General features: G+C 36.3%; 4 protein-coding genes across 6 annotated transcripts; 2 read left to right on the forward strand and 2 right to left on the reverse strand.

Annotated features, from left to right (window-relative positions):
* Positions 1–1,962: 1,962 nt before the first annotated feature.
* On the forward strand, positions 1,963–3,586 carry LOC127091847 (photosystem II D1 precursor processing protein PSB27-H2, chloroplastic). 2 transcript variants are annotated; one of them, XM_051030564.1, is made up of 4 exons: positions 1,963–2,282; positions 2,556–2,655; positions 2,807–3,210; positions 3,295–3,586. In XM_051030564.1, exons 2-4 carry the CDS (start codon positions 2,574–2,576, stop codon positions 3,430–3,432), a joined length of 624 nt encoding a protein of 207 aa, XP_050886521.1. In that variant the 5' UTR covers positions 1,963–2,282; positions 2,556–2,573; the 3' UTR covers positions 3,433–3,586. The 2 variants fall into 2 exon arrangements, with proteins under 2 accessions (XP_050886521.1, XP_050886522.1); XM_051030565.1 differs by having other exon boundaries at positions 2,852–3,210.
* Positions 3,587–3,670: 84 nt separating this feature from the next.
* Positions 3,671–6,558, reverse strand: LOC127091846 (imidazoleglycerol-phosphate dehydratase, chloroplastic-like). Its single transcript, XM_051030563.1, has 8 exons — positions 6,226–6,558; positions 6,010–6,134; positions 5,636–5,740; positions 5,219–5,311; positions 4,748–4,822; positions 4,515–4,577; positions 4,165–4,274; positions 3,671–3,867 (listed from the first exon to the last, which is right to left on the reverse strand). The coding sequence occupies exons 1-8, from the start codon at positions 6,446–6,448 to the stop codon at positions 3,840–3,842; spliced, it is 822 nt and encodes a 273-aa protein (XP_050886520.1). The 5' UTR covers positions 6,449–6,558; the 3' UTR covers positions 3,671–3,839.
* Positions 6,559–8,921: 2,363 nt separating this feature from the next.
* LOC127097096 (uncharacterized) lies at positions 8,922–17,453 on the reverse strand. Of its 2 annotated transcripts, none has more exons than XM_051035607.1 (8): positions 14,779–17,453; positions 14,041–14,173; positions 13,839–13,927; positions 13,415–13,653; positions 12,262–12,348; positions 11,958–12,057; positions 11,628–11,820; positions 8,922–11,527 (listed from the first exon to the last, which is right to left on the reverse strand). In XM_051035607.1, exons 1-8 carry the CDS (start codon positions 16,978–16,980, stop codon positions 9,795–9,797), a joined length of 4,776 nt encoding a protein of 1,591 aa, XP_050891564.1. In that variant the 5' UTR covers positions 16,981–17,453; the 3' UTR covers positions 8,922–9,794. The 2 variants fall into 2 exon arrangements, with proteins under 2 accessions (XP_050891564.1, XP_050891563.1); XM_051035606.1 differs by having other exon boundaries at positions 11,610–11,820.
* Positions 17,454–26,071: 8,618 nt separating this feature from the next.
* On the forward strand, positions 26,072–29,733 carry LOC127096928 (pentatricopeptide repeat-containing protein At2g22070). Its single transcript, XM_051035459.1, has one exon. The coding sequence runs from the start codon at positions 26,245–26,247 to the stop codon at positions 28,591–28,593; it is 2,349 nt and encodes a 782-aa protein (XP_050891416.1). The 5' UTR covers positions 26,072–26,244; the 3' UTR covers positions 28,594–29,733.
* The last annotated feature ends 42,356 nt before the right edge of the window (positions 29,734–72,089 follow it).

Genomic DNA, 72,089 nt, shown 5'->3' on the forward strand with positions numbered 1-72,089 from the left:
GTCCGCAAAAACCCGCAAAAAAACGAGGTGGTGAGGCACAAGCCTAATTTAGAGGGTACGAGCCTAAATTCTCGGTCTGCCCCGCACTAAAGTGCGGAAAAGACAAGCACGCCCAACATGTCAAACACGTTTTTTGCATCCCTAATTTTCACATAGATTAAAAAAATGTGATAAATGAATGAGAAAGGATATCGATTTTACCAAATTATATTTATTGATTATTTGTGTATTTCAATTATCATTGATACAAGGGAAGATAAATGGTAAATTAAAAGTATTAATTTGAGATCCAATTGGAGATAAAAACTAAAAATGCAATGAAAACTAAAAACAACATTTATGTTGGAGGTTATGACATTTATTTTTGGGAGGAAAATATCAATTAATTAGTTCATTACATTAAAAATTGTAAATATGTAATAGTAGACTTAAATCTTTAGTTATAAAGAAATTACCATATATATATATATATATATATATATATATATATATATATATATATATATATATATATATATATATATATATATATATATATATATATAATATATATATATATATATATATATTATATATATATATATATATATATATATATATATATATATATATATATATATATATATATATATATATATATATATATATATATATAGAGAGAGAGAGAGAGAGAGAGAGAGAGAGAGAGAAGAGAGAGAGAGAGAGAGAGAGAGAGAGAGAGAGAGAGAGAGAGAGAGAGAGAGAGAGAGAGAGAGAGAGAGAGAGAGAGAGAGAGAGAGAGAGAGAGAGAGAGAGAGAGAGAGAGAGAGAGAGAGAGAGAGAGAGAGAGAGAGAGAGAGAGAGCGAGAGAGAGAGAGAGAGAGAGAGAGAGAATTATCTCCATTTTTTTATTATATGTCACTTTGAAAAAATATTTTGTACCACAATATAAATCGTTTTATAATACCAATGAATCATTAATGTTATTTTTTCTATTATACCCTTAAATATTTATTATTCTCTCTCCTTTCAATTGTGTCAATTTGTCTTTCCAATATTATTAATAAAGGATAATTTCGTAAAATTCTTCATAATTTATCTTTTTTCTATCATAATTATTACATTTCTTAATACGTATAAAAAGTCAAAAATAACTTATAATAAAAAATATTATGTTCTTAATTTAATTTTAAAAATGTTAAACATTTAAGCATGAAAATGGGGTGGGGCAGGGGCCAGTGTAAGCCTCATCGACCCGTCCCACCTTCCAAAACCAATCCTGTTTCCAAATCCAATCAAATGTAATAATTTGTCCCCACGTTCGCCTACATAAATTATAAATTTTTTTTAAATGGATATTTTTTCATAACAATAAAATTAAATAATTGATATTTTAAGAATAATCTTAATGTTCAATCATTTTTATTTAATTTGTATTTTTTAAAAATAAATAATAATTATAATTATAATAAATTTAATATTTTAAATTGTAAAAATGTAAAATAAGTAATAAAATAATTAAATATAAGGGTGATAAGTTAAATTTAATAGGTGGGTCGGGACCGGGATAATTGTGGGGCGAGTACTAAATTTTTTCCATTAAATTTAGGTTGGCATAGACCATGTATTAAGTATTAAATTGAAAAGGAGAGATATTTATCAATTTTTAAGAGATTTTATGAAGATTAGTCTCTAATGTAAAATCATATAAGCCTTTAACAGATTGATTAACAATGCTAAGTTAATAAATGAGACTTTTATATATTCGTTAGAGGAGATAGTGTATAATATAAAATTAAATGGACTATCTCTATTTTTTTATAGGTGGTTAAAAATAAAAATAAAAAATCAAACTTATCCTATCATCAAACTATTACTGTCAAAGGTTTATGATTAATCTATGTTGTAAAATCGTTTTATGTTGTAAAGTGCATTGTAATTAAATTATTTAAAAAAATATTTTAAACCAATGTTTGTTTTATAATTTTTCAAATTCATCCATCAGCGCTATCCTTTGGTTTTCAGTCTCTCACAGACACCACAGATTCTTCTTCTTCTTGACATACCCATTATCCGTGAAACAGGGGAAGACCACCGCGCACCGCCACCCAAACTCCGTTCTCCGACCTCCCGCTGTTCGTGCTTTTCGCGTTCCTATTGTTTTGAGAGCACTGATTCTCAGCGAAAGCTCCTCGTTTAGCGTGACTTTTGCTTCCGATCTGCTCAAAATCTACACAAATCTTCGACCTATTCTTCGAGGAAGAAGAAGAAGAAGATCGACCTTAACAGGAGGAGATAAAAGGGTATTGTTGAAAATTTTCGACCTCTGATTAGTTGCTTCAACGCATTTCACATAGAACCTTTTCCATATTGATTTAAGTCTATAATACATGCATATATGTATCAGTCAATGTGTTCCACCATTAACGCTTTATTGAAGAAATCTAAGGGTACTTCTTACAATTATATGCTTAATTAATGACTGAAAAATTAGAAATAATAATTGCATGACTCATAAAAGGTGAAATTCTATAGTTGCAAGTTTGAAAGAGATTGTGATTGTTCTATGTATGCAGTGAGTGTAGTAAAGGAGAATGGCAGTTACGTTTGCAGCAAGTATGTGTTCTATCACAAATTCTAAAACGCCTCAAGAGATCAAAAGATTTGACATTGAAGGTATGACCTAAATATTTGTAACTTTTGCTTTCCGTTTGAGAGATTATTTTGCAACTTTGGTGTTACATTTTATATTTGCTGTTTTTAGTGTCACATAGAACTCTTAACAGTATGACCTTAATTTATTGACAGTTTTTCTGCAATACAACAGATAAACTGCAATCCAGGTTTAATATTGCGCTGTCTCCTAATATAGGTTTGAGCCGCAGGCACCTTTCCACCAGTGTTGGCACTTCATTGGTTGCGATAACATGTTACGGTTTATTGCCATTAACGGTATGGGCTGAAGAGAAGTCAGATGACAAAGAGGAGAATGAAAACGGTGTTATTGGGGCCATCAAATCGTTATTTGATCCCAATGAGAAGACAAAGTCGGGAAAGGTTTTGCCAAAGGCTTACATAAAGTCGGCAAAAGAAGTGGTGAAAACACTGCGTGAATCTTTGAATGAAGTCCTTGATGATAATGCCAAGTTTAGACGAACTGCAGATGCGGCAAAGGAGTCGATTCGGGAGTATCTTGGTAGTTGGAGGGGAAACAAGACCGTTGCTCAAGAAGTATGTACTTTTGACTGAACTTAAGTAATGAAAATTCAATGCTTTGATTAGCATATACTCATGTTTTTGATTGATTCCTTGCAGGAATCATATGTTGCTTTGGTAAATGCAGTAAGATCTTTGGCAAACTTTTACTCAAGGGCAGGGCCATCAGCCTCATTGCCGGAAGAAGTAAAGTCTGAAATATTAGATTATCTGAATACTGCTGAAGATTCTTTGTAGAAAATCTTACAGAATGTATTATAGAAGCAGATAGCATGGGAGTGGCAAATTCTTGTGCAAAGAAACTGATCAAACTTGTGTTTTTTCTATTCTTGTGATTTTAATACAGACGCATCATAATAATAATTCATATATTTTATTTTTTGAAAATTAACATCAATCTTCTATTTAATTTCAGAATATTCTTATTGAAACTGATTTTCATTTGCTTCAAAACCTTGTGTACAAAGAAAAAAAGTGACAAGAAAAGTAACTTAAACTTCTAGAATAAACGAGTACAACAATGTTGTTTACAGATACAGAGGCTATGAATACAGTAATGACCATTTGGATGGATATGCTTGATGAACTGCAGAGGTCCCCTTGCATAAGTAGCTTGATCCAACTATGGATAGCAGCTGAAGATATTAACTGCGCGAGAGAACTCCTTTTGAACTGCATATTTCAGGAAACTTAGACAGTTTTAATAGAAAATTATATATAAATGTGATTGTAAAAGCATTTACACAAACAAAACCATGATTACTCTAACTTAAATTATTAGCTAGTGTTATAGTTAATATGATGATTGGTAATGCAAATAATGCTTATTCAAACGAGTAAAATTGATTATTCTATCCTTCGTAAAAACAAGTGTAAATAATGCTTATGAAGCTCTAGCAGCAAAGTAGGCATGTAATCTAATTAGTCATCTTTGTATAAAATTAAAAAAAAGTTTGAGAGATACTAGACCTTGGTATTGTTCCACGGCGACGTGTATCATACTCTGTTGCTTGTCGAAGAGCCCTGGCAAATGCTTTGAAGGTTGCCTCAATAATATGATGGGAATTCGTTCCGGAAAACTGCAAACAGATGAATTTGAAATTGGAATGAAGATATATATTTAAAAGAAAGTATAGACCCCGAAAAATGAGGCTGGAATATGTAATCAATGCATGAAGATTGAAGAATGTAGAAAGAACATATAGCCCTGGTAAAACATCTATAACATTCAGTATGTTTCTTTCATGATGAAATGCATACATTTAGTTAGAAATGCAATGACTATGATAGACTTTGACCAATATTCTATGTATTAGTACCTTGCGGATGTGAAGGGTCATACCAGATGTGTTCACCAATGACTGGAAAAAATGCTCCACCAACTACAAACACGGATATTCAGAGGACTCGTCAATAAGTGAAAAGAATGAAGGGGAAAGGTGAAGGGAACGAGTAACATGGTTACATGACAAAATATGAAGCTCAATAGTTAAAAGCTATACAAATAAAACGCGAAGCTGAGGCTTTAAGTAATTAAAAAGACATGTACTACCTGAGTGTCATATGTTCCAACCCTCTGAGAAGGTAAGTCTAAATCATAACCTAGATGTGGTCGGCCAGACAAATCCTGGACAAGGTAAGGGGGAAAAGCTTTAGTGAGGCACAAAACATAAATTATAGTAACAAAATAAGCTTATAAATATGACCAGGATGATCGTTAAGAATTCCAAATTTTCAATTTGGAAACCTCTTGTACAAAGTACTGCTAGAGTAAATGAAAAAGCATTGACACAAGGCCATGGTGCCCCATTGATAGCTGAAATTTTTGAGTCACAAAAGTATTGATGTGGATAATCAAATGTAATGGCACGTGCAAAATCCATTACATTGTTTCAAAGTTTCTTCATCCATTTACTGTATTTCTAAGCAAGGACAAAACTTTTGTATTCCCCCAGCACACATTAACTTAAATCTATGACAGAGAGTTAATGATTACAAATGCTGCAAACAACACACTAATTACCAGAGAAACGTGAACTAATGCTTCGTCAAGTGGAGCAGAGAAGTTACCAAACCGGTTAATACCCTTCCTATCACCAAGAGCCTGCAGCAAAGCCTGGAGATGAAAAAACAGAAATCTAAGTTTTGATTCGATGATAGATAGATGCAAATATACAATAAAACGACGTTCTACATTGATTGAAAATTTCCACTGTCATAAGATAAGATTATAAGCATTGTTAGAGTTGTCGCCACTTAGTTGGATTTGCATTTTGCGTAGAAAGGATAAAGTCAAATACAAGGATATAACTTGAACACCAATCTTTAAGTAATATCGTTAACCTAAGATAGTGAAGCATGTTCGAATTTCCAGGAAGACTTTTAATAGGGAGTGCCAAAATGAAAAGAAATAAACAGCTCACATAGCTGTTGGCAGTACCGTTCCAATAGCAAGAGCAACATCTTCATTTGTATGATGGTCATCAATATGTACATCACCTGTAGCCTTTACATGTACGTCGAACAGTCCATGTGATGCAAGTTGCTGAAAAATCACAACCATGTTTGTTCCCATAAATGGTCTATCCATCCAACAATTTTAACTTTTAACTATACAAAGCCTTAATGACTAACTTTCAAGTTAGAAAGGAGCCAAAAATAAAATGAAAACCCTTATTATCATTTCAATCTGAATCTAACTATTCCGATTTTCCAATGTCTATATGATAGTGTTGTGTTCGGTGTATCTGTGATCAGTGCTTGATAGATAAAAAGAAACAGAAGCATAATAGAAATTGAGTTGCAAACACTAACATCAAGCATATGATCAAGGAAGGGAATTCCAGAACTACTATCAGCAATCCCAGATCCATCCAAGTTGATTTTGACAGATACATTGGTTTCTTTGGTGACCCTTTTCACCTCTCCAATTCTAGCACCTGAAAATGATCAAGAAAGCAATCAAATTTCATTCAAAAATCCAAATTTTCAAAAGGGGCAGAGCGGAGGGTTAGGAAAAAGAAGAAAGACCTGAGTCAATTGGGGAAACTGAAGTGTTGTTGCCACCCAGCAAAGCAGATGTGGAAATGCTTCTGGGAGTATTCAATGGCGTGAGATAGCGTTGATTGACCGAAAAGATTGAAGCTTGGAAAGGTGGGTATGGTGTTGTCTGAAAAACAGAAACCCTAGATTTGAGAGAGGGAAATTGAAGGCATTTAGGGTGCAATTGAGGTTGAGGTAGAGTGAGCTCCATTCAGATTGTGACTGTGAAATCAAACCACAAACAAAGAGAGTAAATTCAAACGAACAGATGCAAATTATGGTAGATTTTCAGTCTACAATGTTTTTTTAAAGAAGTTACATATTATGTATGAGATATTTAATATTATGGATATATTCGAAATAATATTTTAATTTTATAAAATCAAGTAAACAAAATACAATGTTAAAAATTAAAATTATAAAATAACTTCTTTTAATATCCGACGTTTATGATTAACTGACGGTATAAAATCTTTTTATACTGCCAGTGTATTTCAATTAAACTTAAAATAAAATAGAAATAATATAAAGAAAAAAATATAGTTAAAATTTATAAATTATAGAATTTAATAATTTTATTAAATTATTATTATATGACTAATTAAATAAGGGTCATCTTAGAATTTTTATTAAAATAACTATTTTTCAATAAAATTCACAAATAATCATCTTTCTGTAATCATGTTTTAAACAAATTTCTTTTTTTGTGTTGGAGAGAAGTAACCAAATCAATTTAGGACAACATTAATAAAAGCAATTAAATAAAACAAATAATGTGTTACAAATTTTTTATTTTAAATTAATAAAAGCAATTAAATAAAACAAATAATTAATAAAATTAATTGAATAAAAAATTAATAAAATTTAATTTAAATCAAATTACATACATGTATACATTAACAACGAGGATTCGCTTGATCGTAGTTGCCATCTATCAAGAATAATTTAGCATCTATCTAAATTCCGTACGCATTTTACGAAGATATCAAACCCAAGGAGTTTATTAAACCTTATTTAGATTACACTGATTTTGATCATGTTAGCAAAAGCATGACCTACTTCTTTAATGTTAAGTTTATATTCGCTCTACCGGAAATATGGAGATTCGAAACACAATTTTCTTTCTTCCAACTAATAAATGTATTATAACATTAGAGGACATGTACATGTTATTAGATCTAAGTCGATCAATGAAAAAACCAATTTAATTAATTCAATATGTTAGAAATTTTTAAATGCCGACTTATTAAATGATAATCCAAGGGATCAAAATATTTTACTTACTCGCCTTAAAAATTATTACAACAGTATAACATTAAATGAAAATTCTATCAAAGAACAAATAAAAATTAAAACTAGATGTCATATTATATTATTAGTTGCTTCATTTTCATGAACATGTTGGATACATATATTCATGGACATGAGTGCAAAATTTAGATAGTTGCTTCATTTTCATGAACATGTTGGATACATATATTCATGGACATGAGTGCGAAATTTAGATGGATGTTAAATTATTCTCGACCGGTGGCAAGTATAATCAAGAAGACCATCATTATTAATGTAAAAAATATTATTGTATGTGATAATTTAGATTAAATATTATTAAGTTTTATTTATCAATTAATTATTTTTATTAATTAATTAAAATAAAATAAAAATATGCAACACATAAGAACCAGGTCAATTCAATTAGCTATTGCTCATACTTTTTTAATATCTTCGCCAATTGACTTATTACTACTATGCAATGCAATTTTTTTATATAAAATATAAATACTTTAAAAATCAATTGGAAATAAATAATTATTTAATTATTTTTATTAAAAAAACATAATTATTTTTAAAAAAATCGTAATATTAACTTAAAAAGCATATATGTTAATTATGTAAAGAAATTCATTAACAAAAAAATTATGTTATTGTAGAAACTTTATTCTAAAATCAATAAACATTACAAATACTTTTACACTTCTATAAATAAATAAAATATACTAGTCTTTTGGCTTAGGCCGCAACCATATGACTACAATATAAATAAAAGATGAATTCTCATATTTTTAAATAATACTCTAATTTTAAATACAAAATTAAACATGATAATATTTTATATTCTAATTTATATTCAACGACTAAATTAAAAAATATATTCTTAAAATAATTGAACTATGTATTTTTAATAAAATTCGAGCAACCCATGGAAAATTTACCTCTCTTGTATGATTGTATCTAACCGGCGAATAATACACTCTACATTGAGGATTATATAATATTCTCATGTTTGTTATTATATTTTCATTCTTTTAAAGAAGTTTAGGCTTTAATCATGATGAACAAAGAGAAAACACCGCTAGACTCAAAACAAGAAACTTCCTGGTTGGGTATGAATAATTAATTATAACTTTATAAGCTACTTAAAATGGAAAACTAACTGATTCTAGCAATCATATTGGTCGGGAAATAAATATCTTGCATTCATCAAATACACCATTTCTGTCTATATCAAGAAGAGGCCTCTGATCCGTGAAACGGGAGGTACCCAGAAACTGCAAAAAGAACAAGCACCTATCTATCACCATGATGACAATAGTACAATATTATAGCGATTTCCGTTTTGATATCAAACATGTTATATAACCTTCATAACAAAAAAGTTGAAGAAACAGAATCAAAACCTCATCAACACCAATAAACCCTTCACAAAGATAGGTATTTACATCCTACAAGTACGATCATTATTTACTGTAGTGCACCCACAAGTTAGGTTTCTAATATACACGAAAATCCTATGCAAAACACCTTCAACTTTAACAGCACAAACCTTTGAGTTTTGGGGGATACATTTGCGTCCCTTGAAAAAGGAACATCGGGGCCAATTGAAGAGGTTGGGCAGACTGGCGATAACAATGTGAGGGTTGGAAAAACATAATTTCTTGGTACCATCTATGTCTCGTCAAAAATAAATATAGTAGACAAGTAAATAAAAATAAAAGTATCATAAAAGAACAAACAAAAATTGTTCTAAGTATATGTGACTTCTGATGCCATGTAATGAGTTGCTATGGAAAAATTTGTCAATAGCGCACACAAGGCTTGAAAAGGAAGTCAAATTGAAGCCACCAGATTTTTTTCAGATACAAACAACAAGAACCATATATTATATCATATATATAATACAGTCAAAGATTTGCCTGGGTATGAACCTATGAAGGATGAGTGCACATTACAGGAAAAGCATCTTCACCCGATCGACCCATATGGACACAGAACTTGAACCAAAAGCAACCTTTAAGCATTTTGGCAGAAGAAACATTCTCATGGAATGAAGTCAACTTAGAACTTTGAGAAAATTCATACTTAAACAACAACGCAAGGGACCCACTACTATTTCCCTTGAAATCTATATAACCTTTTCAGACTCTCCAGATTAAAGCATGACATAAAAGTTCCAAAGCCTTGAAAAATGATTGCATATTAAGGCATTGAATCTTTGAATGAAAAATTGTTTAAGAGTTGCATGAGCTGTAGAACGGAAGACATCAGCAGTGTTAGACTCAACCATTCAATGCTCGATCAGTCTTGGTACTATTACCAGAAGCATTTGGGCCAGTTTCATCAAAGTGCATTTCATTTGAAGCAACTTTTGAGTCCAAATGTGATTTCTTTTCGACCTCGTGGGCAATTTTACCATTCAAATCAGATCTTACATGCCAGGAACTCTCACCGGCATGATTAAGAATAGAGCCAGAGACATCTACATTATCATTATTCTCTTCAGTATTGTTCCCCTGAGTTGAACTCACTAAAGGACCAGCTTCAAGAACCTCAACACGGGCATCATTCATATCAAACTCTTTAAAAGACAAAGCATTATCCGCCAGTTGAGAATCCAACACAGGATTTTGGTCAAGCCCCGGAGAATCACTATTCATATCAGTGTAAGCGTTATTAAGAGCAGAGCCAGAGACATCTACATTTTCATTATCTTCGGTATTGTTCCCCTGAGTTGAATTCACAAAAGGACCAGCTTCAAGAACCCTGACATGAGCATCATTCATATCAAGCTCTTTAAAAGACAAAGCATTATCAGCCACTTGAGAATCCAGCACGGAATTTTGGTCAAGCCCTGGAGAATCACTATTCATAGCAGTGAAAGTGTGATTAAGAACAGAATCAGAGACATCTACATTTTTATTGTTCTCTTTGGTATTGTTCCCTTGAGATGAATTCACTAAAGAACCAGCTTCAAGAACCTCAACATGGGCATCATTCATATCAACCTCTTTAAAAGACAAAACATTGTCCACCACACAAGAATCCAACACTGGATTTTGGTCAAGTCCTGGTGAGCCACTTTTCATATCAGTGAAAGCATGATTAAGAACAGAACCAGAGTCATCTACATTTTCATTATTCACTTTGGCATTGTTCTCTTCAGATGAATTCACTAAAGGACCAGCTTCAAGAACCTCCACAGGGGCATCATTCATATCAAACTCTTTAATAGACAAAGCATTATTCGCCACTCTAGAATCCAACACAGAATTTTGGTCAAGTTCTGGTGAGTCCATATCAGTGAAAGCATTATTAAGAGCAGAACCAGAGTAATCTACATTTTCATTATTCTCTTTGATATTGTTCCCTTGAGATGAATTGACTAAAAGACCAACTTCAAGAACCTCAACTTGGGCATCATTCATATCAAACTCTTTAGAAGGAAAAGCATTATCCACCACTTGAGAATCCAACACAGGATTTCGGGCAAGCCCCGGCAAACCACAATTCATATCGGTAATAGCATGGAGTTTCCCGTCAGAAACAGGTTCAATTTTTATGGTACCTAGGTCAGAACACGCAGTAGCTTGACACAAAGCTGGAAGTTCATGGCAATCTGAGGGATCCGATGGAAGGCCATTTGTAGATTTGCCATTTGGTGAAATGAGTAGACATTTGGGTGACATATCATCGATAGGAGAAGATGTCGATATTTTCTTTTTCTTTTTGAGTACGCCATGACTAGAATTAGAAGGAGAAGCACAGTTTTCTGAAACAGAATCAGATAATCTTTCTTCAGAATGAGATTTGGAGCATACAGTCCTGCCAGTCAAACCTTGACTGCTTATATCTTGAGAAGCATCACTGCATTCAGTGTTAATCTTATTGGCAGGATTGGAGCTAGCATCCTCACTTTCATGGGGATCTTGCAAAGCCAAAGAATCAATACCTAACCTATTGACCACAGTGGGATTAACAGAAACCACGCCGCCATTCTCGAATTGCTCAGCATCTGTTGGAATAGAAAAAATGAAACATAAAAATAAAAAATAATTTGCTGAAATCTAATAAATAAGTACATAAGTAATCAACACCTTCATCAGTTGTATTACCATCAAGTTTTCCTTGCTCCACTAGAAGCTTCTGTAACATATCAATACCAGGGAATACCAACATATTCAATGACCTCATTTCTTGCCTGAGTGATTCCTCGAGATGTGTGAAGCCAAACGCTGTTGTCCATGTATGAACAAGTTCAGAAATTGCAGGAATGACCAGTTTCTCAACCTTCAAAGAGCAGAGAGCCTTCCAATACAGAAGTAGAGATTGAGATAAGAGCATGTCAGTTCCATAAAAATGTATGCAAAAGGGCATATGCCTAGAAAAAATGTATAAAGATATCAGATAAAAGAGGACAGAAAAGGATAGCAGTGAAGGTTTACATGTTCAATGGCAGAAAAAAGCCGGCGGCACATTCCCTGATGCCTATATATATGGCGAGTTCCAATGAATGGCATTTCTGCTAACTTAGTCCCATGGAACCTAAGACAAGACAAAAAATAGCCTAGAAGTAAGTTTACTCTCATTTTGCCTGGTAATAAGTGAAGCACAAATAACTCATACATTTTTTCCCTAATCTCCCATATATATATAGAGAGAGAAGGATCCCCAGAGTCAGTGAAGTGAGACTCTCCATACAGTTTTGCAAAAAGATAAAAGAAAACGACAGCGGCCGACACACAGTACCTGATAGATGCTGCAGATATTATCTCATCCCCCCGCTCCAAAATAGCAGTATAAAAGCCAGTGTAATTCAACCGATTGAAATTTGACCTATAAATAATGAAAACAGAAAACCCATAAAGGTCAAAAAGCATGCATATGAAGGAAGTATTATGCAGTCAAAATTATGAAATCAACACCGTGAAACATATTGAATAGAATAAGACAGAGAAGGAAACATAGTAGTCATTTGAAATAATATAAAAGCAAGAGAAGTATTTGCAGTCAAAATTATGAAATCAACACCATGAAACATATTTAATAGAATAAGATGGAGAAGGAAACAAAGTAGTCATTTGAAATAATATAAAAGCAAGATGGGTGAAGCCTTGATGTATAAAGGATACGTACAACATAAAATGTAATGTTCCAGAGTGGATATGTAGAGAAGAGGACAGTGATATCTTTGAAAGTGTTCCATTGATTCTGGTTTAGAAGATGGATTGAACATATGTTCAACATAGTGCATGTAATAAGCTGTTTTGGTTTCAGATATAAATAAGTGGCTATCAGGAAGGGCTACACACCCTTTCAAAATCTCAAGGTTTTTATGCCAAAACTACAATCCATTTCCTGCATCCTAAGAGTCTAAGTCACCCAAGATTTTATATGGAATACGATTGTGTTTATGGCCTCCCAGTGCTTATTGGATAGGGGATTAAACTTTCTGTATTTGTTTTTTCATTTATCAGTTATTGCCAGTACAATATATTGCAGACAGAATATAAAGCAATAAGCAACTGCGTACAGTTTGTCATAGAGCAAGAGTTAATGACTTTTATTTTGAAATTGATGGAAATAGAACATCAAGCACAATGCTGAAGCTCATGGTGAATGATTCTGTAAGTGCTGTAATTTTTTAGCAACAATCATTGTACTTGGTAGTATAATTTTTATAAAATTTTCAATTCCCTTTAAACCTACTTCTGTGTCACAGAAATATTTGAAAGAAAAACAACAAAAAGAAAAGAAACCAACTATTTGCAGTTTTAGATGTGCTTAAAGGATATAACATATCGAAATAAGACAAGCATTTGGCTATCATAATTATTAACAGAAGGCATCTCATGTACCAAACAGCATATGGTTCAGCCATAAAGTGCTTGCTGGTTCTTACCCGCTATTATATAAACTATTATGGATTAAATTGATCCCGCTCCTTCTATCAACAACAGGTAAAAAGCATTCGTCCATCACAGTCAGTGCAACAGCCAGCTTGGAGTTGCATTCCACCCTCTGGGTAACACCCCTACTAGCTGCCTCCGAATCATTGTCTGTTCTACGAACAAGACACCATGTAAAGCCTGCATCAAGTTCATGCTTGGTACCAAGGTACTTCTTCAAGTGCTCAAAAAGCTGAAAAGCATAAAGAAAGAAATTCAATCAAGCCTCAGTTCTACAAAAGTTCACTTCAGTTTTGCTGCTTCTTGTGTGAACTCAGTTAACCAAATATTAAATACATAATTTGTAGAGAGAAGATCTCTGCAACTCTAAAGTACATATAATCTATAAACTAGGGCAAAAGAACATGCAAAGGGTACCTCTTTGCAACTTTTTCCACAAAAGGAATGCCCTGACATATTGGAGTTGGCATGCAGGGCACTCACATCCTTAGTACAGCAGTCATGATCTATAAAAACAGAAGGCTGTGTATTAGACAAAATCAAACCATAACAAAAGAAAGAGATAAGGCAGAACACATATTGCAAGAACTTTAAATCTAAACAAGGAGAAGTAAGATACATTTTTTCTCGCACAAATCACAAGTCTGTAGGGCATATACAGTTGCATCATCTTCTTTGTCAATACTTCCACTGGCTAGTCCACAAAATTTACAGGTGCAATTTGGACAATGCCAATCCCCAGGGGGAAGCATCTGCAACAGAACAAATGAGTTCCTCAGAATGAAATAATCCTCGCCAATTATTTTGCCAAACTAAGGTATCAATAACATCATTGGTAGGGATAAACTATTAGTGTGTGGATAAGCATATTGGATGCTATCTATATTCATAAGACTTATTCAACACCCCGTAAATAAAGAGAAAAAATAAAATTATTTACAGCTAAATCACCTATTGATCAACCAAGATACAATTCCAGGCATAAAAACTATTTTAAGATGCGACTCTTTCATTTACAATACTTAACAATGAACATTCCATTCCAAAATATAATTAAGCAAAAGGTGTCCCAAAATACCAATTCTCAACATATCCACTGAGAAGTACGGCAAAAGTATAATAAGAGAATAATGCCGGGTTGTCACTCTCCTCCAGCTGTCTGAGAAACAAAGCTCCCAACTCTTCCACCAAAACCATTATTAAAAAGAGATGTTTAAATAAAGCCCAAGCCCCAAGGCTATTTATTTTAAAATAGGAGTCAACACAACCTTACAGATATCAATGACTTACAAATTAAAATTTGAAGAGCCATAGTAACATCTAGTATGCCCAAAAGAAAAATACAATGAATGCATACCTGTATATCCAAGCAACTCTGATGAAACGTTGATGGACAACCATCACAACAGATTAAATCCCCTCCATCTCCACATATACCACAGGTATCATCATTTGGATCATTACCATCAACATCTACCGAATGGAAACTGATTTTCCCAGAATTCTCTTGTTTTTCCCACGCATCTATCTGACATTGTAGAAGAGAAACTCCAGAATCTAAATATATGTTTTGATATGGTTGTGGCAATTTGCTTCCTGCATGAAGCTCAAACTTTGAAACCGTAAGGATCTTACTACAGCAGCCACAGTGAATGCCTTCTCTTGTGATCCATCCCTCCAGCATTACTCGCTTCCTCCTGCGATACTGAACCTTTTGACTTACCTGTACTACCCCCGAGTCAACTAACCAGGAAAGCACTGTTCGCTTTCCCGTATATGGAACAAAGTCATCCGATTCGGAATTCAATCCCTTGTTAGAACTACGAACTAATAGAGTGCACCTTCCATGTTTTCTACTTTTCCTTCCATGTAGGAGCTTGGGATCACTTTCAGAAAATGATTTATCAGTTGTAGCATTCTGGCTTTTAGAGCTACCGCCGGTAACAGAAATTTCAGGCAATTTAGTTTTCACTGATTTACCTCCTTGCTTGATAAAGGAGCTTAGCTTATCTTCATTGCTATCACTATCATTGCCATTCATATGATGCTTTTTGCCAGCAGTTCTTTTAATCTGCCGTTCTTTTCCACTATCATTGTCATCAGCTCTTTGCTTCTTCTTCTTCATCTTTAAATCTTTCTCCATCTTCTTCCTAGTTTTCCTTGTCAATTGATTGAGCACATCATCAGCGATAGGAGCAAAAGAAGAACTCGCCCCTTTGGCCTTGGCCTCTTGGTCATCCTCAATCAATTGCTTTTGAAGTGCATCATAGGCCTTGATGATGGACCAATAAGCTGTTCCCCCAGGATTAATGTAAACTGCATCTAAATAGTCTCTATTCCTTCGTGGGCGATAGTCTATGGTCCAGCCTTTATTCAGAAGCATTTCCCGTATTTGTTCTCTTAGTTTCTGCTTTTCTGTGCCACTACCTCGCCTGATTTTCCCTTCACTCGATTTTGTTGTTGGGAGCTTGTCATGTACAGGAGTCTGTTCATTTTCAGAAGTAATCTTTTTTGAAGATGTGTGAGCTTTAATATTTTTTACTTCCAGATTCATTGATGTATCATTGTTATCGGAATCCTGCTCATCGCCCTTACTGTCCTCCTTGCTTGAGAGTGATTTTCTTGTTATCTGTTTCTTCTCCGGCCTAACAAGTACGCCCTGTTTTTCGGCAGATTTTGTTTCTAAGCGTGACGAAGGTTGTATCGGAATATTCCTCTTAGAAGTGCCCTCGGCCCTTCCACTATGTCTACTTTCTACTGGTTTCCGATGTTCATAGTGTTCTACTGATCCACCCGTCTTCTTCTTATTGACCATCACCTTCAAAACACCATTTTTCCCCTGAACCCTAATGGACTCATCAGAGTTAAACTTCTCCTTCAACAACGATGGAGGATGCTGAGTTCCTTCCCTTTTCACCTTTATCCTACTATGGTCAACACTATCTCCGAGATACGATCCACTTGCTCTGTCATGATAGGTACTTTTTCTCTTATCCACAATGTGTCTGCTTGAACCACTTTCAAATTCCCTATCAATGCTACCTCTACCAGAATGCATTGTTCCCATAAACCTTCCTCCACCTAAACTAACCCCATCACCATCAAATTGCCTCCTTCTCATCCTTTCCGCACCCGCTACGTCATATTCATCAAAATCAAACACTTCCAACTTAACTTTCTTGTCCCTCCTCTCCAAGCCATTCCCCTCAACCATGTCATCACCATTACGCCTAATTTGCTCCATTCGCTCCCTCTTCCTACTAATTTCACTGCTCCCAACATTACCACCTCGCTCAATAGCACTCAAACTATTACATACTCGGATTGTCTCAGGACCGGGCCTCCTAACAGGCGGCATAAGTAACTCCCCGCTTGATTCTGAATCACTTGACTCTTCCTTGACCTTTTTCCTCACTTTCTTAGATTCATACTGTTTCCGCGAACTAGAAGAGTCACCACCCAAACCATCTCCTTTCTTTCTAACAATCAAGCAACCCGAAGAGCTCCTATTCTTAACCACGACCCCTGAAGGGTTAGCTATTCTCGTGCCCGGTTCCATCCAGCCAAAAGAAGACCAAAAAAACCTAATTCCCCCAAAAAGACATCACCAGTAATTAAACACGAAATCCCAACCCTAATTCAACAAAGAAAACCCTAAATCAAAGTCAACACAAATCTCCCACCATAAACTCCCAGATCTGAAGCAAACAATCAATCGGAATGCAAGGATTCTTCTCTTCTCCTCTCTTCGCCGGAAGAAAGCCAACAAAAACGATGAAAAAATGACTTAACAAAAAGTTTCGATCGAGAAACGTACCACACCCGAAAATTGGACGACAATTAAAACCCTGGGAAACGCCGATCAGTGACGCAAATCGGCGGCGAAACCGAAACTGATCGGAGAAGAACGCGAGTGAGAGAAACAAGAAATTGGGATTAAGAATTTGCAGTGCCGCTTTATAAAACGCCAATTACCAAACCATGGACATTGGACATGGTGCACTTTCTCATTCTTTTTTTCTTTTTATTTATTTTATATATCTTTAATTATACGTTTCTTTTTTTTCTTTCTTCCATGGAAAATGAAAATACCGTGGTGGAATTTATTTTCCCTCCAAATTCATTAATTACTGGCACTTTAGACAGTGGTGATGGTGCCACGGTGTAATGTTGTGAATTATTGTTGACGTGGCGAGATCTGAACGGTTGTATGGTGGAGTTAGTGGCTGTTTCTACAGTTTGGCCGTACTGGGTTTGAGAATCGGAAAAACCGAGGGAATGGAAACGGGTTGTTTGTGAACGATGCTTATGTTATTCTCAAGAGGAGTTACGATGCGTGTCTCACTCTCATGAATTGATTTCAGAATTCTTTTTTTTACCTTTTTTTTTATAAAAAAGTATATTAACTATTTAAAGTGATTTATTTATTTATTAATTTAAGCATTTGTTTTTTAACTTATTTTCAATTTATTTAAAATTATATTATTCTAACCTTGCGTTAAATAAAAGTATTGATATATTCAATACCATCAATTGAGATGGTAGATGCCTTTTTTAGTTAAATGAGAAGTTTTAAGTTCGAATTCAATCATAGATATTTAGTAGTATCAAAATTTTTTGAGGGGAAATTTTAATGCTTATTACAGTTATGCGAGAGGATATCCCGTCTACATAAAAAATATTCGGGTAAGGCAAATTAAAAAGATTTAAAAATCAAAAATATTTGTAGTCGTCGATAAGGCTTGCGAAAAATGTCTACTAACAAGTTTTGAAGAAGAAGATGATGGAGCATGTGGACACTCACCTTTGTTGATAACACACGATCACGCCATCCATCATATATCTCACAGTTGGATTTAGTTGAATGATAACTCACATGAGACTCTAAGTCATAAAGGGACGGTTTTAACCATCCATACTGTGTAAAGATCACTCCGCCTCCTTTCAGGTATTCAATCAATTCTAACACTATAACTATTTTCCATTCATTCATTGACTTGGACATTGAAGTAATAACCTTGCATGTCCACCTCATCTCCACTGTATCAGAAGATTGATCCATCGCATTTGAGCTATATTTCATAACTTGTCACGTATTTATAGTTCTCGAGTGGAACAGTGATGTCGTTTGTGAGAATCAAATGCAGACTCTTGTCATTTTTCCACGAAAAACCATCATTTATTAACTAGAGAATCAGATCGCTGATCTTATTCTCACAAAATGTCAAGCTCTTTCTCTAACGGATCAGGTATCGAACATGTAAAGCCATGGTGATATCGATGATTACTAAATGTGTCGTTTAATGTCACATTGTTGTTACAACCTCTAAAGCTAACAAGGTTATGCATTCTCATCTAATAGGAGATAATCCAAATCTGGTCACCTATATGTTCGTTCTTGCGCAACAAAATTTTGTTCCTCCGAGTGTTTTCCGTGGAACATTCTAAGCATTTTTGTTTTTCTAACCTTTACAACATTTTTGCCAAGGCCAACTTTCCAAGCAACTATAAATACTTGGATAAGAGATCCTCTAACACATTCAGCAACTCCAAGCTAACCTAGGCATGCAAATGTTGGAACAAGATTTGATTCTGCATCTATACCTTGAATTTTTATGATAGCAATGTTGTATTTGTGTGAGAATATTTTTGGTACCCTAATGGTTTGTTATTGTGTAGCTTTAACAAACAATTTTGATTCTGAATATATGACGTGCAACATCATCAGTTTCTGAACAATGTGTTCCAAATATGCTTTTGCGCTAACTATTAGAAGTTCTGAAAGATGTTTCTATATTGTTGCTGCAATGATCTTTCTGCTTCTATGTTGAATCACTCCTGAGAAGCTTTTGAGGAGACACTATGTTGATGCTACATTTTTCTCTCAATTCATGCTTCTGGATGTGACTCTGATCACCAAACTTCTGAAGAATGGCAAACTTATGAAGTTGTGTTATGTAGCTGAAGATTCCGAAGATCTCAAGCCAGATAGTTGAGGTTATCAAGGTTCTGACTAAAGATTCCGAAGACTCTAAAGATTCTGAAGATACTAGAGATCTCAAGTCAGACTACTGATGTTGTCAAGATTCTGAAGTTTCTGAATCCAACTTTATGTTTCTTTATTTCATGCTTCATCACTTTCATCAGAAGTCAATGAAAGTGAATATAAGATCAAATGGGAACATAGTCAAATAGTACATAGTACGAATTAAACATCATCTCCACTACCTAATTTCATGGGCAAGGACAGTACTATACATCATATCTGTCAGTGATTTTATGGGTGAAAGACAGTACACAATATCACTCATCTCCCATCCAACAGTGGACAACCGCTCTATGGGCTTTTCCCTTTTTGCCCTCTAACGGTCTTCTTCTTATGCTATATAAGTGAGACTTTGAGACTTGAAGAAAATGTTGGTCACACAATATTTTGACAAGTCTATTTCTTAGTGAAAAAATTTCATTTGTTTGTACACAATTTTTTCTTTAAGTGTTTATTTATCACTTGTTTAAAATCTGCTTGTATAGAAGCATCTTGTAACACACAAAAATATTATTCAAACGGTTTGTTTGATTCCTTGAGGAGATTATCCTTGAGAAGACAAAGAAGGTTGTTCTTTGTGACTCCTTAAGGAGACTAGGGTATAATTGGATCATTGAGAAGACAAAGAAGGTTATTCTTTGTGTTTATTGAAATCTGTGGATTATAGTAGATTAAGTGCTTGTATATAAGGCAAAATTACATTGGCGGGTGGACTGGAGTAGCTTTGAGTTTCAAGCGAACCAGGATAAAAATACTTATGTTTTTATTTATTTGTTGTTAACTTGTTAGTGGTGTTCTTGTATTGGAAAAAGCTTTTGCTTATAAAGCCCAATTCAAGCCCCAATTTATTGTGTTTTTCACACCTTTATTTGGCATCAAGGCTCCGGTTTTGATTGTGATAAAATATTTATCAACAACTCACTGTGTTTAGTACCGATCCAGTTTGTGTAAGAAACATTGGTCGTTGCTAACGTTGTTAACAATAATGAAATAGATCACCACAGTTCAAAACCACTAATCTTTAATGACGATAAATTTGATTATTGGAAAGATATAATATAAAGCTTTTATCTTGGTTACGATGTTGATCTCTGGGATCTTGTAGTTGATGGCTACGTTCACCCAGTTAATGTTGAAGGAAATATTATAACAAGAAATGCTATGACTGGTCAACAAAAGAAATATTTCAAAAATCATTATAAGGCCATAACTATATTGCTTAATGTTATCTCTTATACTGAGTATGAGAAGATAACAAACAGAGATTCTGCCAAATCCATTTTTGACTCTCTAAGGATGACTCGTAAGGGGAATGCTCAAGTAAAGGAGACAAAGGATTTGGCCTTAATTCAGAAGTATGATGCATTCAAAATGGAAGATGATGAAACAATTGAGACTATGTTCTCAAGGTTTCAGATGCTTGTTGCATGACTGAAAGTTCTGGATAAAGGATACTCTACAGCTGACCATGTCAAGAAAATTATAAGAAGTCTTCCCAAAAATGGAGACCTATGGTAATTGCTTTGAAGCTGGAAAATGATCTTAATAGTATCAGTCTTAAAGAAATTATTAGTTTTTTAATAAGCCACAAGATTGAGCTCGAGGAAGATGAACCTTAGAAGCGAGGTAAATTTGTTGCTCTTAAGTCTAAGCCTGAGAAAACAAGAGCTTATCAAGCTAAGGAGGAATCAGAAGGATCTGATGAAGACTCGGGAGATGATGATGAGTTATCTCTAATTTCAAAGAGAGTCAACAGACTCTGTAAACACAGGAAAAATGGTCAAGGAAAGTTCATAGGAGTCAGAAGGACTGTTGGTTGCTTTGATTCTTCATTTGGACATAAGAAGCAAGGTTCTGGAAAAGAAATTATCTACTTTGAGTGCAAGGATCCATGCCATTACAAAAATGATTGTCCTAAGCTGAAAAGGGACAGAAGGTCTGAGAAGAATTTTTCTAAAGGCAAGAAGGGGTTGATGGTTACATGGGATGACTCAGAATCCGAAGAAGAAGATTTTGACGAAGAAAAGGTCAACGTTGCATTGATGGCAACTACAGGTGATCCAAAAGGTTTTGAAGAACCAGAAGACATGGTATTATCAGAATCAGAATCCGACTCTGAATCTGGAGAGGTATTTTGTAACCTATCTCATTTTGATATTGAATCATGTCTCTCTGAAATGCTTGAAAAGTACCAGAGTCTTCAGAGTAAATACAAGGAACTTAAACAAGTTAAAGTAGTTGCCTCTGAAACTTGCAGTGAGCTTCAGAAAGATATTTCCTCTCTAAATGAAAAAGTATTTTCTTTAGAAAGTAATGACTCTGCTTTGAAAATCAAAATTTCAAAACTATAGGAGGAAATAATCTTAGAAGCTTCCGGTGTTGATTGCATCATTAGATATGACAAAACATTCAAGTACTTTCTAGCTAAAAGCATATATATATATATATATATATATATATATATATATATATATATATATATATATATATATATATATATATATATATATATATATATATATATATATATATATATATATATATATATATATATAAGCAAAATGACTTCCTTGATCTGTTGAGTTAGAAGAAATGACAAGAAAGGTTTAGGTTGTACAAAAACTATAAAACCTGAAGAAAGTTAGAAGGTAAAACCAAAACCTTTCTTGTGTGCATTTCGTGCATGCTGACACTGAGCTTGATATTTCTGCACAGACACAGAAACATACAAAGGATAAGAACCTAGTTCTAAAACCTAAGTATCGTGCACAAATTTCCCATGATTATCCTTCTACTAAAATATCCAAAGTTGTAAGAAACTCTCAGAAAACTAACAAGAGAGGATCCAGAAAATGGGTACCTAAGGATAAAATAGTTTATGTTGCAGACATCCTTAACAACTCAACTGAAACACCAGTCATGGTACCTGGACAGTGGATGCTCGCTACACATGATAGCCAAAAGGTCTATGTTCCAAGATTTGGAACTTAAGCCCGGAGGCTTCGTTGGTTTTAGAGGAAACAAAAAAGTAAAGATCATTGACTCTGAAACTATTGGTAATAGTAAACTTCCTTCTACTACTGATGTTCTTTTAGTTAATGGTCTAATGCATAACCTTTTGTCTATTTGTCAACTTAGTGACATTGGTTATGATATCATATTTAATCAAAAGTATTGTAAGATTGTCAGTCAAAAAGATGGTACAATCCTTTTTAACGGAAAAAAAAAAGAATATTTATAAATTTAGACTTTCTGATCTTGAGGATCAAAATGTAAAATCTCTAATGTCTGTTAACGAAGACCAATGGGTATGACATAGAAGTTTGGACCATGTTAACATGAGAAGGATTTCTCAGCTAAATAAGATTGGATTATTCAGAGGACTACCCAACCTGAAGTTCGATTCAGATGCTCTTTGTGAAGCATGTTAGAAAGACAAGTTTTCTAATACATCCTTCAAAGCAAAAACTGTTGTTTCTACTTCTAGATTGTTAGAACTTCTGCATATTGATCTGTTTGGACCAGTGAAAACTGCATCTAATAGAAAGAAGTATGGATTGGTTATCATTGATGACTACAGTCGTTGAACATAAGTAAAGTTCTTGAAACACAAGGATGAGTCACACTATGTGTTATCTACCTTTTACTCACTAGTGCAAACATAAATGAACTGCAAAATAGTCAAATTTAGAAGTGATCATGGTGGAGAATTTGAAAATAAATATTTTGAAAATCTTTTTTATTCAAATGGTATTTCCCATGATTTCTCATGTCCTAGAACTCCACAGCAAACTGGAATTGTAGAAAGGAAGAATAGAACTTTGTAAGAAATGGCTCGCACCATGATCCAAGAAACTGACATGACTAAGCATTTATAGGCAGAAGCAGTTAACACAACTTGTTATATTTAGAACATGATTTCTATCATACCTATTATGGGTAAGACTCCTTATGAACCGTGGAAGAACAAAAAGCCAAACATCTCTTACTTTCACCATTTTGGATGTGAATATTTTAGTTTGAACACTAAAGAAAATCTTGACAAGTTTGATTCTAAAGCACAAAAGTGTTTATTGTTAGGATATTCTGAACGCTCTAAAGGCTACATAATCTTTAACATAAAAACACGAATTATTGAGGAATCAATTCATGTTAGATTTAGTGATAAGTTTGACCCTGAAAAGTCAAAGCTAGTTGAGAAATTTGCAGATCAATCTTTCAGAATCCAAGGATACTGTTTCTGGAGAAAAAGACTTGGAAGGAAAAGCTAAAGAAACTAAAGATACGACTCAACCAGAAGTTGTCGTTGATCCAACTCATCAGAAGAATAGTAGATTAGGAAACCCTCATTCTAAAGAGATGATTCTGGAAGATAAAAATGCTTCAGTCAGAACAAGATCTTTAACTTTGTGCACATTTGACAAGACTCTTTCTACATGAAAAACTCTCAACTTTGTGCACACTTTTTCTTTAAGTATTTTGCATTTCATTTGTGTAAAATATGCTTATGCATAAGCAACTTGTAACACAAAAAACTATATTCAAACTTGTTGTTTGTATTTCCTTAAGGATACTAGGTTATAATCAAATCCTTAAAAAGACAAATAAAGTTGTTTTTTGTGATTTCCTTAAGGAGACTAAGTTGTAGTCAGATCCTTGAGAAGAAAAAGAAAGTTGTTCTTTGTAATTTTCTGTAATCTGTTTGGTTATAGTGGACTAATTCCTTGTGTATAAGACGAAATCACCTTGGCGGGTGGATTGGAGTAACTTTGATTTCAAGCGAACCAGGATAAAAATCCTCGTGTCTTTGTCTCTTTGTTCTTTTAATTGTGTGGAGTTTTTTTGAGTTGGTAAAAAGCTTTTGTTTTTCAAACTCAATTCAAACCCCAAATTCTTGTGTTTTTCGCACCTTCAGCTAGGTTGAGAAAGCTTCAAATCAGTGAATCAAAATAGGAGCATTCAATCATGGAAAATGAGGAAATTAGAAGTCGATTCTCATAGGCGGCGCCACAATTCCGTTATGAACCCAAAGTTTATTAGACATCGGAGGTTGCAAGGTGCAACGGTAAACTTGAGCTTCTGATACAACGATGATTATGATCTAACCTATAAGATTAACACTCCAACATCCAAGTCAGTATCCGAGTAAGATGAGGGAGTGAAGTTTGAATTTGAATTGTGTACATGAAAAATGTCGCACTTGAGGCGGTTATAACAATCTGTTATTCTTCAAGCGTAAGATGTTGAAAGCTGTTGGATGTATCTTGGACCTAGATGTCTTACGCTCTTCCACAAAACAACACATATACCTTACAAGCGAACCGACAAATTATTATCTCCTATAGGCAATGATCGTTGTCCATTATGATAATAATTTTTACATTAAATAAATAATAAGAGTCACATAACTCTAAAAAAAATTAAAATTAAAACAAAATTACACACTCTCCTCACTTAAGCACATTAGAGCATCTTTAATAGGGTAAAATATAAGAAACTAAATTGGGTCAATTAAGTTACTTTTTGTGGGACCAAAGTGCCACAGAGGATTTAAAGAATCTTTAATTGATCTAACTTATATTTATTCCAATGGTGGTTGATTATAAATAATTCAAACTTAACATATATATATATATATATATATATATATATATATATATATATATATATATAATTAATTAATTAATTTTAATTTAACTTTAATATTAAGTTAACTATTTTAATTAAAATGCATAAACTATTTCAACGCCTTTCATTAACAAAACAAACCCAAAATACATTATATATTTTAAGAAAACAAACCCAAAATACATCACATATTTTAACCGTTCAATATATTGCAAACTCTTCCTTGACATTGCAAACTCAAAGAAAACAAAACACATTAAACAATTATATTTCAAAATCAAATACACATTAATCATAAAAAACATTGTAAAACCACACCATCTTCAAATTTTCATGAAATTTCTCTGTTTTTTCAATTTGATCTTCAAATTTTTTTCTTCTTTCTTAATTCTTCATACAAGGTCTTCATATAGCCCATAAATGCCATAACTTACCGCTCTGAGTTCATAATGTTTCCATCTTCACTTTTTAGATTTTGCTCAAAGATCTTCATCCCATATGAACAAATCACATGTATCAACACCCCTCCAATAGAAACATATGCAAAACAACATTTTTTTATTAGGTCTATTCTTGCATTAATACGAAATCATACAAATCTGACATCCACAAAACTTTTCAATTTATAACTTTATAGAGGCAAACAATATTAGATTATATTAGAACGAAGTTTTTATAATAATATGAAACTTTTAGATTAGAAAAAATTGAGTAAAAATAATTTGCTATTACACAGATGAATCAATTTAAAAATATTTATAGTAAAATTACACATCTGTCCATTAACATTTTATATCCGTTGCTATATTTTTTAATGTCAAATAATCCTTGCCAATTAATGTTGCATTTTCAAAGTGGCGCTTAAACAATCTCAAATTAATTAATGTTGTAATGTTAAAGTGACCGATAAACAATTTTTTAATGTTAAATATGAGTATTAACAATTTTTTTCTCTTCACAAATCCAAATACTTGGGATCAATGGCATCGGGGATCCATGTCCTCTATCCTGAATGACAATATGACACGCTCATTCGTTGATAGGAACCATATTTAAAAACTAATACATCAACAGCAGCAACAACGTAAATGTCTCTTTTTTCTTTTTTCAAATTTACAATACTAAGGAACATTACACTTGTCACTGTTAATGGAGATCCCAAAACCCCACTCCCAATCCGACGCATACGTCTACCTTCTCCAATCAGCTATCAAATCCAGAGACTCCTCCACCGGAAAATTCATTCACGCTCGAATAATCAAACACGGCCTTCACCTCAGCGCTTTCTTGATGAACAACCTCCTCAATTTCTATTCCAAAACCTCCTCTTTCACAGATGCTCACCGTCTGTTCGCTGAAATGCCCCTTAGAACCACATTCTCTTGGAACACCCTTCTCGCTTCCTATGTCAAGGGGGGCAACATAGAAACTGCACGCCGTTTGTTTGATGAAATTCCTCAACCAGATTCCGTCTCGTGGAATTCCATGATAGTGGGATATAACCAAACGGGTCTTTTTTATACCTCTATTTACACGTTTCTAAAAATGATATCCTCTGGAGTTTCGCCAAACCAGTTCACTTTTACTAATGTTCTTGCCTCCTGTGTTGCAACTGGAACCTTGGATATTGGTAAGAAGGTTCATTCCTTCATTGTAAAACTCGGGTTAACGGGTGTGGTTCCTGTTGCAAATTCATTGCTTAACATGTATGCAAAGTCTGGTGATTCGTTAATGGCAAACGTTGTTTTTGATCGTATGAGGCTAAGAGATAAGTCAACTTGGAATATTATGATTTCAATGCATATGCATTTTGGTCGACTTGACTCTGCTCTTGCACTCTTTGATCAAATGACTGATCGGGATATTGTCTCGTGGAATTCCATCATTGCAGGTTACTGTCATCAGGGGTGTGACAGCAAAGCTTTGGAAACATTTTCTAATATGTTTAGGAGTTCATCTTTAAAGCCAGATAAGTTCACCTTGGGCAGTGTTTTGTCGGCTTGTGCTAATCTTGAAAGCTTGAAACTTGGGAAGCAAATCCATGCATTTATTGTAAGAGCTGATATTGATATCTCTGGAGCATTGGGGAATGCCCTTATCTCAATGTATGCCAAATCTGGTGCAGTTGAAATTGCTCGAACAATTGTAGAATTAAGAGGCACTTCAAGTCTTAATGTTATAGCATTCACATCACTTTTGAATGGTTATGTCAAAATTGGGGATGTAAATCCGGCACGAGAGATATTTGATTCATTGAAATGTCGCGATGTAATTGCATGGACTGCCATGATTGTAGGTTATGCACAAAATGGTTTACTTAACGATGCTTTGGAGCTATTCAGATTAATGATTACAGATGGCACAAGGCCAAACAGTTATACCCTAGCAGCTGTATTGAGTGTCTTTTCAAGCTTGGCTTCTTTGGATCATGGTAAGCAGCTTCACGCAACTGCAATAAGATTGGAAGAAGTGTCATCGGTTTCTGTGGGTAATGCTTTAATTACCATGTACTCGAGATCTGGATGTATCAAAGATGCAAGGAAAGTATTCAATCAAATATGCACTGAAAGGGATACATTGACTTGGACTTCCATGATTATAGCTCTAGCTCAACATGGTGTGGGAAACGAGGCCATAGAGCTGTTTGAAGAGATGCTGAAATCTAACTTAAAGCCTGATCATATTACTTATGTTGGTGTATTATCTGCCTGTACGCATGTGGGATTGGTAGAGCAGGGTAAGCGATACTTTAATTTGATGAAAAATGTTCATCACATTGAACCTACCCCTAGCCACTACGCATGCATGATTGACCTGTTTGGACGTGCTGGATTGATGGAAGATGCATACAATTTTATAAAAAGTATGCCTATTGAACCAGATGTTATAGCATGGGGTTCACTTTTATCTTCTTGCAGGGTTCACAAAAATGTGGATTTGGCTAAAGTGGCAGCTGAAAAATTGCTTCTTATTGATCCCAACAATAGTGGTGCTTACTCGGCGCTTGCTAATACTCTTTCAGCTTGTGGTAAATGGGAGGATGCTGCTAAGATTAGGAAGTTAATGAAGGCCAGGGAAGTGAAGAAAGAACAAGGGTTCAGTTGGGTTCAAATCCAAAACAAAGTACATATTTTTGGGGTTGAAGATGCGCTTCACCCACAAAGAGATGCAATATACAGAATGATGTCAAAAATATGGAAGGAGATAAAGAAGATGGGCTTTACTCCGGACACTGATTCTGTATTACATGACCTAGAGCCAGAAGTGAAGGAACAGATTCTCAGACATCATAGTGAAAAACTGGCTATTGCATTTGCACTGATAAATAGTCCAGGGTATACTACACTGAGGATCATGAAAAACCTTAGAGTTTGTAATGACTGCCATTCTGCCATAAAGTATATCTCTAGGCTAGTGGGAAGAGAAATTATAGTAAGAGATGTCACACGATTTCATCATTTCAAGGATGGTTCTTGTTCCTGTCAGGATTACTGGTAGAAGAAACAGTGAAATTCCATTTAGAATCCAACCTCATATTGATAAGTAATTTATAAGCTTATTGACCCGACAATAACATAAACGTTAACAGGAGCATTAACTGGTTTCTAGTGAATGAATACGAGAATGACCGAGTCAATAAATTGATTGTCTGTCCATGTTCACGCCCTTATGATGTATCTTGCAGATGAAATTTCATATTTCCAACTCAGAAGATAATTCAGTGCACAATCTTAGGCTAGTCTGCAAAGGTTCTAACTTTTAAATGTTCATATTCATTGATACTGAGATAATCTGGAACTAGTATTTGCTGACAGTCATCCACTCTAGTTGGAAGGCTTTAGGTATTCTCTATAAGAAGCACTGGAGCATTTCGAGGAGCATAAAACACGGATTGGTGTCAGGTTGGTGGCTCTATTCAGATGAAAGTTGCAAGAAAAATAAAGGTCCAGCTGCTGATTTTACAAGCAGGATTTTACAAAACATTATTTGCAATATGAAAGGAGCATACAAGTGAATCATGTGCAACATAGCTGAGCCGCTTCCCTAAAGATGCTGATGTAGGACACTCCTGCCCCGAGCTCACTTGTGGTTTCTCTCGAGTGAATTACAACAGTTTGCTGTATATCATGTCTTCATCACCCATTGAAACGGATGTAATTTAGAAAAGGAAAAAGAAATGGGAAAGATGTGTCACCAATGACTTATTATGTGTATTTTCGCTAAACAAACCTAAAGAGCTACCATATGGACTACCTGTGCCTGCTACTTTGCACATTGGATTCTACTTTCTACCAAAAATACCAGTTTTTGGCTACCTTCTTTCCAGAAAAAATGGTTCAAATTTTTTAGTTATCCCCCAAAATACCAGTTTTTTGGCTACCTTCTTTCCAGAAAAATAGTTCAAATTGGGGTTAAGGCCTAAAGTGATAGATGAGATTCGTAAGGTCTGGGTGCTATTCATGTGAAACTAAGGCATTTGGGTAGTCACTACATTTCCTTTTTCCTTTTGGGAAATACTTTTCCCACCTCATGGAGAGTGCTCCTCCATCGTGAAAAGTCACAATTGTCTATAGATTCTGGAGATATATTTCTGAACGCATCATTTTCACATAATCCTTAGTGCAAATTGGTGAAATACCCTTATTTTGTCAACATTTAAATTGAAGATGAATTTCTGTATCAATAATAGAGTGAGTCTGGAGATGTAGCTCTATAAAAATCCTTGATTCAAAATAAAATTAGTTTTATGCAGATGCATCTCTAGACGCGTTTGTTTCATATAACCCTTCACTCTTCCGACTTCATTTTCTGCAAACACTGAAAAACCCTCATTTGAGTTCTTTTGCTGCAAAGCTAAACAAACTCCATTTGAGCAAGTTTTTTCAAGATTACATTCTATTTCATTTGTTGCAAAGTCACTAATTGCATTCAAGCTTCTCATCCATAACTCAAATTTGATAAATTTCTCATTTTTTTAAAGATTTGAATGATGTTTTAGGTAACATGGGTTGTTTAAGATGCATTAGATAATAGTATATTCCTCATGCTTAATGCATTTTCCCATTAGGAAAAAATTACCGAACCACATAAGGCTCATTCGATATGAAACTAACGAGATGATGGTCGCCCATTTGAGAGTTGACCCACTGAGGCCGCAAATGAGGTAGCTGACGCCATAGGTGCTCATGTTAGATTTAAATTATTGGAAGAACTTTATAAAGACCACTTAAAGATGTTTGTGGATGCCAAAGGTCATGATGTGCAGATTGAGTACCCCCGACTGTGTGTATTGAGGTGAAACCTCTTGTTTTTGGTTGACAAGTCCATGTTTGTGGACAAAAGTTCAACCTACGTCGATGTGGTCTACCTTAAATACTTCATCAACTTGACGGGAGTTCATGAGTACAACTGGGAGGCCGCCTGTTTGGGCTACCCGTATTCGACGTTGGGCGAAAGTTATCTTTGGAAGACAAAGCAGATGACAGAAAGTTGCACGATGTTTATGGTAATTTATGTTACTAATATTTTCATAACTCTTGTGGCACACTTCTTACTAATAGTTTATTCGCGTCATTTTCAGGGATGAATCATCTCTCACTTTCCTCGCATTTTTGGGTGGGAACTTGTGCCTACATTGGGGATTGACCATGTGCTTTCACCTTTGCCATGCTAAGAAGAAATTAGGCGATCGAGCCATTCCTGATGTATCTTGACTGTCATGTAGTAGTTGCCATTGCCTTCTACCTATACGGAGGTCACCGCGACACAATCAAATGGACGCCATTTCGTTATACTCCGGATGATTGGCTTCCGAGCTTGCACCTCCCACCATCCGCCACAGAGATCTTGATGCCATAATTGAGGATTTCAAGAGTCATTTGGTACTAGAGGACTATCGTATGATGCAAGCACCTTTACATTGGGCTTATGCAGACGACTGCATAACATGGTTTTATAGGGCGTCACATCCTATCATGACATTAGACGTTCCTGAAAGATCACTTAGGCTATCTAATAATGAGGTACTGAAGGCTATGGATGGCCATACCCAACATATGTTGGCATATTATGGATATGGCGAGATCGAGCATATATGCATGACTTTTTTAGGAAGATAATCTTCAGTTGGCCTTCGTAGAAGACATTATTGTCGTGGCACGGAATGCCTTACAGTACAAGCAGAGAAGTCAGGGGTGAAGGTGAGAAAAACAAGAAAGGGGGGTTTGAATTGTTTGAAAAATAAGCGCTTTTCAAAATGAAAATCACACAATGATTTTATACTGGTTCGCTTATAACACAAAGCTACTCCAGTCCACCCGGCCAAGGTGATTTCGCCTTCAACAAGGACTTAATCCACTAATCTTGAAAGATTACAAACAACACCTAAGAGAGAAGAAAATCTCTTAGTCTTCTCAAGTCTACAGACTACACAGAGTCACTTGAGGAAATCAAACAAATAAAAGATACAAGATATGTAATCTAGAGTGCTTCTAAGAAAGCAAGTATTACAAACTTAAGAACAGATTATTCACTTAATAAGCAAAAGCTTAGTGAAATTCTTTGAGAGCAAAGATGATTTTCTTGAGCGTGAAATAATTCAGTATAGTTTTGGCTAGTTGATTTCTTGTTGCTGAATGTTGATTGCAGCTCTATTTATATATGAGTTGAAGTAGTGGTTGAACTGGTGGATATTAAACTGAGTTTACTCCATCACTTAAATAGCTTTTGCAGTTTAACTTTTCATCTTTGAAGTGACTACTTACCACAAGTAGTATCTTCTCTCTTGGAGGTGGAGATTAACGTCTCTTTCTCTGTTTAGGAAATCTATTTGAAAATCTTTACTTGACTTGAACGTTACTTCTTCATGATTAGCAAATCCATAATCAGAGTATTTGTGTTTCTGGAGAATCTTGGAATCTTGCTTCTGATGTTGATCTCTTGAGAGTTCAGATGGCGCTGATAAATTTCAGAATATACAGATAACGTTTCTCCAGAGTCAGAGCTTCTAGACTTTACTTCATGTTCAGATGCTTCTGATACTTGAGAATTTGTATCTGATCTTGTTTGCATCTGATGACATCATCAGATTCATTTCTTCTTTCTTTAGAACCCTGCACACTTAGAAACTTTTCGTTAGGGTGCCATTTTTGGTTTCATCCTTTGTTATCATCAAAATCAAGGAATCTGTTGTAGAACAATTTTTGTTCTTACAATCTCCCCCTTTTTGATGATGACAAAACAACTTAAAATAGCAGATGAAACATGAATAAAATAAGATCAGATAGACAAAAGCTCCCCCTGAGTTAGTGCTAGGGAGTTCAGAAGGTCTTACCAGAGCTTTCCAAGTAATGAGATTTCTGAAAACTTTCTGCAATTTCTTAAATTTAATGTTAGAGCTATTTAATCAGAGTTATTTTTATCAGAGCCATTTCTACAATTGTTGCAGAGTGCTTAAGGTTTTAGACAATTTTCATCAGCGCTATTTAATGATTTCTCCCCCTTTTTGTCAGAATCAAAAAGACATAGTAAAAAATTGAATTAAAGAGAAAAACATTTCATTAAAATAGAAACACAAAACATCAGATTCAAAAAGATCAAGAACAAAACATCAGATCCAAAAAGAAGACAGAAGCAAAAACAACAAAAGGCAAGCAAAACATAAAATCCTAAGTGCCTAAGGGTTCTGAGGCAATTTCTGCAAGATCATGGCAAGCATCTTCTGGATGTTCTCATTGACCGTATCTTGCTTGTCCATTCTGTCTCGGAGGATGTTCTGATCTTCCTTAAGGTCCTTCAGAGTCTGAAGGATCATGGGAACAGCAGTTGAAGACTCCCCCTGAGTCAGAGCCTGCTGGGCTTCAACTTCTGCAGCAGCTTGAGCTTCTGCATCTGCCAGAGCCTTAGCTTCAGCTTCTTGTTGCCTTAGGATTTCTGCTTCCTGAGCAATTCTTTCTTCCTCTAGCCTTTTTGCTTCTTCTGCTTCTCTGGCCAACCTCTCTTCCTCAAGCCTTCTGGCTTCAGCCTCTCTGGCAAGTCTCTCCTGGAGTCTTGCCTCAGCATTTCTGATGTAGTCATTTCTGACTTGTTCAGATATGCTCTTCAGCCTAAAGGACTCAGATGTCATCCAGCCAATGACTCTGTTCCAGTGTGTCCTTACAGATTCAGGATCATCACTGATTTCAGAGTTAGTGACCAGAGAATCAACCTTTTGAGCTGAAGCCTCTGCAATCATAAAGATGGCTTCCTTAAGGGTAGGTTTAGAAAGCTTAGGTTCAGGTTCTGGTTCAGAGGTATGAGGTGGAGGGCTGAGATTCAAGGTTTGAGGTTCAGATTCTGACTCAGGTTGGGGTTCAGATTCTGCTTCTGGTTGAAGACTGGGGGATGAAGCATAAAGTGGGTTTAAATCTAAAGGTTCGGATTCTGGTTCTGGGACAGCGGGAAGGATTGGTGGGTTGATATCAGAAGTGTGGGGATCAGATGGTTGAATTTCAGAGGGTTGAGTTTCAGAGGGTATGGTGGTTGTTTGTTGTAGTGGTGAAGTTATTTCAGGTTCTGTGGTTTGTGTTTGTTGTGAAGCAAGTCTATGAGCGTAAAGTGTGGCTATAGTTGGGGATTCAGGGTCAGAAAATGCATGGTCAGATGAGAGGGAAACATAGGGAGGTGATTCAGGTTCAGAGGATGAAGAAGAAGAGGTGCTTTGGTGAGTTTGTGCAGGTTTAGAGGGAGGAATGAAAGTTCTGGCTATGTTTAGAACTGGTGTAGGTTGGGAGGTTCTGGTGATTGAGGGTGTAATGTCAGAGGAGGTATAAATGGGTTGTGAAGAGAGAGGGTTAGAGGAAGCCATCTGAAGATTAGAGGAGACAGGAGGAACAGACTTACCAGTTGAGATTTGCAGAGGAGCTGAAGATCCGCTTCCGGAAGCTCCTTCAAGTCTGGCCTTCTTTGCTGGTGGTGCTATCTTCTTCTCAGAAATACCTCTCTTGTATCTGACTAAGTCTTCTTCAGAGTCCAGACAGTCGTCGAGGCTGAAATCAGATATATCCACACCATCATCCAGTAGACGCTGAAGATAGATGGCAACAGCATCTCTTGGCTCGTTCTTGAAGAATCTGGCCAGGCCATGGGGCATCTTCCTCTGATCTTTCAAGCTATTCCAGGTTGTATCCAGAGTTGGCTTGACTTGTATTTTCTTGATTATCCCCATACTCTTGAGGTTTCTGGCATTCAGAGGCTTCCCTACATCAATTGCCAGATCATCCATACATCTGGTCTTTTCCAGATCGTCTACCAGTCCATGCTCAATGAAGATGTCAGATAGCAATCTTCCCAGAGGAATGTAGGATCTGGGCTTCATGTTATTCCTGGTTTCTCTGACTGAATCTCTCAGATATCTGAATAGGAGAGCAGGGAGGTTGATCTTTACACCTTTCTAGATGCAGTATAGAATGCATTTCTGGTCTGCATTAATGTAATCAGAAGAGTTGGAGGCTGGACGATGGTGGATAGTTCCCAGAATAATCTTCAGCCACACTCTGAGGTTCTGGTGTAGCTCCTTGTTCTTAGAGGGGTTTCCTTCAACATTGGGTTTGAAGATTGTTGGGTTTATCACATCTGTGATACGTTTTGACCTAGGAGGAATGTTGTAAATCCTTTTTCCTCCACAACTTTCCATGTTCAACAGAGAGGCAATGAATCCTTTTGTGATAACTATCTTCACTCCCAGAACAAATGAGACGATGAAGTTGTCATCTGCATCTGCATGTCTCCAGAACTCTTTGACCAAAAGAGGGTAGATTGGACCATACAATCTTTGGAAATAGTTCTCCCACCCTTGTTGATGCAGTTCTCCAGTTAGATCAACGCCATTTCTTCTTAGGTTGTCGAAATCAACCAATGATTCACACAATACATCCAAACCTTCAAAGGGAGTTGAAAGGTTTATGTGGCGTTCACGGTCAAGAACGTGAGGTTCTTTGTAAACAGGGGTTATGGTGACGCCGGTAACAGTAGGAGTTTGAGTGTTTGAGGTTTGGGGATTAGAACTGGATTCCATCTGTTGAGAGAAGTTAAAAACTTCTTGTTGTTGAGCATCCATGAAGAAGAAAAAGATGAAGATTGAAGAGCTTGCAGAGAATGCTGAGAGAAGGGTTTAGGGTTTTAGAGTGAGTGAAAGTGATAAGTGTGTGAAGTGTGAGAAAAGTGTTTATATACCTAAGTTCAAACACATGCAAAACGACACACATTCCAGCGTTAGCACAAAAATCAAAATAGCACGTTTGGGGGGAAAAATGATTACAGCTAATAAATGAATGTCTAATCCCAACAGTACGCACACTGCTCTAGGAGATTTCAAACGTTCTGACCTTTGATTTCTTTTGACAGCTGTCTAGAAGTTCTAGGGTTAGACGTTTGAAGTTCCACGTGTTGATGTATCTGATCTTCAGGAATACCAAAGGGTTGGTTTCTGAAGATTTCTAACTCAGATATCTTCTTAACTTGTAGAAGTATCAGAGTCAGAGGCAGAAGTGTATTTGTTTTTATCAGAGTCTCATTTTACATGTTCAGAGCCAAATTTTACTCAGGGCAATTTTTAATGTTCAGATTTTCTAATATAAAAAGAAATCTATCTTCAGCTAGAGGCTTAGTAAAGATATCTGCCCATTGATGTTCTGTATCAATGAACTTCAATGTTACTATCCCTTTCTGAACATAGTCTCTGATAAAATGATGTTTTATTTCTATGTGTTTGGCTCTGGAATGTAGAATGGGATTCTTACTTAAACAAATAGCAGCAGTATTATCACAAAAGATAGGAATGTTACTCTCAAATATCTGAAGATCTTCTAGCTGATGTTTCATCCAGAGCATCTGAGTTGTGCACAGTGATGCTGAGATGTATTCTGCTTCTGCAGTTGATAGAGCGATAGTTGACTGTCTTTTGCTAGCCCAGGAGATTAGATTGTTTCCCAGAAGCTGGCAATTTCCAGAAGTACTTTTTCGTTCTATTCTATCTCCTGCATAATCTGCATCACAATAACCCGAGAGTCTATACTCTGATGTTTTCTCATACATCAGGCCCAGGTTAGGAGTTCCTTTCAGATACTTAAGAATTCTCTTAACAGCTGTTAAATGAGATTCTCTAGGATCTGATTGGAATCTGGCACAAAGACAGACACTAAAGAGAATATCAGGACGAGTAGCAGTCAGATAGAGAAGAGAGCCTATCATACCTCGATAGAGCTTCTGACAAACCTTGTTGCTTACCTCTTCCTTCTCCAGAATGCAAGTTGGGTGCATGGGAGTCTTTGCAGAGTTGCATTCAGTCATGTCAAACTTCTTCAGAACGTCTTTAATGTATTTACTTTGATGGACGTACGTGACTTCTGGAGTTTGATTAATTTGAATTCCCAGAAAGAACTTTAGTTCTTGCATTAGACTCATTTCAAATTCTGCCTGCATTAACTTAGAAAATTCTTGGCAAACAGAGATATTAGCAGAACCAAAAATAATATCATCAACATAAATTTGGCATATCATGAGATCATTATTAAGGTTTTTACAGAAGAGTGTAGAATCAACTTTCCCTCTGATAAAATTTTGTTCCAGAAGAAAATTGCTTAAGCGTTCATACCAAGCTCTGGGAGCTTGTTTAAGTCCATATAAGGATTTTTTAAGTTTAAAAACATGTTCTGGAAAATTTGAGTTTTCAAAGCCTGGAGGTTGATTGACATACACTTCTTCTGAAATATAACCATTAAGAAATGCACTCTTGACATCCATTTGGTATAATTTGATAGAATGATTAATAGCAAAAGATACAAGAAGACGAATAGATTCTAACCTCGCGACTGGAGCAAAGGTTTCATTATAATCAATACCTTCTTGTTGACTATAACCTTGAGCAACCAGTCGAGCTTTGTTTCTGACAACTTCTCCTTTTTCGTTCAGCTTGTTTCTGAAAACCCATCTGGTTTCAATGACATGAGTGCCTCTGGGTTTAGGAACGAGATCCCAGACATCATTCTTGGAGAATTGATCTAACTCTTCTTGCATAGCTGCCACCCAATCGTTATCTTGAAGAGCTTCATCACAGGACGTAGGCTCAATCAGAGACACTAGTCCCAGAGGAATATCTTCAGAAGTTCTGAAGGTAGATCTGGTTCTAACAGGTTCATCTTTGTTTCCCAAAATCAAATCTTCAGATACGTTAATACGACTTTTAACTTTCCTTGGAATTTCTGGAGATTTAATTTCTTCAGAGTCTGGAGTGACAGTTGCTTCTGGAGTTTTCTCAGATTCTACCAGAGTGATCTCTAAATCTGCAAACTTTTCAACTAGCTTTGACTTTTCAGGGTCAAGCTTATCATCAAATCTAACATGAATTGATTCCTCCACAATTTTGGTTTCTGTGTTGTATACTCTGTAGCCTTTAGAGCGTTCTGAGTATCCTAACATAATACCTTTCTGTGCTTTGGAATCAAACTTGTTCAGATGTTCTTTAGTATTTAATATAAAACAAGAGCATCCAAAAGGATGAAAATATGAGATGTTGGGCTTTCTTCCTTTACACAGTTCATAGGGAGTCTTTTCTAGAATAGGTCTTATAGAGATTCTATTCTGAATATAACACGCTGTATTTACAACTTCTGCCCAAAAGTGCTTTGCTACATTTGTTTCATTGATCATGGTTCTGGCCATCTCTTGGAGTGTCCTATTCTTCCTCTCTACAACTCCATTTTGTTGTGGAGTTCTAGGGCAGGAGAAATCATGGGAGATTCCATTAGAATCAAATAATTCTTCAAAATCTTTGTTTTCAAATTCTCCACCATGATCACTTCTGACTCTAACAATTTTAGAGTCAAATTCTTTTTGCACTTTGGAACAGAAACTTGTGAATACAGAGTGAGACTCACTCTTGTGCTTTAGGAATTTTACCCATGTCCAGCGACTGTAATCATCAACAATTACTAGTCCATACTTCTTTCCATTGACTGATGCTGTTTTCACAGGACCAAATAAGTCAATGTGAAGAAGTTCCAGAGGCTTAGAGGTAGAAACAACATTTTTCTTTTTAAAAGATATTTTTGAAAACTTTCCTTTCTGACAAGCTTCACACAGAGCATCTGAAGAAAACTTCAGTTTAGGTAAGCCTCTGACTAACTCAAGTTTAGTTAGCTGAGAAAGTTTTCTCATGCTAATGTGGCCTAAGCGTCTATGCCATACCCATTGCTCTTTGTGAACTGACATTAAACATTTAACATTTTGATCTTTTAAATCAGAAAGATTTATTTTATAAATGTTGTTTTTCCTCTTGCCTGTGAAAAGGACAGAGCCATCGTTCTGATTAATGGCTTTACATGTTTTTTGATTAAAGATTACATCATAACCGTTATCACTTAATTGACTTATGGATAACAAGTTATGCATTAATCCTTCTACATAAAGAACATCAGATATAGAGGGAAGAGTACCATTACCAATAGTTCCGGAGCCTCTGATCCTTCCTTTCTGATCTCCTCCGAAGCCTACAAATCCAGCGTCTTTAAGTTCCAGGCTTTGGAACATAGACTTTCTTCCCGTCATATGTCGCGAGCATCCAGAGTCCAGGTACCATGACTGGTGTCTGAACTTTGCTGCATAGGATATCTGCAACATAGATAATCTTATCTTTCGGTACCCAGAATCTCTTGGGTCCTTTCAGATTAGTTTTCCCAGAGTTTCTTACAACTTTGGGTCTTCTAGCATTTTTAAATTTGTGTTCTTGTGTGTGTGTGTAGTGATATGAAAAAGGCGATTTAATTTGGTTACTGGTAGAGGTTTCATCTTCCTTAGGATCATACCCAATTCCCCTTTTATTATTCTGACTTACTCCATAAATCATGGATGCCATAATACTCCTATCTATTCCATTCTTCAGAAATTTTTGAAAGGCTTCTTCATATTTATAAATAATTTCATTTGAAGTTTGTGGTGCTTGAGACAACGCTTCTTCTAATTCTAAGCTTTTTGTTTTAGCTCCATCTCTTTCTAACGTTAAAGATTTGATTGTATCTTCATATGCTAGAATTGTTGTTTCAAGTTCACTACATTCTTCAAATTTTGTTTTAAGACAGCCTTTAACGTTTTTAAACTTTTGTTTTAATTTCTGATAAGAAGTAAGAGTTTCTGACAAACATGATTCTAAGTCAGATCTAGAAAGTTCAGAAAATACCTCTTCAGATTCTTCGTCTGAGCTGCTGGATGTGGTAGCCATAAGTGCTACGTTGGCTTGTTCATCAGAGTCAGATTCTGATGATCCAGATTCACTGTCATCCCAGGTAGCCATCAGTCCTTTCTTTGTTCTGAAGGTGTTTTTCTTGAAGCTTTCTTTCCTAGGGTTGTCCTTCTTCAACTTGGGGCATTCATTTCTGTAATGACCTGTTTCTTTACATTCATAACAGGTAATATCTTTGTTAGCTTTACCTTTTGAAGTTGACTCTGATCGATCCCCTCTGGGTCTAGGTCTTCTGAAGTTGTTGTTCCTCTTTTTCCAGAGTTGCTTGACTCTTCTGGTTAGTAGGGACAACTCTTCTTCGTCATCAGAGTCTTCTGGTTCAGAATCGTCAGTATCTTCAGCTTCTGCCTGGAGAGCTTTGGTTCTGTCAAGTTTCCGTCTTTCAGATCTGGACTTCAGCGCTACTGACTTGTTCCTTTTCTGAGGCTCATCCTCCTCTAGTTCTATCTCATGGCTTCTGAGAGAACTAACAAGTTCTTCAAGGCTGATATTGTTCAGATCCTTTGACAGCTTCAGAGCAGTAACCATAGGTCTCCATTTCTTTGGCAGACTTCTGACTATCTTCTTAACATGATCTGCAGTCGTGTATCCTTTGTCTAACACTTTAAGACCTGCAATAAGAGTTTGAAATCTAGAAAACATAGCCTCTATAGCTTCGTCGTCTTCCATTTTGAAGGCTTCATATTTCTGGATAAGTGCCAGAGCCTTCGTCTCCTTGACTTGGGAGTTTCCTTCATGGGTCATCTTCAGAGAGTCAAGTATATCTTTGGCAGTCTCTCTGTTGGTGATCTTTTCATATTCATTGTATGATATAGCATTTAGAAGTATTGTTCTGGCCTTGTGGTGATTTTTGAAAACACGTTTCTGATCTTCTGACATTTTGCTTCTGGGAACTTCAGCTCCATTTAAGACTGGAGGTTTGTATCCATCTGTGACAATGTCCCAGAGGTCAGCATCATAACCCAGAAAGAAACTTTCGATTCTGTCCTTCCAGTAATCAAATTTTTCTCCATCAAAAACAGGAGGCTTGGCATTGTAAGAATCTCTTTCATTTGAGTGGGCCATTGTTTTTCTCGTACTGGATCTCTCTACACGGTTAAGTGTTTGATTAGAAAATCAATAACAGAGCCGGAGCTCTGATACCAATTGAAGGTGAGAAAAACAAGAAAGGGGGGTTTGAATTGTTTGAAAAATAAGCGCTTTTCAAAATGAAAATCACACAATGATTTTATACTGGTTCGCTTATAACACAAAGCTACTCCAGTCCACCCGGCCAAGGTGATTTCGCCTTCAACAAGGACTTAATCCACTAATCTTGAAAGATTACAAACAACACCTAAGAGAGAAGAAAATCTCTTAGTCTTCTCAAGTCTACAGACTACACAGAGTCACTTGAGGAAATCAAACAAATAAAAGATACAAGATATGTAATCTAGAGTGCTTCTAAGAAAGCAAGTATTACAAACTTAAGAACAGATTATTCACTTAATAAGCAAAAGCTTAGTGAAATTCTTTGAGAGCAAAGATGATTTTCTTGAGCGTGAAATAATTCAGTATAGTTTTGGCTAGTTGATTTCTTGTTGCTGAATGTTGATTGCAGCTCTATTTATATATGAGTTGAAGTAGTGGTTGAACTGGTGGATATTAAACTGAGTTTACTCCATCACTTAAATAGCTTCTGCAGTTTAACTTTTCATCTTTGAAGTGACTACTTACCACAAGTAGTATCTTCTCTCTTGGAGGTGGAGATTAACGTCTCTTTCTCTGTTTAGGAAATCTATTTGAAAATCTTTACTTGACTTGAACGTTACTTCTTCATGATTAGCAAATCCATAATCAGAGTATTTGTGTTTCTGGAGAATCTTGGAATCTTGCTTCTGATGTTGATCTCTTGAGAGTTCAGATGGCGCTGATAAATTTCAGAATATACAGATAACGTTTCTCCAGAGTCAGAGCTTCTAGACTTTACTTCATGTTCAGATGCTTCTGATACTTGAGAATTTGTATCTGATCTTGTTTGCATCTGATGACATCATCAGATTCATTTCTTCTTTCTTTAGAACCCTGCACACTTAGAAACTTTTCGTTAGAGTGCCATTTTTGGTTTCATCCTTTGTTATCATCAAAATCAAGGAATCTGTTGTAGAACAATTTTTGTTCTTACAAGGGGGTTAGGCATACTCTGTAGTTTATGTTTTGTCGTGTTTTTTTTTTGTGCATATTCAGACAAATGTTATGTATGGTCGGAGAAGCCTGTGAGATCCAATTTCTCTGTGTATTTGGGCCATAATATTCATCCTCTTGTCATCCTTCTTCTATCTCTTCAATATTTTGTTGAGGAGAGCTTCAGATCGAGGATATTATGAAATTTCATAACCAAATTCTTCCATCATAGATGCCTCTCATTGTTGAGGTGGAGATGACCCACCAGAAGAGCTTCCTTTTATTTGATGGATTTGTAGGCTAGCAACACTCTATCTTTGATGTTTATTCTGATTTGGTTTAGTGTGTCATTTCCTATCCTAGTATACTCCTGGTCTGGTTCATCACTATCAAGGTTTAATTTAACATGTTCCAATTTTTTTACAAACCCTAGGAATCCTAGGAATCCCTATAAACACATATCCTTCCCATTGTTGTCAATCATGTCAGGGATTAAAGAATAAAAAAACCCTAGGAATCCCTATAAACACATTATCCCTTAAGGGGATAGAAAAAATCTCAAGTCATAACATTTACTACTACCAACTACTACTCAGAGAGCACTTCGCTCCTAGTATCCTTTACACCGTAAATCTAATCTCTTTCATGCAACTCAACAGCGTCGGTCGCCAACGAGGCCTCTCACCTCATGTGAGTTGGTCCCTTAAATAACCCCCAAAACCATCACATAAGACTACTTGCCGTCGTGAGGCAGCCTTCCCCCATAAACGTGTAATATACCTGATAGAGCCTCTGAGTCTCCCTGCCAAACACACACGCGCGCGTGCGCAAGCATGCACGAACACACGCCCAACCACACATGCACACATAAACACACCCACACATCCACGCATGCACGTAACCCCCCCCCCCCACCCCCCCACACACACACACAATTAAATTGGAAATTCTATAATGATTTGATTACAGGCAACACATTTTGTTCATTGACATAATCAATTATACCCTAGATCTAATAAATTAAATGGAGTGAAATTTTGAAATTGGAAATTCAAATATTGTCTAATCGGTTATGCCTTATGTCTAATCGATTACTCAGGAAGAATTTAATGTCTTGCACTCCTTTTGGGCTTTGGCATAAAAATGGGATTGGTTTTGTTGCTTTTAGCATTCCAAACTTCACAATTGCACCCTTTTAGCCTAGGTAAAAATATTTGTTATGTATTATGGCTAAAAGGCTCAAACAACTCGAAGACAAAAAATATGTAAGTGATAAAATAAAAAATTCATGGAGCATAACAAAACAACTTGTTAGATAATTTCCTCGAAGTTTTCTGATTTAACTGTATACCAAGCGCTTTACCTCAAAATCACAAGAAGCCTTCATATATCTTCCTCTCAAGTGGAAATGGCGAAAAGTTATAAACAATTCATCACAACGAATCACTTGATACAAGAGCTATCTAAAAATCACACTGAGTGATAAGATTATTGAAATTCTATTCTTGAGGGGACAAATGTTGGACACGATGTTGGGACAATTGACCCAACTTTTTAAACCAGAATGACAATAATAAAATAGTAATGCATAAAGCAATAAAATAATACAAGATATTGGTAACCTAGTTTGGTGAAATCACACCTACGTCTAGGGGAACTCTACCCAAGAAAGGAAATTCACTACTTCGATTTAGAACAATTAGCCTTCTAAGAACCCCAAACCCAATGAAGTTTTATGCCTCTCCCTAATCCTAGTTGTCGCATCTCGAAAAATACGATTCCTCGCGATGGTCCCGGAAAAATTTACGTTCGAACAGAGTCGCCACCGAACTTTATTTATTCCAATAAAGGGATAGGGAAATATCGATAAAACCTTTAGGAAATGGAATAATGGTCGTCGCAACCATATTCGGGTTCAGGAGTGGATTATGTAAGGGGAAGGTATTAGCACCCCTTACGTCTGTTGTACTCAATGGGAACCTTTTAGTTCTAATGTGCGTTTCGAGTGTTAATTTATGTTTGTTTGTTATCTTTGGGTTATAAAATATTGAAAATAGAAATGGATGAGAACCTCAGAAAGGGAAAAGGGGAGGTTTTTTATTAGTGTACTCGCGAAGATACAACAATCTCCTGCCTACGTATCCTTATGGTATAATAAGGAAATCAGAGCATTCGTAGTTCGGGGAACTACGATTGGTTGGTGTTTTTTAATGAACAACTGTTTAAATCGCGTTCTAAAGGCTAAACGTTGGCTTGTCTACTCTCGGCGGAGGCTTAAACGTTAGTTTGTTGTGCGCATTAGGAAGGATTAAATAGTGTTTTTTCTGAAAAGAGTTTTGATCACACGAGGGTGACAAGTTAGATTAATATGTTGGATGTTTTGATTGGTTTCGATCTTGGTTGAATGACGATTACTCGGATAGTCGAGTAAGACAACTCGTATCCCAATAGCCGGGAAAAGGGAATAGAAGACTCTATACCATTTTCTTTTTCATCCTTAATTATAAAATAAGTTTGATAATAGTCAAGGTATTTTAAATGGATGACGATTACTCGGACAGTCGAGTAAGAAAACTCGTATCATAATAATCAAAAAAAGGAATGGAAGACTCTAGACCGCTTTCTTTTTCATCTGAATATATATGAAAATAAGGTTGTACATGGTCGATGTATTTTAGAATGAACGACAAGTACTTGAATGGCTGAGTAAGACAACTCATATCCAAGTATTTGAGAGGAGGAATTGAAAACTCAAGACCATCTCTTTTTCGTATCGTTTTGATTGAGAATGATTTGAATTATGTATGAGTTGGTAAAAAATGACAATTGTTCGACTGACCGAGTAAGAGAACTCGTATTCAAACAATTGAGGAGTGAAATTGAAAACTCAAAGTCAACTCCCTTTTCATTTAGCTTATCGTGAAAATATTTCAATTTAATCGGAGTTTGGAAGTTGGTATAGGAACGAAAATTATTTGACTAACCCAGTAAGAGAACTTGTATTCAAATAGTCGAGGAGAAAAATTGAAGACTCAAAGTTATCTCCCTTTTGGTTTCTTGTTATAAAAGGATTTGATTTGTTTGTACTTAACTGAATTAGAAATGACGATCATTTGACTAACTGAGTAAGAAAACTCGTATTCAAATAATCGAGGAGAGGAGTTGAAAACTCAAAACCATCCCCCTTTTCATTTTCAAATGAAGTGTTGTTTAGATGTGATTAACTATTTTAATTTAACTTTCGATGTCGGATCGAGGTTTTAAAATTTGCACTCTTGTGAATGAATTGAACTTATTTAGTGAATAATCCATTTAATCGATTAATTAAAACCGAGTAGGTCTCATTGTAAGAAAGCCCAAGAGTAAGCCATGTGAGGTTGATGGCGATGCTCTTACAAGCGATCGACTTACAAAGGTGTTTTGAAAATGGGCTCGACTTTGAATCGAGAATTGTTTGACTTTTGTTTTTTTAAAATTGGTTTGGATATTTTTGAGTCAATGATGAATTGGATCGAAATAAATCAATCAATATTTAATTAACCAAATTAATTAATTACAGTTTGATTGAATGGATTAATTAAATTAATTAAAACTAATTATCAAAAATTATTTAATTAAGCCGAATAATCATGTTAATTAAAATTAGTTAATAGTAATCAATTGATTAAGCAAAATCTCAATTGATTAATCAACTTAATTAAAACTAATTATCAAAAACTATTTATTTAAGCCAAATAATCATGTTAATTAAAATTAGCTAATAACAATTAATTAATTAGGCAAAATCTCAATTGATTAATCAACTTAATTAAAACTAATTATCAAAAAACTTATTTATTTAAGCCAAATAATCATGTTAATTAAAATTAGCTAATAGTAATTAATTAATTAGGCAAAATCTCAATTGATTAATCAATTTAATTAAAACTAATTATCAAAAATTGTTTATTTAAGCCAAATAATCATGTTAATTAAAATTAGCTAATAGTAATTAATTAATTAGGCAAAATCTCAATTGATAAATCAACTTAATTAAGTCAAAGAAAATATGTGATAATGGAAGGCATGGTTTATGATATGCAATACAAACATTTAACTCAATTTCCTAGGTCTGTTTAAATTTGATTTTTGTTAATTAATAAAATAAAATTACCCCATTCATTAAATTAGTTTATAACTAAATGACCTGATCCACTAATCCCACTAATTAAAATGAAATAAGTAGTAGATTGATTATTAGAATGATAATAATTAAATAAAATTATAATAAAAAAATGCAAGGTGGGGTGCAGTTGTTGGGGATTAACGGATGGGCCAGAATCACAAGGCCCAAAGAAAACCCAACTTGGTCAGCTTTAAACAAAAATAGGAAAACGAGTTTATACTTTTCATTTCCATTCTCTCTCTACACTTGCTAACCCTAAAAACGCTCTGTACAGAGCGTCTCTCTCTCTGACCTCTTCGTCGGAGAAGAGAGCGGCGGGCGGCCGTCTGCGACGGCGCCGCCTCCATCTCGCGGTGGTTCAACCACCCAAAACCCTACCCCACATAAATCGAGTCTTCTGAGTTTAAATCCAGGCTTAGATTTAAAAAAAACAAACCATTCGTCCAGATCTTGAGTCCTAAACGTAACCCTAAATTCTAATCAAAACAAACACCAACCACAATTCGAAACAGACAAGGGCGAGGGCTTCGCATGCATGAAGACCTAGTTATGGAAGTAACACGAGAAGAAGGAGATGAGAAGAAAGGTAATCGACCCGGGGCTTGGTTCGACGGTGACGCTTCCCACGAAATCAGGTATATGAACTCCTTCGCAACTTCCTTCCTCTATTTTTGTCTTTTGATTTTTTAGAAATAATACGGTGTTGTTCTTGCTGTTGTGTTTGTTGTGTTCTTTAGGGCTTTTTAGAAAAAAAACTCTGTGTTGTGCTTATGTTTTTCTGGGAAACGAGGTCTTTCCGTGTTGTTCTTGATTAGGGTTTTTTAGAAAAATATCTTTTGCTCTGTTATTGTTGTGTTTGCTGTCGTTGTTTTAGGGTTCTAACAAAAATGCTCTGTTCTTGCTGATGTATTCTTTAGGCTTTTTTTGAGAAAAAGTTGCTTTACTGTTGTTGTTGTGGTTAGAGTTTTTTAGAAAAAATCTCTTACTGTGTATATTTTCTGTTAATCTCCCCTAAATCGTTTATGAAGACCAAATTAAGTCTTTAAGAAAACTCCTTCCTTTTTGAATTTCTCATCCCAGATTATGTGGGATTTGGTTTGTTCTGTTTTAAGCTAATGTCAAAAGTGCTTTTTGGATGTTTAGGTTAACCTTATGGATAAAGTTTTAATCTGAGTAAGTTTTTTAGTTATTTTTCAGTTCTCTAAGTGCTTTTGAAAAGTGCTTTTTAAATAAGCTGTTTTTGTTCTCTGCAGATTACAACTCTGAAGAGACTTTGATGAAATGGAAAAGTGGCTGTACGAAAGCACACTTGGAGGCGCGCTGGTCTTGGGAGTTTTCAACCTAGCTACTTGGTTTTTGATTATTAGGAACCTGTTTCCATCTGTAGCAATTTTTTCACTGTAATTACTTAGTTTAGTTTTTTTAGATAAAATGTGTGTTTGGATTATTTGGAACTTATTGAATTAAATTTTAATTATGTAATTACCTTTTAAGCTTTCAAAATTTAACTCAATATTTATTTATGCTAATCAATTTCAACTTTTAAAAACAATACATTTTTAACTTAAGTATAATGACTTAATCTAAAAACAACATAATTCTAACTTAAGTACAAAGAAACTAAATATAGTGATTTAACTTAAAAACAACACAATTCTAATCTTAAACACAAAATCTAAATATGGAACCTTTAATTTACAACCAGCACATATTCTAATTTAAACACAAAAATCAAAATACGGGACTTTTAATTTAAAAAAAAAAAACACATACATGCCTCTTATATGATAGAATTAAAATATTCCAACAAGGGAAAAATACCTTAATTGAATCTAAGACTCTTCGAGGATACTTAGAGCAGTATCTCTAAAAAAATCTGAAATGAGACTCTTCATATTGATGAAACAGTATCTCGAATAGTAAAAATGAGATTCTCTGTATCGAGTCGAAACAACATCTTAGGTGATAGAATTAAAATATTCCAGCAAGGGAAAAATACTTTAATTGAATCTAAGACTCTCCGAGGATATTAGAGCAGTATCTCTAAATAAATATCTGAAATGAGACTCTTCATATTGATGAAGCAGTATCTCAAACAGTAAAAATGAGATTCTCTGTATCGAGTCGAAACAACATCTTATATGATAGAATTAAAATATTCTAGCAAGGGAAAAATATCTTAATTGTAGGGGTGTTCAAAACCAAACCAACCCAATAGAAAACCGCAAACCAAACTAAACCAAACCGAAACCGCAAAAAACCGCATTTGGTTCGGATTCGTTTGGGTCATTTTTTAACAAAACCGCACGGTTTGGTTTGGTTTGCGGTTTGTATTTTGCAAACCGAACTAAACCAAACCAAACCGCATTATGTTACAATCCAAATTTTACTTATCCCACATCCAACTAAAATATCAAACCTAGTATGCCTTAACCTTACAATTACAAACGATTTTCTCTTACTCATGCTTAGGGTTTCAATTTCAACCTTCTTAAATCTCTCATAGTAGTATCACACATTCTTCTCGTCTTCTTTTCCATGTAGGTTTCGCCTATTCTACTCTAATAAGTCATCTCTTATTTTCTTTCTTTTTCATCTTTTATGTTACTATTTTCTCTTTTAATTACATTTTTATCGCATCTTTCTTCTCAATCTCGCATCTCTTATGTTCTTTTTTTCATCTTTTCTAATCTCTCATCTCATATATTTTTTATGTTTTATTATAATGTCTTCGATATTATTTTATGCTACTATTTATATATGTATTTTATTCCACTTTTGTCTAATCTAATTTTTTGTATATTGAATGAAACATTTTTGTCTAAATATGATGAGTTTTGATGTTATTTAGTCATGTATTAATGACTAAATATAAAGTTATGTTGTTCTCTATAGGTGTATGTATGGCACAATAAAAATATTATAAAAAACCGAACCAACCGAACCAACCCAAACCGCATTGGTTTGGTTTGGTTTGGTTTGGTTTTATTTCTAAAAGTCAACCGAACCAAACCAAACCGCATGTTTTTTTCTCTTGCGGTTCGGATGATTTTTATCGCAAAAACCGCCCAAACCGCACCGCGAACACCCCTACTTAATTGAATCTAAGACTTTCCGAGGATATTTAGAGCAACATCTCTAAAAAATATCTGAAATGAGACTCTTCATATTGATGAAGCAGCATCTCAAACAGTAAAAGTGAGATTCTCTGTATCGAGTCGAAACATCATCTTATATGATAGAATTAAAATATTCCAGCAAGGGAAAAATACTTTAATTGAATCTGAGACTTTCCGAGGATACTTAAAGCAGTATCTCTAAAAGATAAACGAGATTCTTCAGATAAATGAAGCAGTACCTCAGACAGACAAACGAGATTCCTCAAATAAATGAATCAATATCTCGAATATTCGTCTGTTGGGGAAATTTTTGAAAAGACTCCTTTTGAGGGAGATTTACTAGAAATGCTCTGCAGGAGAAAAAGCTCATAAGAGACTTTTTAGGGTAACCTCTGCTTGGGGAGCAATGACTGTAAAGAAAAATGATGGGAATATCATTATTAAAAAGTTGAAAAACGATTTTGTGAGATATAAACCCACGAGCATATGCAGGGCAATAACTTCAATTTGGAATGAGGAATGTCCAAGACATATACGAATGACCTTGGATCCTGTTATTTTATATTTGATTTTTGTATAATGTCCCACTTTAGGTGGGAATTCCATGCATGGGATGATGCATGGGATGTACGCAAGTATGCAATTTCGCTGGGAATATTTGGTTGTGCATGTAGGAATGCGAATGATTTTTATTTTGTTGAAATTCCCATTTTGTGGGAGTGTTATGCATGAGTATGTTGATGATTGATATGATTGTGTTTTTTTTGAATTCCCTTGTTTGGCAGGGAATTATGCATGAAATGATGCCTGTGATGCATGTAGGAATGTAATTGGGTAATTGGATATGCCCCGGTTAGGACATTTTGCTTTGAGGTATGACACCAACAGTATGGATTTTTCATCATTGGGGCGATCAAATTTTAATGCCCCTGCTAGGTGGCTTTGGGAATATATTTGGGTTGTTCCGAGTCATTGAAAGGTTCAGACTTTTCAACACGCGATACTCCGCCCATGACTTATCAATGTTTCTGTTGGAAATGTGATGGAGCCTTGCCCCGGTCTGGCTATACCATGAATACATTTATGAGAGGTATGAATCAACAATTGAAAGGAACATAACCGTCTGCAATCAGTCCTGCACCTTTATGAAAGACAAGACTGAATCTTGGGGGACTAAAGGATTCGTCCGCTTACTGTTTCAAAAGCAATTTTACCACTTTATTCAGACATGCATTTTATTTTCTCCAATAGTTTTTTAAAAGTGATGTTTATAAAAAATAAAAGGTTCTTTGTAAACAGACAGATAAAATAAAAAATGATTTGGGCACACTTTGTTGAGAAAAATTCTCTTTTATTGATTTGACCCTTAAATGGGTGATTGTACATAAAGACGCAATTCCTTAATGAGGTAATTGTTGTGCATAGAAACGAAATGGCAATGAGAATTGAGTTCTTATTGAGTTTTCCACACTGCTATGATCCTTATGTCTTTGATAGCCCGAGCACTTTGCTTTTAAAAAGTGAGGCAAATCGATTCTTTGTCTTCGAGGGTATGTCAAATGTCTGTAAGTACAACTCTTTGCCTCGGAATTAATCCCTAACTTTTGCCTGGACCGCCCTTTCGGGTTTTCGATCCACCGGGATATCCATTCTTGCCTGAGTTGGCCTTTCGGGTTTTTAACTTAGCGGGTCAAATTCTTTTATTTTTATCCCTAATTTTTGCTGGATCGCCCTTTCGGGTTTTCGATCCACCAGGATAGCCATTTTTTTTTGCCTAAATCGCCCTTTCATGTTTTCGATTTAGCGGCTTTTATTATTCCATTTTTTTAGGCGAAGTACTTTTTTACAGCATCAACGTTGGTGGGAAGCGGCAAGTCATCACCATCCATAGTTGCTAGGATTAGAGCGCCTCCGGGAAAGGCCCTAACTACCACAAATGGACCTTCATAATTTGGTGTCCATTTCCCCCTAGAGTCTTTGTGAATGGGCAAGATTTTCTTCAGTACTAAATCTCCCTCTTGAAACACCCTGGGACGAACTTTCTTGTCGAATGCCTTTTTAAGACGCCTTTGATAGAGTTGACCGTGACCTAACACTTTCAAGCGTTTCTCCTCGATAAGGTTGAGCTCGTCATACCTTGATTGAACCCATTCTGCCTCGTCTAGCTTAGCTTCCATCAGAACTCTTATCGAGGGGATCTCTACTTCTATAGGGAGAACTGCTTCCATACCGTATACCAAGGAATAAGGAGTTGCACCTGTTGAAGTTCGTATCGATGTGCGATAGCCATGTAACACAAAAGGTAACATCTCGTGCCAATCCTTGTACGTAACAACCATCTTTTGGATGATTTTCTTGATATTTTTATTTGCAGCCTCAACAGCCCCATTCATCTTAGGTCGATAGGGTGATGAGTTGTGGTGCTCGATCTTGAATGTTGCGCATAACTCATCCATGGTCTTGTTGTTGAGATTGGACCCATTATCAGTGATGATTTTGTTGGGAATACCATATCGACATATGATGTTACTTTTCAAGAAACGGGCGACTACGTGCTTTGTGACTTTCGCATAAGACGCGACTTCCACCCATTTGGTAAAATAATCTATGGCCACCAAGATAAATCTGTGTCCATTTGACGCTTTGGGTTCTATCATTCCAATCATGTCGATGCCCCACATAGAGAAAGGCCAAGGTGATGCTATGACATTCAGCGGGGTAGGAGGTACATGTATTTTGTCAGCATAGATTTGGCACTTGTGGCATATTCTAGTGTAATGATAACAGTCGGTTTCCATTATCAACCAGTAGTAACCCGCCCTTAGAATTTTCTTGGCCATGGCATGCCCATTGGCGTGCGTATCGAAAGAACCTTCGTGTATGTCTCTCATAAGCTGATCTGCTTCATGTTTGTCCACACACCTTAACAAAACCATGTCGTAGTTTTGTTTGTACAATACCTCCCCATTCAAGAGGAATTTTGATGCCAATCTTCGGAGGGTCCTTTTGTCAAGGCTGGAAGCCCCTGCCGGATACTCCCTCTTCTCCAGATACTGTTTGATATCAAAGAACCAGGGTTTACCATCTGGCTCTTCTGCTGTCGTCAGGCAATGAGCAGGTTCGTCAAAATGCCTAATCTCAATATGAGGCTGATGGTTGGGCCATATTAATTTATACATGGAAGCCAAAGTTGCTAAAGCATCTGCCATACGATTCTCTTCCCGAGGAATATGAGAGAAAGTGATTTTGTCAAACTTTGGGAGTAGCTTCAGCACATAATCCCGGTATGGAATTAGGTTAGCATGCCTTGTTTCCCAATCACCTCTGATTTGATGTATGACTAGAGCGGAGTCCCCAAATACTTCTAGTATCTTGATCTTCAACTCAATAGCTTCTTCCAACCCTAGTATGCAAGCTTCATACTCGACCATGTTATTTGTGCAGGTAAAACAGAGCTTTGTGGTGAATGGTAGATGGAAATTCTGGGGAGACATCAGCACTGCCCCAATTCCATGGCCTATTGCATTTGAGGCACCATCAAACATGAGCGTCCAGCCTGATCTTGGCTCGAGGTTTTCCTCTAGTTCGGAGTCTTCAACATCCTTAACAGCCATGATGTCCTCGTCTGGAAAGTCAAATTTCAAAGATTGGTAATCCTCCAGTGGTTGATGAGCAAGATGGTCTGCTAGTATGCTTCCCTTGATCGCTTTTTATGTAACATATTGGTATCATATTCTGACAGCAACATCTGCCATCGAGCAATCCTACCAGTGAAAGCTGGTTTCTCGAATATGTACTTGATGGGATCCATTTTAGATACCAGCCATGTTGTGTGAGTTAGCATGTACTGCCTGAGACGCTTAGCAACCCATGTGAGTGCACAACAAGTCTTCTCGAGTAATGAATATCTGGTCTCACAATCATTAAATTTCTTGCTCAGATAATAGATGTCATGCTCTTTTCTACCAGTCTCATCTTGTTGTCCCAATACACAACCCATAGATTCATCGAGCACGGTTAGATACATGATGAGAGGTCTTCCTTCGGCAGGGGGCATTAGAATCGGTGGCTCTTGCAAGTATTCTTTGATTTTATCAAAGGCTATCTGACAATCCTCATTCCACTCCATGCCTTGATTCTTCCTCAGAAGCTTGAATATTGGTTTGCATGTTGCAGTGAGGTGAGAAATAAACTTGGCGATGTAATTTAGTCTCCCCAAGAAACCACGAACCTCCTTCTCAGTCTTTGGTGCGGGCATGTTCTGAATGGCTCGAACCTTGTCAGGATCTACTTCAATTCCCTTTTGGCTTACAATAAAGCCTAAAAGCTTCCCAGATCGAACCCCAAATGTGCATTTATTAGGATTAAGTCTCAACCTAAACTTCCTCAAATGAGTGAATAGTTTCTCCAGGTTGGTGATGTGCTCTTCTTCTGTCTGGGATTTGGCAATCATGTCATCGACATACACCTCGATCTCTTCATGAATCATGTCGTGAAAGAGAGTCACCATGGCACGTTGATATGTTGCCCCAACATTTTTTAAACCAAACGACATTACTTTGTAACAAAAGGTGCCACAAGGAGTAATGAACGTGGTCTTCTCCATGTCTTCGGGATCCATTTTAATTTGGTTGTATCCTGAAAAACCATCCATGAAGGAAAAAACGGAGAACTGAGTTGTGTTATCCACCAGTACATCAATGTGAGGCAATGGGAAATCGTCTTTGGGACTAGCTCTGTTTAAGTCTCGGTAGTCTATGCACATGCAAACTTTTCCATCTTTCTTCGGCACCGGTACAATGTTGGCAACCCATTATGGGTATTTAGCGACTTCCAGGAAACCAGCGTCAAACTGCTTTCTCACCTCTTCTCTGATCTTGAGAGCCATATCTGGTCGAGTTCTTCTTAGCTTTTGTTTGACAGCAGTGCATTCTTCTTTAAGGGGAAGCTTGTGGGTCACGATGTCAGTGTCTAATCCGGGCATTTTTTGATATGACCAAGCAAACACATCGTCATATTCGTGGAGTAGCCCTATCAGTCTTGTCTTCACTGTATCTTGAAGCGCTGCGCCTACCCTTACTTCTCTCTTATCTTCTTTTGTTTCCAGATTGATAACTTCAACGTCTTCCTGGTGTGGTCGAATAACCTTTTCTTCTTGTCTGAGTAATCTGGCCAACTCTTTTGGGGAGTTCGCAATCTTCCCCCACTTCGTCTTCAGCTTGGTAGATTGGACAATCAAAGTCATATTAGACCATAACAGTGTCGTTATCAATGGTCTCGGTGGTGTTTCTGCATGTTATGATTTATGCAGTTTATTTAGAAAGTGCGTGCATAAAAATTGATTGCCATTTTCGTAAATAGATCAAAACGAAAGAAAAGGAACAAAAATTTGAATGCAAAACGTCATTTCATTAATGATAAAAACTCTTGAAAAAGATAAAGGAGGCCCTACAACATGCCACTGTGCCTTGGGCAAGCACAAGGTTTTGTCTAAAAATGATAAAATTACTTTTGAAATATTTGGGGAACTTCCACAGCCTTCCAGTTTGTTAGTTCTTCATTAGGTGCGACTTGACTCGTCCAGCTGGACACCCCCTCCTTGCGGTCTTCTTCACTGATCATTGCCACCTGCTTGCCAAAGATGTGGCCAGCGCTGGTGAACGTTTTCTCCATAGAAGGAATCTTCTCTTTGTCAGATTGGTTACCAACTTTGTGTGATGATGGGTCATACCCCAAACCAAACTTATCTCGTTTCTCTTTCAATTCCACCACTTTGCCCCAATCTTGTGCATCTTCACTTTCTATAACAACTTTAGCTCCTTGCCATGAGGCCATGGATGGTCCAGATTTCGGGACCTCCAAGGTCTGTTGAACGGCCATCATGTTTACCACTTCCAGGGATTGGAATGGTGTCTCAATGATTTCTCCATCCACCTCGATATATTGAAAAGATGTTAAGTGACTGACCAAGATATCTTCTTCTCCTCCAACCACAATCATTTTGTCATTTGTAATGAATTTTAGTTTTTGGTGTAGAGTGGAGGTGACAGCACCTGCGGAGTGAATCCAGGGTCTCCCAAGTAGGCAACTGTAACCATGATGTATATCCATGACCTGGAATGTGATATTAAAAATAGTTGGACCTATCTTGGTTGGCAAGTCAACCTCTCCTATCACTGCTCGCCTTGAGCCATCAAATGCTTTTACGATTAGGGTGATGGGCTTCATACTTATCGCTTCTACTGGTAGCTTTATCAAAGTCGTCTTTGGCATGACGTTCAAGGAGGAACCTGTGTCTACCAACACCCTTGACAGTATAGTATCCATGCATTTCAAAGAGATGTGGAGAGCCTTGTTATGGTTCTTTCCTTCAATCGGTAGTTCGTCATCATTAAAACCCAAGAAATTTCCAGTAGTCACACAAGCTATCATATCATCAAACTGTTCTATTGTTATGTCCTTGGTGATATGAGCGACGCTTAATACCTTCAACATCGAATTCCTGTGTGCTTCTGAGTTAAGTAGGAGAGATAACATGGAAATTTTGGAAGGTGTTTGGTTTAGCTGGTCCACCACCTTATAATCTCTTTTCTTGATTATTCTCAAAAACTCCTCAGCCTCCTCACGAGTGACACCAGCTTTAGGAGATAGGTGCATGTCTTGCATCCCCTAATTAGGGATGGGGATCTGGACAATAGCCTCATTCCCTTTAGCTCTCTCAGAAGTATCAGCAGTTCTTGGTGCGAATACCCGGCCACTGCGCGTCATTCCTGCTGGCCCCACAATTGAAGTGACATTTGGTTCGTTAATCATTAAAGGTTTATCTTCCTGCCCCTGCTTAAAAGCTCTGGGCTGATATATCCATGGGACTGCCTTCTCATCTTTATATTCAAATGGTGTTGGGAACTCTATCACTAACGGGCTTATATGTATTTCTACTTTGACCTCATCATAGGGGATATCTACCACGGCTATCTCTTACTGACGCTTGCTCTTGACACGGTAAGTTATATGTAACTCGCCTCGATCCAGCATTTGTTGTATAAAACTCCTCAACTCTTCATTATTCTCTTCCTCAACCAGCTCTTCCAGGATCAAACCACTCTTCAGCAATTGTGCTCCTATCATGGTGATAGGGGTTTGAATCTCTTCAACCTTACAGATCAGTTTTCCTTCATCACTCTCCTCAATGGCACTGATGGAAGCATCCTTATGCATCAGCGTAGGGTTGATATTCACGTTCGGGCGTCTTGGAGTGAAAGAAACAGCCTTGGCTTCGATCAAGTCTTGTACTCGATTCTGAAATGCGAAACAGTTTTCCAAAGTATGACCAAGTGCTCCCATGTGAAATTCACAATGGGCATTAGCGTCGTATCCAGGTGGATACGGAAAAACGGTTGGTTTTAACTCCCTCAATGTTAGAAGGCCCTCCTTCTGCAGATATGGGAATATCTGACTATAAGGTACTGGTAGAGGATCAAGTTGTGTTCTTGGACGTCTTGGCTTGAACTGTCTTGGTGGTGCGGTATTTTGCTGATGATGATGTTGTTGATGTTGTGGTTGATACATTTGTTGTTGCTACATTGGCTGTTGATAGGGTATAGGTACTGTAGCACCTCAAATTTGCACCTACCTTTTGTACATACATTCTCATATTAGGTCATAGCATTAACATAGTCCACTGCATAACATTGCATTGTCCCTTTTGCCCAAGTGCAAGATCATCAGACAGATTAGGTCAAACTGGTCAGGAGATCAGTCAATCAGTCAAGCAAGTGAAATTTTCATTGAGACAAGGCCCTAGGGTTGGTCCAACATGTTCACATGACCTAGGGGTCCTTTTGAAGTGTTTTGGTCAAGGTTTGATTGCTCAGAAGTCATCAGTCATGGCTCAGTTTACCAGAAACCCTAGAAAGTCAACTGTTGGTCAACTGTGCATTTAATCAGTGATTGGATGGTGGGAATTGGTTTGAGAGGCCTCATTCATGTCCATATAAGCCTTATATAACATGTCAAACATCATCATGGAAGAATTTGAAGCCAGACAAGAAATTTCCAAAAATAGAAAGTTGACCTGTAATTGGAATTTGCCAAAAATGGAAAGTCTTGATCCTCAAACTTACATCATGATACAAGCTTCAAATGAATTTTTACCCAACATGAAAGTTGAAGGTATTATTCTCCCATTTCCAAAAAGTCCAAGAACACTCAATTCCCATGTATGGTTGGCAAGTTATGATCAAATCATTCTCACAAATTTTTGAACTTCAAAGTGGCATATCTTCCAAACCATTTGGCCAAATCGGGTGGGGTTTTTTTGCTACAAGTCACATTTGATGCCCTCTTTCCAAATTTGTCATCACCATTTACCAAAAACTCACCAATCAAAATGGCACTTTTTGAAGTGACTTGAATTATTTCAAGTGAGGTAAAAAAATGAACTTTTGAAATAATCATTTCCAATGTTTTTTACCACTTGGAATGGTTCAGAAATGATATTTAGAATTTGTTGGAAGCCCAATTCGTGCACATTCATGCACCTCCATGTAAATTGGCATGGTTTTAGCAAAATGGTCCAAACACACTCATTAACCAATTTCCAATTACCACTTCATTAATCTTGATTAACAAACCTTAAACAGCACATATATACATCTTTTTCTCTCTGAAAAGCCCTAGCACACTCTCACAAAAACAGACCAAAAACCATTTTTCTCTCAAATCTTCATTTTGCATTTTAGAATTTTCTGCCAAAAACTCCAAAGAGCTCGAGCTGGGTTTGTTCATGCCATCACCTACCAACCATTTGGAAGCATTTACAAGTGCCATATTCCATCTGTAAAGCCTCTTTCATGGACTGCATTAAAGAAGCTCTCCCATGGCAGTTCAAGTTCTGAGCCATTCCAAGCATTGCTGAGCTAAAACATCTTGACCATTCATCATCTGGAACTTGAAGCTTCATCTGTTTCAGTCATTTGAAGCCAAACAAACACGATTCAACTCAGTTCTCCAAATCTGGTAAGAAATTCAAACCTGGCCATTTGCAAAATTATGAGATGCTTGTTGTAGATCTTTTTATGCTGAGAACAATGAAGTTTAAATCAATGAAAATGGCTAAGTATGCTGAAAGTTACATGGATCTTAAGTTGTGTTGATGATTATGTTTTTGCATGATTCTCTCATATTGGTTTGAATTATTGAAAATGGAGGTTAGATTATGGATGTGTGTTGTTAAATGTGTCGATTGGTATGTTTAATTTCGTTTTCTGGAAAAAATAATTTGCACGATTGTTGGAGATGATGAACAGTGGAGAAAACCCTAAATGCCATGCCCAGTTTCTGTTTTGCTCGTGTTTTGATTTTCATGTTGCATGGTATCACTGTTTTATTTGTTCATGGCCAATCAGAAGGCAGCGTTCTTCTTTCCAAAACACAGTGTTTCATTAAAAGTTCACCATAATTACCAAATTGCCACGCCCGGTTTTATTTAATTATTTAATTCATGTTATTTCATAATAATTATTTCATTTTGACCACAATCTTTGAAAATTCATAAGTCAATCATTTGTGATCCAAAATTAATGAGACTTTTTGCAAATTGTTCCTCACAATCTCTAGTTATTTGTCATGATTTTTCCAGAATTTTTGGATGAATGGTTTTTAAATTGTGCTAGGGTTTATGACATGTGCTCATTTTTTGTACACTTTGCCAAATCAATTGTGAAATGATGATGCTTTGTCCAATGGCTTTGAAATTTTTTGTGCTTAAACTAGACACATTCATGGTGATTTTGGTGTAAAGTTTGTGAATTTATCATTGCTGGTTTGTGAGTTATGATTTTTTGAATTAGGGTGTGACAATTTGTGTCACACCATTGATGTCCAACTTCATGATTTTAATTACCTTGCCTAATGAACTCAAAATGGTCTGATTTTTTGCATGAACATACTTATGGATGCCTAGTTCACATGTGATATTTTATGGAATTTTTGATGGCATTTCCTAATTGTTTGATAATTTCTCCTCTGTTTGACCAAAATGTTGCCTTTTGTGACACTTGATGCCATTTGTTTTGTGAAATTCTCATACATTATTGGATGGACATGAAATTTGACATGTGATTAATAGACACCTTAAGGTTCATCATGGTTTTAGTCCCATTCATTTCTCATATGTTGTCACTGATTTATGATTTTTTGAAGTTGGTGCATATTTGGTTGACTTCCTTGAGCATGCTTGAACTTGCCTTGCCTTTCTGATTTTCATTGACCAACTTCTCCTTGTCCAAATGAGCTGAAATTTGATATGCTTACCATGCTATGGATTATGTTTGATCATGATTTATTTGATGATTTTTGGAATTGTTTATGATTGGTTTTGAATTGAGTCTTGCTGTTGACTTCTATGAGCTTCCATATGCCATGCCTTGACCTATTTTGCTTATGAAATGATGATGATGATTGATATGAGCATGAAACCAATTGAGTTTGTTTCTTGATGGTTTGAATTTGATTTTGGACACTTGTCACTTGCTGTTTTGACTTTCTCATCCCCTTTTGACCCTAGGCCTGTCCTAGTGGTCCTGTTGCTCATGTTTGAGTTCATTTTTTCAGGATAAGAAGCAGTTGCCTTAGAGAGATCAATACAAATTGATTGATGCTTGATTGATTATCATGATTAACTTGTTTGTTTTGTAGGTTGCTTGGCTCATATGCTTGAGCCTTGTGCATTTCACAGTTAACTGATTGTGTAGACTGTTGATCCTTATCTCATTTTGCTTTAACTTTGAGTTGTGTACTGATTCTGTTTGACTGGTTTCAGGTACCCTTAGTTGCTTTTAGTTCCTTGTGAACTTTGCTTTGCTTTGCTTAAGAGCAATTTGCATTGAGGTATATTTTCTTATCTTCATGTAGTCTGGAAGACCTGGCCTGTTACTTGGCCAGGCAACTGTCTGAAGTCCTCCTTAAGAGGCAATGTTTGTGATTGTTTACATTTGTCCTTGTATAGAGTCAAAGACCTCCTAAGTGAAGAGGCAATTGGCAGAACCCAAGGGATATGCAATCTATCCCCTGCTATTCTGTGTGTCATCTGCTTTGCTCACACCACTGTGTTGATGCATTGCAGATACAAACCCAAGATCTTGTACAATTGTACAGTTGAGTCAGTTTCAAATGTGTAGAAGGGTTCCCACTTTCTGAACCCACACATTCTTGTCTTAAGCTCTCCCAGGCCAGGGGTAAGAGCTGTGAAGTCTTATCTTCACTCACCTTTCATCTGCTTCACCTTAGCCCCTCAATGGCAAGGTTAAGAGCTAACACTACCCAGTTCCAGTGGTTTGTTTGTTGAGGTTGATATGACCCCTCGACTAAAACCTAACCTTGTTTGAGCCCATTGTTTGCATATAGTGTGTGCTACTTGTGCTTGTGTGTTTGTTTGACTTGCTTCCTGTGCAAGTTAGGTTTAGTTTGGCTTGCTTCCTATGCAAGTTAGGTTTGCTTTAGCTTGCTTCCTGTGCAAGTTAGGTTTGGTGTGGCTTGCTTCCTGTGCGAGTCATGTTTAGGATAGGCTTGCTTCCTGTGCGAGTTAGCTAGAAACCTTAACTTAGGGATGATTTTGCATGACAACATCTAGGCTCGAGTCGTAGTCTCCCTAGTGTTGTGTCTCCCTCTGTTATCTGGTTAGGCTAGTCCTTTTTCCCTGCGTAGGGGAACTACGTCGCCCTGATCCTCATACCAGATGAGGTACGTAGGCAGGAGATGAGCAGATCTCTCCGGGCGCCCTTTTGTTTTGTTTGTGTGAGTTTTCTTCTCCTTTTCTGGTTGGAGTCCGACGTAAGTCCAGCGATTGGCAGTTGGTTTCCTGTGTGTGTTTGTTGGTTCGGATGCTGATGTAAGTCCAGTGATTGGCAGTCAGGCTCCACGTTTGCCTGTGTTTGTTTGTGTGCGTGTTAGCCGAGCTACGAATGCTCTGATTCTCCTTCGTCCAAGGAGATACGTATGCATAAGAGGCGATATCCTAGCGAGCATGTGTCGTTTCCCCAGTCCGAACTACTTCGACTCTGATGTCTATGCCTGATAGACTAAGTAGGCCCAGGATGCGATATCCTGCCGAGTCAGTCTTGTCTGTTTTCTCGTGTCTCTTTCAGCCAGTGTGTGTGTGTGTGTGAGCAGTGTTTTTAGCAACCATTATCCTTTCTATTGTGCGTGGATCCCGTCGAGTACGACGGATGCGTAGGGGTGCTAATACCTTCCCTTCGCATAACCGACTCCCGATCTCATTCTCTTTGGTCGCGAGACCATGTCTTCTCCAGGTTTACTCTGAGCGTTTCCTTTCCCTCTTTTGGGATAAATAACGCACGGTGGCGGCTCTGTTGTTCTTGTTTTCGTTTCCCGCCGGTTTTTCGCGTAATGCGACAGGTACCACGACGACGACTTGACCATATGAAGCTTGTTACTTCCCTTTATAGTTCCTGGATATGGCGTTTGTTTCACCTTCTCTTTTCCTTGGGAAGCCTCCAGAATATTTCTTTGGTGCGCTAGATGATGTCACTGCTCCAGGAATCTTTCCATCCCTTAACCCCTTCTCTATGCGGTCTCTAATCGTGACGAGATGTGCGAAGTCAGATGCTGCACTACTCACTAATCGATCAAAGAATGAGTCCTTCAAGGTGTCCACAAATATTCCGGTCATTTCCTTCTCAGACAATGGTGGCTCTACCTGAGCAGCCAAATCTCTCCACCGTTGGGCGTATTCCTTGAATGACTCACTCTCCTTCATGGCCATCCCTTGCAACTGCATTCGGTCGGGTGCCATATCTAAATTGTATTTGTACTGACGGAGAAATGCGTTAGCCAAATCCTCCCAACTTTGAATTCGCCCCTGTTCTAAACTCATATACCATCTCAGAGATGCTCCACTCAAACTGTCTTGGAAACAGTGTACAAGTAGTTTGTCATTTTCGGTATGAGCAACCATTTTTCTGAAGTACATCACCAGGTGACTTCTTGGACAAGTCTGTCCTTTGTATTTCTCGAAATCAGGGGTTTTAAATTTAGCCGGGATGACTAAATTTGATACCAAACGCATGTTCATGGCAGAAGCTCCGAAGATGTTATTTCCTTCTATGGCTTTGATTTTCTTTTCCAGGGCACGAAGCCTATCTGTAGCGGGATCTGAAAGTATCTTAGGCTTTGGTTGATCAGGCATATAGAATGCATCATACTGGTCATCTCCAATTTCGGATCCATGATGAGTAGACGTATCAGAAGGTTCTGCACGGTCTCCATCTCCTTTTCCTCCTACTAGTATCTGAACCAATCTCTTCTTGGTGGGGACGTAACTTTCATCTTGGGGATTCGGACCTGGTGCGCCATCATTCCCTCTTGACCTAGCCTCTTCCTCCTCGCTCCTCTCTCTCTGAGCGATTGCAAGCATTGTCTCCAACAGCTGATCCATCTTCTCCTGGATCGTATTGATGTCTGTCCTCATGGTAACCTGGTTGGCCTCAACTTGTTCTAATGTCATCTTGTATTTGCTTCGCGTCTCGTACCGGTGTCGATTAGTCAGTGTGGCTGGATAAAGGGTAAAAAGGTTGGGTAAGTTTTTTTGATTTTCATGAAGTGTGATGCATAATGAAGATGCAAATGTTTTGCATATTTTATTTCCAGGGAGTCATTCGAGTTTCATTAGTTGTTAGTAATTCGAAAAAACAAAAAATACTTAGGATAGCAATAATGGAGTAATTTTTAAACGTCATTCATTCCAATACATAACATAGAGGTCCAAAAAGGTCATAATTCAAAAGTACATTTGTTAAAGAAACAAAATACAAGACATAAGCAAATTAAACAGCTGGCTTTCTGGCCTGAAGTTCTTCTAGTTCCTCATTGAATCTCTTCAACAACCCTTTGCAGAGCAGAACGAAGTTGATTATGGTTGGAGGAGTGTTGTCTTCTTTCAACTCTTCGACTGCGTCTCTCAACCTCCATGGCAATTCTTTAGCTGCCCAATTACAGAATCCTACTAGCCCATCGAGTTTTGCACGAAACTTATCCTTGTCCCCTTGTAAGAAGTATATGGTCTTCTTAAAGGATTCATAATCTTCGATCACATAGTCTCGCTCTTTCAACCATATGGAGTTGTCTTGGCGTAATGACTCTAGTTGGTTCTTCCAATAGCTTACAGACTCCCTGGCATCTCTTACTTCTCGACACTTCTCCTCTCATACCATGGGTGACACCCTAGAAGCTTCAGTGGCTATTTTCTTGAGTCGACGCTCTTGATCTACTTTAGCTTTTGCATGACGAACAGAATTGGGGAGTTCTTTTATCTGAGCCCCAAGTGTATCCCTTATTGTCTTGTTCTCCTTTGTGGCTAGATGCCACCAACGCTCATTGTCTTGACATTCTTTCTGAGCTTGTCGTAGTTGGCCCTTAGGAGTATCCAAACAATGATCAGCCTGTTCTAATCCCACTTTGATCTTATTTCTCTTATGCTCCTCCTTGTTGAACTTTTCCACGTGGGCTTGAAGTTGTGCCTTTTTTCTCTCAAGCTCCCACTTCATATTATTGTTCTCATTGATGGTTTGTTGGAGTTTTGTCTGCAGCTCTTCATTCTCTTTTTCTAACTTTGCCATGGCGGTCTTGAGTTCCTCTATTTCCTCAATAGGGACATGAGTGAGCTTAGGTTCAGGAAGAGGTATAGGTGTCCGAATGACAAATGGCATTTTAATTATTTGCACCCTTTCCTTTACCCACTGAAAATATGGTTCTTTTGTAATCCCATTTGCTCTCCCTAACTGAACTTTCCCTTTTCGATTGATATTATTCCAAGCTTCTTTGATTCGCTGGAATAAACTAGGATTCTCAACCCTAAAGTCAAGTAACAAGAAAGCTTCTAAAGGATTTGCCTCTGGAGGGCCTTCCATTGGGTAGCCAAGTTGTCTGAGTGATAGAACTGGATTAGCATTCACACATCCTTGAGTTCCAATAAGCGGTACATTTGGGAAGTCTCTACAACTGAATATGATGTCTACGTTGATATATTCTTTGGAGTACCAAGAGAGATCTTCAGATTGGAGTGATCCCAATCTCTGAGGCTAACTAACATCTGACTATTCAACCCAAGCACCTGTCTTCGGAAGATGTTCCAGAAACCACTGATACAATAAAGGAGCACAACAAGCAATCAATCCCTTCTTCTTAGTATACCTATGACTTATGTGATAATAGACATAGGCTAACAAAGTGGGTACTGGGTTCCTAGTAAGGAAAACACAAATGGCAGTCATGTCTACGAAACCATCCATATTCGGGAACAAGATGATGCCATAGATAGCCAATGCAATAGCAGAGTAACAAGCATCCCAACTTTCTGCCTTCAACAGGGTATGAGCTCTTTCCAAAAGAAAACTTAGTGAAAATCCTTTGGTATTCCCTTTGGTCTCTAAATTGTCTTTTGCTTCCTTTTCATCCATGTGAAGTGCACTGGCAATGACCTCGATGGGCAAAGATTCATCTGTCCCTTCAAATAGTGACTTGTCCTTCATAGGAATCCTAACAAGACGCTTGAATTCTTCCAACATTGGTGCTAGCTGGAAGTCTTGGAATGTGAAGCATCTTAAAGTTAAGTCATAAAATTGGGCTAAAGTGATCAAGGCTATATGGTCCACTTGTTGATTGAGGATGCTGAGCAAATTGCCATAATTCTTTCCAAAGTTGATTCTTTATACAGGATGCATCTGAGAGACCAAGTTACGTAAATTCTTTAGATCAGGATCCTTGAACTTGAAGGAGTAAATGTTTCTTTTGCTTGATTCCATGTTTCTTGAATTCCTGCAACTCATGATACTCAGATTCCTTGGAAATAAAATAATATGAATGCTATGCTATGAATGATATTATGCGTGTCACATGTAGGTTGGTATACAGGTCATGCGAGTGGGTATTCTTGATTACTAAACAAAACCCTTTTGGTAGAATGCTAAAGGTAAGAAGTTCCCAAAGTCATCAAGCAATATCTAGGAAAGTTATTGTCATGATAAAAACTCATCTGCAAATAACATCCCCACACAAAGTTTCATCTGGGTGAGGCCTTCTTATGGTCCCAAAGAGGAAAACTCCTAGTGGGCCCATACTACACAACTCTCGAGTCCAAGGTTCTAATAAGGTTCTCAGAGTCATAGATCAAGGTTGGGAATACCACTGTAAGGTAGTAATACGCCCAAGGGATCTCATCTGATTGGGGCTTTCGTATTAACCTAATAAGTCTAAGACTTTTCAGGTAAATACTACATAACCACCGGATATAATGGGTTACAAGGTCCCTAGAGTCATTGATCCAACTTGAGAATACTATCATCGTGACGAAAACTCGTCGGGCAATAATATTTCAAGAGAATCTCCTCTAGGCGGGGTCTTTGTTTCTTCCCAACAAGGAAGACTCCTTGTGGGCACCCACTACGCAACCACCAACTTAATCTTATGGTTTTTCTCAGACTCGGGTAGGGAGCCTATCTCACAAAGTATCATCGACCAGAGAACCCCAAATAAGACATATTCAATAAATCACAATACAAGCATCATGACAGCATAATAATAATAGAGTAAATAATAAACAGATAAAATTAACACACAATACATCAACTGAACTAAATTAGGCTTCACTCTCTCTTGCTTGGAGCTAGTCCCCAGCAGAGTCGCCATCTGTCGCATCTCGAAAAATACGATTCCTCGCGATGGTCGCGGAAAAATTTACGTTCGAACAGAGTCGCCACCGAACTTTATTTATCCCAATAAAGGGACAGGGAAATACCGATAAAACCTTTAGGAAATGGAATAATGGTCGTCGCAACCATATTCGGGTTCGGGAGTGGATTACGTAAGGGGAAGGTATTAGCACCCCTTACGTCCGTTGTACTCAACAGGAACCTTTTAGTTCTAATATGCGTTTCGAGTGTTAATTTATGTTTGTTTGTTATCTTTGGGTTATAAAATATTGAAAATAGAAATGGATGAGAACCTCAGAAAGGGAAAAGGGGAGGTTTTTTATTAGTGTGCTCGCGAAGATACAACAATCTCCTGCCTACGTATCCTTATGGTATAATAAGGAAATCAGAGCATTCATAGTTCGGGGAACTACGGTTGGTTGGTGTTTTTTAATGAGCAACTGTTTAAATCGCGTTCTAAAGGCTAAACGTTGGCTTGTCGACTCTCGGCGGAGGCTTAAACTCTAGTTTGTTGTGCGCATTAGGAAGGATTAAACCGTGTTTTTTTTTTCTGAAAAGAGTTTTGATCACACAAGGGTGACAAGTTAGATTAATATGTTGGATGTTTTGATTGGTTTCGATCTTGGTTGAATGACGATTATTCGGATAGTCGAGTAAGACAACTCGTATCCAATAGCCGGGAAAGGGAATAGAAGACTCTAGACCACTTTCTTTTTCATCCTTAATTATAAAATAAGTTTGATAATAGTCAAGGTATTTTAAATGGATGACGATTACTCGGACAGTCGAGTAAGACAACTCGTATCCTAATAATAAAAAAAAGGAATGGAAGACTCAAGACCGCTTTCTTTTTCATCTGAATATATATGAAAACAAGGTTGTACATGGTCGACGTATTTTAGAATGAACGACAAGTACTTGAATGGCTGAGTAAGACAACTCATATCCAAGTATTTGAGAGGAGGAATTGAAAACTCAAGACCATCTCTTTTTCGTATCGTTTTGATTGAGAATGATTTGACTCATGTATGAGTTGGTAAAAAATGACAATTGTTCGACTAACCGAGTAAGAGAACTCGTATTCAAACAATTGAGGAGTGAAATTGAAAACTCAAAGTCAACTCCCTTTTCATTTAGCTTATCGTGAAAATATTTTGATTTAATCGGAGTTTGGGAGTTGGTATAGGAACGACAATTATTTGACTAACCCAGTAAGAGAACTTGTATTCAAATAGTCGAGGAGAAAAATTGAAGACTCAAAGTTATCTCCCTTTTGGTTTCTTGTTATAAAAGGATTTGATTTGTTTGTACTTAAATGAATTAGAAATGACGACCATTTGACTAACTGAGTAAGAAAACTCGTATTCAAATAATCGAGGAGAGGAGTTGAAAACTCAAAACCATCCCCCTTTTCATTTTCAAATGAAGTGTTATTTAGATATGATTAACTATTTTAATTTAACTTTTGATGTCTGATCGAGGTTTTAAAATTTGCACTCTTGTGAATGAATTGAATTTATTTAGTGAATAATCCATTTAATCGATTAATTAAAACCGAGTAGGTCTCATTGTAAGAAAGCCAAAGAGTAAGCCATGTGAGGTTGATGGCGATGCTCTTACAAGCGATCGACTTACAGAGGTGTTTTGAAAATGGGCTCGACTTTGAATCGAGAATTGTTTGACTTTTTTTTAAAATTGGTTTGGATATTTTTGAGTCAATGATGAATTAGATCGAAATAAATCAATCAATATTTAATTAACCAAATTAATTAATTACAGTTTGATTGAATGGACTAATTATCAAAAATTATTTAATTAAGCCAAATAATCATGTTAATTAAAATTAGTTAAGAGTAATCAATTGATTAAGCAAAATCTCAATTGATTAATCAACTTAATTAAAACTAATTATCAAAAACTATTTATTTAAGTCAAATAATCATGTTAATTAAAATTAGCTAATAACAATTAATTAATTAGGCAAAATCTCAATTGATTAATCAACTTAATTAAAACTAATTATCAAAAAACTTATTTATTTAAGCCAAATAATCATGTTAATTAAAATTAGCTAATAATAATTAATTAATTAGGCAAAATCTCAATTGATTAATCAACTTAATTAAAACTAATTATCAAAACCTGTTTATTTAAGCCAAATAATCATGTTAATTAAAATTAGCTAATAGTAATTAATTAATTAGGCAAAATCTCAATTGATTAATCAACTTAATTAAGTAAAAGAAAATATGTGATAATGGAAGGCATGGTTTATGATATGCAATACAAACATTTAACTCAATTTCCTAGGTCTGTTTAAATTTGATTTTTGTTAATTAATAAAAGAAAATTACCCCATTCATTAAATTAGTTTATAACTAAATGACCTGATCCACTAATCCCACTAATTAAAATGAAATAAGTAGTAGATTGATTATTAGAATGATAATAATTAAATAAAATTATAATAAAAAAATGCAAGGTGGGGTGCAGTTGTTGGGGATTAACGAATGGGCCAGAATCACAAGGCCCAAAGAAAACCCAACTTGGTTAGCTTTAAACAAAAATAGGAAAACGAGTTTATACTTTTCATTTCCATTCTCTCTCTACACTTGCTAACCCTAAAAAGGCTCTGTACAAAGTGTCTCTCTCTTTGACATCTTCATCGGAGAAGAGAGCGGCGGGCGGCCGTCTGCGACGGCGCCACCTCCATCTCGCGGTGGTTCAACCACCCAAAACCCTACCCCACCTAAATCGAGCCTTCTGAGTTCAAATCTAGGCTTAGATTTCAAAAAACAAACAAACCATTCGTCCAGATCTTGAGTCCTAAACGTAACCCTAAATTCTAATCAAAACAAACACCAACCACAATTCGAAACAGACAAGGGCGAGGGCTTCGCATGCATGAAGACCTAGTTATGGAAGTAACACGAGAAGAAGGAGATGAGAAGAAAGGTAACCGACCTGGGGCTTGGTTCGACGACGACGCTTCCCACGAAATCAGGTATATGAACTCCTTCGCAACTTCCTTCCTCTGTTTTTGTCTTTTGATTTTTGAGAAATAATACGGTGTTGTTCTTGCTGTTGTGTTTGTTGTGTTCTTTAGGGCTTTTTAGAAAAAAACTCTGTGTTATGCTTATGTTGTTCTGGGAAACGAGGTCTTGTCGTGTTGTTCTTGATTAGGGTTTTTTAGAAAAATATCTTTTGCTCTGTCATTGCTGTGTTTGCTGTTGTCGTTTTAGGGTTCTAAAAAAAATGCTCTGTTCTTGCTGTTGTATTCTTTAGGCTTTTTTTGAGAAAAAGTTGCTTTGTTGTTGTTGTTGTGGTTAGAGTTTTTTTAGAAAAAATCTCTTACTGTGTATATTTTCTGTTAACCTCCCCTTAATCGTTTATGAAGACCAGATTTAGTCTTTAAGAAAACTCCTTCCTTTTTGAATTTCTCATCCCAGATTATGTGGGATTTGGTTTGTTCTGTTTTAAGCTAATGTCAAAAGTGTTTTTTGGATGTTTAGGTTAACCTTATGGATAAAGTTTTAATCTGAGTAATTTTTTAGTTGTTTTTCAGTTCTCTAAGTGCTTTTGAAAAGTGCTTTTTAAATAAGCTGTTTTTGTTCTCTGCAGATTACAACTCTGAAGAGACTTTGATGGAATGAAAAAGTGGTTGTACGAAAGCACACTTGGAGGCGCGCTGGTCTTGGGAGTTTTCAACCTAGCTACTTGGTTTTTGATTATTAGGAACCTGTTTCCATCTGTAGCTACTTGGTTTTTAGACAAAATGTGTATTTGGATTATTTGGAACTTATTGAATTAAATTTTAATTATGTAATTACCTTTTAAGCTTTCAAAATTTAACTCAATATTTATTTATGCTAATCAATTTCAACTTTTAAAAACAACATATTTTTAACTTAAGTATAATGACTTAATCTAAAAACAACATAATTCTAACTTAGGTACAAAGAAACTAAATATAGTGATTTAACTTAAAAACAACACAATTCTAATCTTAAACACAAAATCTAAATATGGAACCTTTAATTTAAAAACAACACATATTCTAATTTAAACACAAAAATTTAAATACGGGACTTTTAATTTAAAAAAAAACACATACATGCCTAAAAAAATGCAAATTTAATTTGGGCACCTATGAAAAACTTAGAACTTGGCATAAATATTTGGGATGTGTAAATGGACTAGTAAATAGTGATCATAGAAATAATAACATGACTCTTAATACTTACTAATAAAAAAATAGGTTTTGGATTAGTAATGTAAAAAGATTCAAACCACATTTTAGATTATGAACACACTTATGCAAATGGGCCTTTGAAACAAAGAGATCTCATGGGTAAACCACAAATGGCCGAAAAAAATTGGGGTATGACACTAGTGAATTTTAATTTAGGCCTTCCCCTAAATATGAGAACCCACTCACTTTCTTCAACCACTAACCCCTAGTGATCAACCTCAATAATAAGTATATTGATTGTTGAACTTACAACTCAACTAAAACAAACCAATGCCAAGTTACTAAAACATAGAGTTTTGTACAATAGTAGATTCAACACTAATCTTTATGAGAGCATTAACATGGAATACAAGAAAGAAAATGCTCACATACCCTAGGCAATAAGAACTCAGTCTTGTGTAGAAACCTTCAAGTAGAACATGAGAACTGAGTCTCCTTGAATAACAATGTCTTATTGGCTTTTTCTCCTTAGATAAAGATTCGATTTCGTCAAGAACTAGTGAAGATATTGTTGAGATTTGTTGCTCCAAATCAGCTCCACAAAATAAGATGTGATTTGATTTGAATTCAAACTTAATTCTCCTTGATTTAAATTTAATATAATTAAATAATCAAATAAATATAATTTCTAAAAAATAACAACAATATTTGTTGCACACATCATCAAAAATGCATGCCATGTGTCATACGGTGAACTGACTTTGTGTGTTTTTGCTTTGGAAGGCAAATGTCGCGGATAGCAAGAGTCGCCACCGACTTTTCTTTTATCCAATAAGGAAAGGTGGAAAAGAACAGGAAATACCTTAATTAGATTTTGGGTTCGGGAGGTACATTATACAAAGGGAAGGTGTTAGCACCCTTTGTATCCATGGTTATCCATGGGCTCTTAATTGCTGGATCACTTATGTTTTTCTTGTCTGAAAAAGTGTTTGTGAACTGCTTAGAAAATGTTTTGAAAAGAGAGTTTAGCTTTGTAATGATTCTTGTATGAATGTATACAAAGTATTTATCTCGTTTAATTTTGAAAGTTGTTTAGAAAAATATAACTTGGCAATGATTCTAGTATGAATGTATACCAAGTGGTAATTTTCTAATAGATGTTTTGCAAAATGGGAAGTGTGAAAAATATTGTAAGTTGTGAATCAGCATTTAAGAGTTGTACCTAACCAAGGTCTTTATAGGTGTTTCCTATCCTTAGGAGGGTAAGACTGTCCTTACTATTGAGAAATAAGTAGTCTTATCCTTGGGATGTAAAGGGACATCGTAGGGTCATCGATTGGTCATTGGAGGCAACATTTGTAGGGATACCTTAGCATTCGAAGGGACAATCATCATTAACTCGTAGGCTACAACGAAGGGTCATCGAGGGACAAAATCATATATTCGTAGGCGACATCCGAGGGACTATGATTTATCTTATAGGGACATGATGATTTAACCGAAGGGTCTTTGCTAAGTGTATCCCCACATTCGCGGGACATGACCGCAATACCGTAAGGCAACAAAAAGAGGGCCAAGATCATATATTCAAAAGCAACAACTTATAATCAGTTAGGTAATTAGGATGAATCCCCACAAGGGTATCCCACAAATAAAGTGGAATACCTAGCAAGCTACCTTCTCCGGGAGTATGTGAGCCCTCACAAAATTCAGCAAACAGGTCAGAATACCAAATGGGGTGCAATCAATAGTTGCACCGAACAAAGGAATCGCAGCAGTAATAATGTCAGGCAAATAATACACAGCTATGATATGACATGTCAGATAAACACAGAACAGAACAAAAAAGAAAAAAAAAACAGCGACTGTCATGTTCGCTACTGCCTCGCCTAGCGAAGGCTTGGCGAACACTCGCTACATGTTCGCTTAGCGATGTGCTAGCGAACGACTGTGGGTTTTGAGTTTAATAACAGTACGATTTCAGCAAGCTCCAAACCCTATGGCATCCATTACAGAAATTACATGGTTAAACATTCAAGGCATCCATGCATACTTAAATCCACATGCAAAAACTAAGATATATTTATAAAGTCAATCATTACGTCACATGTAAATTGGGAGCATAAAGCGGTAGTGGTAAGGCAAACCTGTTTGCAATTGAATTGCAACGTTGAATTGGCAGATCACTCTTAGGGTTGGTGCCGGATTGAGTTGGGCGGAGGTAACCTTTGGGCAGATGAGTTTCCTTCGAGGTTTCCTTTAGGGTTGCTCTGAATTCTCTTGGTTAGCCTCCAGGGTTTGCTGTCTGTCTCCGTATCTGTCTCCCTCCCCTTTTTCTGAATGAGGTCTTGGT

The sequence above is a fragment of the Lathyrus oleraceus genome, chromosome 6, assembly GCF_024323335.1.
Source record: "Lathyrus oleraceus cultivar Zhongwan6 chromosome 6, CAAS_Psat_ZW6_1.0, whole genome shotgun sequence".
Taxonomy (NCBI): domain Eukaryota; kingdom Viridiplantae; phylum Streptophyta; class Magnoliopsida; order Fabales; family Fabaceae; genus Lathyrus; species Lathyrus oleraceus.

What these genes read in the sequence shown, in the direction of transcription:
- LOC127091847 (XM_051030564.1), top strand. Translation starts at nt 2,574, where the DNA reads ATGGCAGTTACGTTTGCAGCAAGTATGTGTTCTATCACAAATTCTAAA. An exon ending in CAAAAGATTTGACATTGAAG is followed by an intron (nt 2,656 to 2,806) that starts GTATGACCTAAA and finishes GCAATACAACAG; the next exon opens with ATAAACTGCAATCCAGGTTT. An exon ending in ACAAGACCGTTGCTCAAGAA is followed by an intron (nt 3,211 to 3,294) that starts GTATGTACTTTT and finishes GATTCCTTGCAG; the next exon opens with GAATCATATGTTGCTTTGGT.
- LOC127091846 (XM_051030563.1), bottom strand. Translation starts at nt 6,448, where the DNA reads ATGGAGCTCACTCTACCTCAACCTCAATTGCACCCTAAATGCCTTCAA. An exon ending in TGACCCTTCACATCCGCAAG is followed by an intron (nt 4,275 to 4,514) that starts GTACTAATACAT and finishes ATCTGTTTGCAG; the next exon opens with TTTTCCGGAACGAATTCCCA. An exon ending in CGCCGTGGAACAATACCAAG is followed by an intron (nt 3,868 to 4,164) that starts GTCTAGTATCTC and finishes TGAAATATGCAG; the next exon opens with TTCAAAAGGAGTTCTCTCGC.
- LOC127097096 (XM_051035606.1), bottom strand. Translation starts at nt 16,980, where the DNA reads ATGGAACCGGGCACGAGAATAGCTAACCCTTCAGGGGTCGTGGTTAAG. An exon ending in GTGGAAAAAGTTGCAAAGAG is followed by an intron (nt 13,654 to 13,838) that starts GTACCCTTTGCA and finishes TATGCTTTTCAG; the next exon opens with CTTTTTGAGCACTTGAAGAA. An exon ending in TGGTAATACAACTGATGAAG is followed by an intron (nt 11,528 to 11,609) that starts GTGTTGATTACT and finishes CTATTCCAACAG; the next exon opens with ATGCTGAGCAATTCGAGAAT.
- LOC127096928 (XM_051035459.1), top strand. Translation starts at nt 26,245, where the DNA reads ATGGAGATCCCAAAACCCCACTCCCAATCCGACGCATACGTCTACCTT.